The sequence below is a fragment of the Haliotis rufescens genome, unplaced genomic scaffold (assembly GCF_023055435.1).
Source record: "Haliotis rufescens isolate VD_foot unplaced genomic scaffold, xgHalRufe1.0.p SCAF_7, whole genome shotgun sequence".
NCBI lineage: Eukaryota > Metazoa > Mollusca > Gastropoda > Lepetellida > Haliotidae > Haliotis > Haliotis rufescens.
In genome coordinates, this window is record NW_025964361.1 from 35,579,605 (window position 1) to 35,640,552 (window position 60,948).

General features: G+C 42.2%; 2 protein-coding genes across 4 annotated transcripts in view; both read right to left on the reverse strand.

The window, feature by feature from the left end:
• LOC124115032 ((S)-coclaurine N-methyltransferase-like) overlaps positions 1 to 7,033 on the reverse strand; it is a 9,273-nt gene extending 2,240 nt beyond the window's left edge. For 2 of the 3 annotated variants that reach the window (XR_006857937.2, XM_046475838.2), the window contains exons 1-6: positions 6,882 to 7,033; positions 5,268 to 5,443; positions 4,535 to 4,601; positions 1,778 to 1,842; positions 979 to 1,200; positions 1 to 110 (exon numbers count right to left, since the gene is read on the reverse strand). The exon at positions 1 to 110 is cut by the window's left edge and continues 91 nt beyond it. Coding sequence is in view for 2 of the 3 variants with exons in the window: in XM_046475838.2 (XP_046331794.2) it covers positions 1 to 110; positions 979 to 1,200; positions 1,778 to 1,842; positions 4,535 to 4,601; positions 5,268 to 5,443; positions 6,882 to 6,909 (668 nt within the window). In the remaining variant the exon portion in view is untranslated. The remainder of the gene's footprint in view (positions 111 to 978; positions 1,201 to 1,777; positions 1,843 to 4,534; positions 4,602 to 5,267; positions 5,444 to 6,881) is intronic. The other variant, XM_048387887.1, reaches the window with a different exon arrangement.
• Positions 7,034 to 43,530: 36,497 nt separating this feature from the next.
• Positions 43,531 to 60,701, reverse strand: LOC125376207 (mucin-5AC-like; the record flags this gene model as incomplete). Its single annotated transcript, XM_048388160.1, has 2 exons — positions 43,531 to 43,713; positions 58,848 to 60,701. Coding segments are annotated over 2 exons (2,037 nt in total), but the record flags the coding sequence as incomplete, so codon positions are not given.
• Positions 60,702 to 60,948: the final 247 nt, after the last annotated feature.

Below are 60,948 nucleotides of genomic sequence, written 5' to 3' on the forward strand. Positions count from 1 at the left end.
TCGAAGGCGTAGGGGTGCTCCCTGTGACAGAAGACTTGGACAAACAGGTAACCCGAGGGTTTCAGCCACGACGACACGCGTTGGAAGAGAACCCCGTAGTTCTTCATGTGCTGGAAGAATTAAGGGAGTCAGTGAGTCATTATTCCTCGTCATTACCAACGCCTATAGATAGGCTCGAGCTGTATGCCACGTTATGAAACACAAATATAAATGCGCCTACAGGTTTAATTCCAGGTCATGAAACACATACGACACAGCACCAAGAGACTTACAGTCGCGTGATGAAACACGATTCCAGTGCGCCTAGAGACCTAATTCCAGGTCATGAAACACACACGATACAGCGCCCAGAGATTACTGTCGCGTGATGAAACATGATTTCAGTGCGCCTAGAGAACCAATTCCAGGTCATGAAACACACACGATACAGCGCCCAGAGATTACTGTCGCGTGATGAAACATGATTTCAGTGCGCCTAGAGACCTAATTCCAGGTCATGAAACACACACGATACAGCGCCCAGAGATTACTGTCGCGTGATGAAACACGATTCCAGTGCGCCTAGAGACCTAATTCCAGGTCATGAAACACACACGATACAGCGCCCAGAGATTACTGTCGCGTGATGAAACATGATTTCAGTGCGCCTAGAGACCCAATTCCAGGTCATGAAACACACACGATACAGCGCCCAGAGATTACTGTCGCGTGATGAAACATGATTTCAGTGCGCCTAGAGACCCAATTCCAGGTCATGAAACACACACGATACAGCGCCCAGAGATTACTGTCGCGTGATGAAACACGATTTCAGTGCGCCTAGAGACCAAGTCATGAAACACACACACAGCACCTCATTCTATGTTATGAAACACCCTGAGACATTATTCCATGTCACGAAACACATTTCGTAGCGACCGATACATTATTCTGTGTCAGGAAACACATAACAAACACGCCCATACACTTTATTCTTACCTCGAACATCTCTATGGAAACAATCCTGTCGTATTTCTTGGAGGTCAGGAATTCATTGGCGTCTGCTGTGATGACCTCCAGTCTGTCGCGGTACCCCCTCTGTTCCGCACGTGCAGTGATCAGCGCCCTCTGGGTGTTCGAGTTGGACACACACGTGACTCTGCAGCGAGGGAACTTCTCGCACACGTACAGGCCGAAGGACCCCCATCCACATCCTAAGTCCTGGATTAAGAAAGTGGGTTCGTTGTGCACCTGTTGTGATATTGTTGGAGTGTGTTGAGTTTAATACCGCTTTGAACAGTTTTCCAGTTATCTCACGGCGTGTCAGCTTGCTGCGGGGGGAAAGCCCGAAGTGATGCAGGTATCCGCGTTTACCCCATAGGTGAATCGGGAAAACGGGTATAATGTCAACAAACCAAGCATCATAATCATGGTGAATCTTGGCGTCGAATTCACAATCATAGGATTCTGTCACGCATCAGGGAAGGGACGTAACTCTGTCAGATGAATACTTGCGCCTAATACGACTTGGCAACCTGTGTCCTAGCAACAGTACTGGCACTATTTGACACTCACTTAACTCATTGTTCCCGCCCGATTCCATCAAGTGAGGAGAAATAAAAGAATTCACATGGAGGCAGTGGATTGAGGCAGTGGATTGCGGCGGTGGATCTTGGTAGACAAGTACTGTTATTTCATCACACTCACATTGAACTGATCCTGTTACTCCGCGACAGAGGAAATATGTGTAACGCCATTTTACATCCTTAGTTATGTGAAAGAACAACTGATGTCTCACCATGACTGTGTGTCCATCTTCAATCTTCGCTCGCTCACAGTACAAACCCAAGGAAGCTTCCTCAGCTGAAAAAGACGTTGACATGCATTACATGGGATAAAAGACAACTTCATAAGCCTTTTTCGGCAGTTGAGGTGAGGAGAAATAGGGTTTGATGTACCTATAAGAATATTGCCCTTACATAGCGCCATGCGAACGAGCATTCGTTCCTGATTGTACTAGTCTTGACTCATGCCGGTTTTATAGCACATGCTAGCTCACTCAGATACCATGCTGCAGTTGTATCCCCTTAAAGCTGATCGCCAGGCAAGGAAACAACAAGTATTTAACGTATTTTGGTATGACGCTGCCAGGGGATCGAACCATCGAACTCCCTCTCTACGGACAGACGCTCTACCCACGAGAGCACGGAGGCGGTCCACTGACTATAGTGAGATCGGAGTGAGTCAACACTGATTAATCTTAGGATAATTTATTTTTCTGATAACTAAAGGTTACACCAGACATTCTGTCAACATATTTGCACAGTATGCATAGCGAAAGTTTCATAGAGCTATTTCTAATGTTTAAATTACATGCTTTTATGAAAGTGTTATTCCCCTTGTTATATTGCTGAGATATTGCTGATGCAACGTTAACTTTAACTCACTATCGCATGGCTGGCCAAGGGGAGCTAACTCCTAAACGTTGATTATCTCCATTGTATTTAGTTTGTTTGTTTGTTGTTTAACGCCGCACTCAGCAATATTCCAGCTATATGACGACGGTCTGTATGTAATCAAGTCTGGACCAGACAATCCAGTGATTGACATCATGAGCATCGATCCACGCAATTGGGATACGATGACATGCATCAACCAAGTCAGCGAGTCTGACCACCCGATCCCGTTAGTCGCCTCTTACGACAAGCATAGTCGCCTTTAACGGCAACCATGGGCTTCTGAAGACCTATTCTACCCCGGATCCTGACGGGTACCATTTTATATTGACCACCTTGTACACACCACAACAGTATATATCCACCTTGTACACACCACAACAGTATACATCCACCTTGTACACACCACAACAGTATATATCCACCTTGTACACGCCACAATAGTATATATCCACCTTGTACACGCCACAATATTATATATCCACCTTGTACACATCACAATAGCTTATATCAACCTTGTACACACCACAACAGTACATATCCACCTTGTACACACCACAACAGTATATATCCACCTTGTACACACCACAACAGTATACATCCACCTTGTACACACCACAATAGCTTATATCCACCTTGTACACACCACAACAGTATATATCCACCTTGTACACACCACAATATTATATATCCACCTTGTACACACCACAATTACCAATATCCACCTTGTACACACCACAACAGTATATATCCACCTTGTACACACCACAATATTATATATCCACCTTGTACACACCACAATAGTATATATCCACCTTGTACACACCACAACAGTATATATCCACCTTGTACACACCACAACAGTATACATCCACCTTGTACACACCACAACAGTATATATCCACCTTGTACACGCCACAATAGTATATATCCACCTTGTACACGCCACAATATTATATATCCACCTTGTACACATCACAATATTATATATCCACCTTGTACACACCACAACAGTATATATCCACCTTGTACACACCACAATAGTATATATCCACCTTGTACACACCACAATAGTATATTTCCACCTTGTACACTCCACAACAGTATATATCCACCTTGTACACACCACAATATTATATATCCACCTTGTACACACGACAACAGTATATATCCACCTTGTACACTCCACAATATTATATATCCACCGTGTACCCACCACAATAGTATATATCCACCTTGTACACACCACAACAGTATATATCCACCTTGTACGCACCACACTAGTTTATATCCACCTTGTACACGCCACAATAGTATATATCCACCTTGTACACACCACAACAGTATATATCCACCTTGTACACACCACAATAGTTATATACACCTTGTACACACCACAACAGTATATATCCACCTTGTACACACCACAATAGTTAATATCCACCTTGTACACACCACAACAGTATATATCCACCTTGTACACGCCACAATATTATATATCCACCTTGTACACACCACAATAGTATATATCCACCTTGTACACACCACAACAGTATATATCCACCTTGTACGCACCACACTAGTTTATATCCACCTTGTACACGCCACAATATTATATATCCACCTTGTACATGCCACAATAGTATATATCCACCTTGTACACACCACAACAGTATATATCCACCTTGTACACACCACAATAGTTAATATCCACCTTGTACACACCACAATAGTATATATCCACCTTGTACGCACCACACTAGTTTATATCCAACTTGTACACATCACAATAGTATATATCCACCTTGTACACATCACAATAGTTTATATCCACCTTGTACACACCACAACAGTATATATCCACCTTGTACACACCACAATAGCTTATATCCACCTTGTACACACTACAATAGTTTATATCCACCTTGTACACACCTCAATAGTATATATCCACCTTGTACACACCACAATATTATATATCCACCTTGGACACACCACAATAGTATTTTCTTCTGGGCAACAATGTACTCAGCCCAACAAATATAATTTGACCTATTTTTAAAGGCCCATCCCTTTAAATCAAATTCATCCGTACTTACCCTGGTCAAGCGTAGAGACGCCCTCCGGCCAATAGCACCCGCTATACTTCAGCCGTGACCCCAAAGACTGGACACAATAACAGAGACATACATAATTTTCTGACATATGTTTCTAGCGGTTACATTGATTACGGAAAGCAACTGAACTAAAGGCCTACATCTATTTGTTTGTTTGTTGCTAAACGCCGCACTCAGCAATAGTCCGTCGACATGACGGCGGCTTATAAATATTCTCGTCTTGACCAGTCAAACCAGTGATTGACATTATGAGCAACGACCGCCGTCGGGATACAAGGGCACGCAGTCAGCCAAGTCAACCAGCCTCACGACCCGATCCATACAGTCGGCTTGTAGGACAATAGGTTGATGGGGACATATTCTAACCGGCCGGGAGGCCAAAGGAAAAATACACTTCAAAGCCTTGCTGAGGCGTCCTATAAGGGCTACGATTCCAAGAAATTAAAAAAACAAACATATAAGGACAAATGATAAATATTAATATCCTCCATGGAAAATTCAATGGACATTGCTCCGGAAATTTAGACGACATTACTGGGCACTGTCCGGGTAAACAGGTTAAACTGAATATGCAAAGGGAAACACGCCTCGACAAATTTAAAGTTTTAATTTTCGTAAAATAGAATTCCAGTGAGAGAAAAGTAGGGCATTCCAGTTGAATTGTTTGAAACCGGTCACCTCATCATCTGGAACACAAACAACACAGGGAGCTCACCGCGAGGAAGAATTCGGTGGGGACCTCGTAATGTTGTTCATTAGCCTTGTCTGTTTCTATGGCAATCGCTGACTTCCGGAGACGCTCAATGAACCGTTTCTTGAAAAACATTTGACGTTCAACATCGCCACCACACTCAAGCTTCTGAATCCAGGCGCCAAGGCTCCCTCGAACACCTGGTCGTGACGGTGGTGTTAGCATTAATATCGAAAAAAACACGGGGCCTGACTCTCTAATACAGGAGGGGGTTGGTAAAACATGAGGCAAAATAGCTTTCACGGTACTTTTGGGAACACTATTTTAAAATGTTCACCGCCCTCTCTGAATAAAATAATGGACGCCCCCAAGAAACATTTAAATACTTCTGCGAAAAAAGTATTTCTGTATTTAGAAAATAAATACTGTCACGGAAATTAAGGAATTAAAAGAATGCATCAACGTGTGTTGGGGTATAGGATATATTTTTCACACAGGTTTTTGAGAGTTTTCTTTTTAAAAAATCAATAACAGAATAAGATATTTTCTTTTACAGATTCTAAATTCTACCATTCTAAACCTTTTCCTCCAGTGGTCCGATATCATGGTTATATTTCATTTCTTCAAATGAAACGTAAACAGTGTTTAACCGTGCAAAGTAACATAAAATCATTTCAAGGGACGTAACTCGTATGGTGCCAGAAACGCACCACATTCACAAAGCCATTCGTCACCACTCGCCCCTTTCCGTAACCTGCAAGAAGACTTGTCCCACTCATTCGTGACCAACTCGTGTTATTTCTTGCAGGTTACGGAAAGGGGCGATTGGTGACGAATGTTGTCCCACTGTCGTAGTCTGTCTTACAGACCCTGATACAAATATATATCAAATACAGCCCATGCAAGTCTATTATGTTTGGCAAGTCTAGATCACTGCAGTATCTGAAAATGAAGAGAGTCACTGGGCTCCTTTTTATTATATTTTTATTAAGATAACTGAACAACTGGTTTTTTTATGTACGATATGTTCATTTCAGAGACTAGATTTTAGTCTACCACTGTCGATGAATGTTATGTGCGAAAAAACGACAAACCAATCAGACTGCGTGTATGACTTTAAGTACTTCGGTCATAGAATCCCTCTGGAATACTTTTTCTTACTTTACAAATGTCTTGCATCTAAAAATATATTCAACATACAGTTGAATGTGTTCAATCATACTGTATAATACCGCAACGAGTTGACAATGCCCGTTTGCGCTTAGACGGAACCCAGTCGCAAACAATGACCGCGAGAGGGCACGAGTCGCTCTTCGGCTTTTCCCGGAATAACACGAGTTGGTCACGAATGCAACAAAGCTTACGAAACTGGAACATGTTGTATAATCCATGTTGTGCCGTGGTATAGATACACGATGCAGGTATTTCGCCTTTGAGTTGTATCATTATCATTAGATCATAATCAGTACATGAAATGGTCGTGTGAATTTAAGTTATATATACAGGTTCACAACGTGCAACGGACGACCGCTCTACCTCTGAACTGAACAAGCCCCAGTCAGCACACCCTGACACAAACATCAGCAAAATGTTTACGCGCCGCCCTTCTAGTTCTGCGCCATGTGTTTGTGATCTTACCGTCTCGCAAAACATCATCACTGGCCATTCTGCACGCTCGGCAACCACCTCCTCAGCGGGGTCGGAGTCTACCGCGACCTGGTACAAAAGTCACTTCTAAATGGAGTTACCTCCCATTAAGATAAACCCTTGCACCACGACATTGTTGCATGGGAAGTTGCGAAGAGCTATTATTTGCGATAAATACTACCTACCCCTGAGTAAGCGCCTATATGAGTTTATTTTCTGAGGGAAACTCTGTAAGACAATTGTGTATGTTTAGGGGCAGACGTAGACTAACGTCTAGTCTCTGAAATGAACATTTCTTACAGAAAAAATTGTTAAGTTATCTTAGTAAAAATATAACAAATAGGAGCCCAGATACTCTCTTCATTTTGATACTGCAGTAATCTTGACTTGAAAAACATTATAGACTTGCATAGGCTATATTGGATATATTTGTATCAGGGTCTGTATGACAGACTAGGGCAGACGTCTGTCAAATTGGGTGTAAAGGGAGCTTGCTAGCCTTGCTCCAAGGCTGTACTGAATGATAAGTCCATGGGCGTATAGTAATTCTATCCTTATAATAGGCAAGTCTCTTATAGGGACACCTCGTCCTCGTCATATTATGATCCTGAAATTAAGATTTAATCTAATAATGTTTGCCTCAGAGACTTATGCAAGATCTAGACAAGGAACTTGGTTGCGAGTGTTGGAATAGGTCGTCAGCAACCTATGCCTGTCTACGAGGCACAGTGACTTTGTCCATTGCGTGTTATCGTACTGGATCGTACTAAGATCGTTACTCATAATATCAATCACTGGATTGTCTGGTCCAAACCCGATCAGTTACAGCCAGCCATCGCGTAGCTGGAATATTGTTGAGTGTGGAGTTAAACAACAAACAAATTAAAGGGACTAAGTCCCCTGCCAATAATTTTTCAATAATCGTCCAAAGTAACATTTACTTTCACTTTGTTGTGCATGGACGGATCAAAAGGTCAGGGTCCGTCTGTAAATTTGCATCCAAAATATTAATAATATTGCAACATCTTTATTTGGTTAACTCATCTCATCTTAACGGGGGGCACGGGTGGCCCAGTCGTCTTAGGCGCCGCGATTCGCTGTGCAGAGTTGCGTCCCTTTGGCACGCCAGAAACCTATGATTGTGGGTTCGAATCCTGGTTCGCCCCGATTATGTTTCTAGGTTTGTCAGCACCATACCCGTGCTCGTGGGTTTCACTGAAGTGGTAAACGTCTGGAATCTGCATCACTTCGGGCTTTCCTCCCACATTAAGCTGACACGCCGTGATATAACTGGAATACTGTTAAAAGCGGCGTTAAACTCAACTCACTCACTAATCTTCCCGAGGCAAGGGAGTTAACTGAATATGAAAGCAAACTGGTGGTGTGGTATGGTTAGTACCAGTACCTCGGGAAGATGAACTCATCTATTCCTCGATTGGTTCATGGTCTAATATCTGTAAATATCTTGGAGTGACCCTCTGTCTATTAAGGGACACACAGCTACTTTTATGTAAATGTTTCAAAATGTGTATATAGCTTTTCATACAAGGTACGTTATATGCATAAAGATATATAAAGTTAGCAGTAAAAACGTCGAAGTGAAAACCATGTCGTGTAGCACAGATGGTGTATCAACGGCATACACTAGAAGAGCTATTATATAGGATATGGTGTCACGCGTTGACATATTCGTCCTTTGTAATTTAGGATTGTTGGCCGCACAACATGTCACGAGTTTGAGAATCTGTATTGATTAAATAATTAAAACTGTCCATCATGCAGATGTCAGACGATAGATGCGACTTGATATTGTAAGTTGTAGCAGGATCACGAGGGGTACATGGGGTTTATGCATCCCGCGTTAGGTTTTATACCACGAACCGGAGGCTCGGTATTAAGGGAATAAAAGAAGGACTGATCCCCCTGGCGTCAGTATACTGTACATGTGACTGCTGACTGGGGTATCCATGTTAAACTACGGCATGCTGGGCTAGCACTATAAAACCGGTATTAGCTCTCTCTCTCTCTCTCTCTCTCTCTCTCTCTCTCTCTCTCTCACACACACACACACACACTCACTCACTCTCTCTCACACACACACACTCACTCACTCACTCACTCTCTCTCTCACACTCACTCACTCACTCACTCACTCACTCACTCTCACACACACACACACACACACTCACTCTCTCTCTCTCTCACACACACACACACTCACTCACTCTCTCTCTCTCTCTCACACACACACACACACACACACACACACACACACACACACACACACACACACACACACATCTTTCCTGCCAACACGTATGTAATACTTCTTAATGTAAATGAATTCAAGTAAATATATTGAGGCGAGGGTTTTCAGATGTAACTTTAAATAAAAAATACCCCTCCCTTTTTCACTCTGTGGGTGGTAACGTAGGCATGGGATTGACATATACTTAGGAATTGACTTCAATATCTTTTGCGTTTAAATATATTGAAATACACAGGAATATATTGAAGTCAATTCAGTGATCACGAAAACAACGAAACGCATTCAGTGACATCGTTCAGCGCAATGATGCAACACAAGCCCCGCCCACTCTGTTATAAACCAATCAGGAACCTGTAGTCCGGTAATGGGCGCCGCTTAATTCTTTTCGTGTTATGGAAACAAATATGCTTTGTTAGCCAACCAAATGCCATGGAATAATATGGAATTTACTGCAATCTATTACAGAGTGGCCTTGACGGGGTTCAGCTGTGTTGCACCCTGTGCCTTTGCACTCAACAAAGGGGACTGTGTGTCACTATTTATGTTAATGTTTAGCTCACCTTACCCAAAGGTAGTGTGTCATGGACTCTGATTCGTGTTTATATCGACATCGTGAAATTAGTGTTGTCTTCTCATGTAATATAGGGATCGGGTGGTCAGATGACTTGGGTGATTGCGTGTCATCGTACCCCGATCACCAGTACCCATGAGATAAGCGAAATGCTCCTGTAATTTGGAGACAACACTTCTAGGTGTGTCATTTTATCTGTAAATAGATATCTCCAGTGAACATTCAACGAAATTTCCTTTCAAATTAAACCGTCCAATGTAAAGAGTTTTCAGGAAAGACGGACGCCTTTACTGTGCCTTTTAGTTGTTTTTTGCCCAAAATATATTGCCACCAGAAGTCGAATATTCAAGAACCATAACATTGTTTCTCCTTTTGATAATAGACTGGAGGTATAACCGAGGAAATCGAAGATGCCTCACAAGCCGAAAACACGTAGACTTTAAGTATTTATTTACATTTTACACAAAGAATTTTTTTTCCCCGAAGGACACTGCTTCCAAATCTACTCAAACATATAACGTCACGATGACATGCGGTGCTATGACTTCAATGACTTGCCGTAAAAAGGTGACTATGCTTGTCGTAAGAGGCAACAAACGGGATCGGGTGGTCAGGCTCGCTGACTTGGTTGATGCATGTCATCGATCCCAATTGCGTGGATCGATGCTCATGATATTAATCACTGGATTGTCTGGCCCAGACTCGATTATTTACAGACCGCCGTCATATAGCTGGAATATTTCTGAGTGCGGCGTTAAACAACAAACAAACAAGCAAACAAACTTCAATGATAACTAAACCGCCTGGTTCGTAGAATGCAGAGGGTTTCTGTTTAATTTTAATCAAACTGAATATTTATTACGATATTCACGTAGCCATGTCAAATATTATACATTTTATGTGAAGGATCTCGGACAAAATGCTCTGAAGAAAAGTATTAAGATGTCGGATATGATTCGGAAAAATCTCCTTTCTGACGATCACAGTACACAATCACATATTTTTCAAAGCGGTTTGATTGCCAGGTTAGCTATTGCGCAAACAGTCTGATTATTGTAATCACTCTGAGGCTAAGGCGCGTTGCCACATGTTTTATTATCATTATATCTTAAGATCTGTCACGCAACACATTCAAATTGAGACATATCTATTCGGGAGAGCTTTTAATCCTACTAAATCTCAACACTCAAGCTGGTATATTTCCTATCGACTCGACCTCAACGTGCGCAAGGTTATCGGGGTCTCCGTCAAATGAGTGCCCTCCCTTTGTTTTCAAATAACCCAGCCACTTGTGTGAAATATACACATGATTGACAGTTCCGATGACCCAAATATTAATGGCGCACCATTATGTAAACACTGGAAATATTCTATTCCAAAACCTTGCAGAGGAAAATCATTTTCATCACCAGGGTTGAACTCATTCTAATTGCAATGACCTTAGTTTGACCCTTCGCCAGTCGGTGGTACCAACATGTTTTGATGCTTAAACTTTCGGTGAAATAGTCAATTGATGTTAGTCATGACTTTGAATGGGCGTGTTATTTGCGAACTTGATTCATCACATATGTTGAAATAACACGTGTCAAATATGTCACATGTAGCTATAAATTCGGGGCCACTTGTGTCCACACGAATGATAGCAATTGTGGGAGCGTTTGTTATTCGGTCACTGTTAACATGTAACCAGCAAAAACCTATGGAGTCAAATCCGAACATAACAAATTCGGATGTAGCGAATAGACGATACATGTATTCAGGTGTTGTTCGACACAATATCTTTATTATTCGGGACCCACAATCGCAATGCGGTCTCAGCACTAAGACGGTCGCGGCTCCCAAAGTTTAACGCTGACTTGAAACCATTTTAGCGCTCTGGTCGTTTAGTACAAGTAGACCCACGTTATGGTTATGCGAGTCCCTTGAAGTGCGTTAGACCATTGATTTGACAATCATTAATTAATAGAAGTTGCCGGGCAAAGAATAGTTTACACATAAGTATACATATAGACGAAACAAACAATTGTGTGGTATGTTATATACGGGTATTATAGTTGTGTTTTGGACCTGGGCCCACTTGCACAAAGCGATCTTAGCGCTACGACTATTGTAAGCCTATGTTAAAGTATTGGAGTTAAGATCATCTTAGCGCTAAGATCGCTTTGTGCAAGTGGGCCCTGGTGTCTGCAGTTTTTCGTCGACTGTTTTCAGCCTGGTAATATGTTTTGATAACGTACTTTTTTGTGAAATCGTATTTTCAAATGTATACTTTCTTTTGTCCGGCACTATAAATTTTACTGCTCAAAGAGTTTTAGCAAGTTTCATTGCCAAGTTCAGAGACATTGAATTTCACTGACTGTATAATGTGTTTTGTCTTGCTTAATGCAGATCTATGTGGCTGGCAAACATTATCTGAACGAACCGTCAACAACCCATCTTGGCACATGGCCTAAATTCACTATTACACCGAATGTGCACAAATAGACAGACAGACAGACAGACAGACAGACAGGCAGACAGGCAGACACACACACAGTCACAAATACAAATACACACAAACACCACACACACAACGCGCACACACATCCACACACACAACGCACACATACACACACACAACGCACACACCACACACACAACGCGCACACACACATCCACACACACAACGCACACATACACACACACAACGCACACACACATATACACCACACACACAACGCGCACGCACACAACGAACACATACACGCACACACCACGCACACATACACAGCGCATACACACACACAACGCACACACACACAACGCACACACCACATACACACACACCACACACACAATGCACACACACACACGTCGCTATATACCTGCAATGACATTGAACGCTACGTTAAAACTCCATGCCACCTGACCTCCCCATGTTTGCAGGTCCAAACACGTTCAAATTACCACATCCACAATAAACTATAATTATATTTGAGACACCGTTCGACCTATGAATTCGCGACATTAAACATTCAGGTACTTTCTATATATCTTCATAAGATCCAACTATAACTCGGTATTGTTACCTTGCATCTCTTACTATTATTTACCTAACTCAACAAACGGCTGATCTAAGAGGAGGAGGAACGTCAGAAATGGGCGTGAAACATTATACCTATATTGGGCCTTCGCCGTGACGAGCTAACACTTTAAACACAGACCTTGCGTAATTTTAAGACCCTGGGACAAACGTCCTCACTCGTTCATGTGTCTCCCTAAGGGTGTGCCACTGTCCCGGGTGGGGGCGATTACTCGCTTATACATAGTGTCCACCGCAATCATTTCACATACATTCACAGTTTAAAGTTTAATTGTTAATATTTTCATACAAGTAAACAATTCCCGACTGAATACCTTGTGCAGCGGCAGTGGCCGTGGTAAAGGGACGCAACTCTTACATCCATAAAATGTATTCGCGCGTTTATTATTATATGTATTTTAAACCGTCTCGTTCATTAAAATGTATTTTCCTGAATCGCGACGATAAAATCGGTCCAGACTGTTCTTGAGTCCAATGAATATAAGCGACATGAACCATAAGACGATCTCTGCCAAAAGCAGTTGATTGTACGATTTCGACGATATGAATAACAATCAAATAGTGATGATACCAGGTGTTCGCAAACCTGTGGCACCCGCCACAAACACATACAAAGGCAAGTCAATTAAAAAAAACTCGGGAACTTATGGTACAAGTCAAAATAGGGAATAGCTTCGGACATTTTTTTTGTCACTGATGCGTCAAATTTGGAAATGTCCTCCTCGGTCATGTCTCAAATGAAACTCTTTGAAAACCTTTACTGAGGCCTAGAATTTTTCTGTAACCTTTACCCAACAACTTCTGAGCAAGAGTCATATGAAATACAATGCAACCCTCAGTAAATGACGTTCGCCAATGACAGGGTGACCTTGAAATCAAACGAGATAAAAGTACAAAGCTTCAAATGGAAACGATAGCACAACATACCATTCAGTGACATCAGACCAAATTGAACAAAAGTGCATTACAGAGCATTTTCTTAATGCCCAAAGTCATCCGATACCCCTTAGAAAGACTGTTTCGTTTTTGCAGCCGGTTTGCCAAACTTACGGGCATGACGTCATCGCAGGACCGGATTAGACCAGCGATTGCCGTGTCATTGTGACACAATGTTAACAATAGTTTTTATACAAATGCCGAGCTTTACCCAACGACCGCCATTAACCTCCTGCATTTCAGCGGGCTATAGCGTTTCTGTAAACTTAGAGAGTATTTAAAGGTGCGGCACATTATACCAGTAAATCGTGTTGTGAAACGTGGGTATGGTTGTGTTGTCTAGTTGCTTTGTTGTTTGGTGATAAGAAACAACACTTAACATAGTCGGCTACAACAACTGAAGTGTATTCAATTACATGTAGTGGAAATATTTCAAACCAAATGCATTTCGACTCCAGCGTTCTCTGTCAGCCGAAACAATCACCAACTTTCTTTTTGTTGTCACAATGGGGGGTCAGATTATGTAAACGGTTAAGGCCACTATTAACCATTCCATTCGTCCCTGGAAACACTGTAATTATCTACTGAACATAACAACAGACATACACCAGAGCCCATAGCCATTAAAGCATGATTGTTTTTAGACTCACGGCCGTCAAACCGTCAGAGGAAAACATGGGATTATAAAGCAGATATTTAAGTTTGGATATTTATGACCTTGAGAAATGAGATATCATACTCTGACCCATAAATTGCTTGCAACGCGCATAGGCGATGTTATTTAACCTAAATATGTCCATGCAGTGTATGTTATCTATTCTACACACAACATGATGTTAAGTCTATGTAATCTATGCTTCGTATTCTGTATACAATGTGATGTTAAGTCTATGTAATCTATGCTATTTATTCTAGTACAATGTAATGTTAAGTTTACCTGATCTGTGCTATTTATTCTTGTACATTGTGATGTTAAGGCTATGTTATCTGTGCTATTTATTCTAGTACAATGTGATGCTAAGTCTACGTGATCTCTGCTATTTATTCTAGTACAATGTAATGTTAAGTCTACGTGATCTATGCTATTTATTCTTGTGCAATGTGATCCTAAGTCTATGTAATCTATGCTATTGAGTCCAATACAATGATATGTTCAGTGATGTTGCATCTTGAGACATTATCCCTTATAAATAAATAAATTATTCTACAGCTCGTTGTTAATATTTTACAGTAAGGAGTTTGTGCGTTTTTCATTTTATGACGTTTTACTATCTACTTCGTAACATCTTTTGAAAGTTTGTTTATTCGGAAAGTTTGTTTATTCTGAAAATTTGTTTATTCTGAAATATCTACTCTGCGGCGTCAGTGATTCCCGGCGTTTCAAAAGAAAGTATGTTAACATTTACGATAACTTTCATGGCCCCCCGTGCCACCAACGTTCCTGCTCAACTCAAAAGAACATCTCTCGTTAACTGTGGTTATGAACTAGCCATCATTCGAGGCCAACAAGCTGCACGCAAGACTAGCCATAAAATACGCATACGAGGACATATGAGGGGTGTCTTGGTGTACGACGGAGTCAGCTACAGGTGTTCCCAGCTTGCAGGGGACAACACATCCTGTCTTCACCCCCTGTTCACTAGTTGCCAATGGCAACACGTGTCTAACAACGCACGACCTTGTATTTGATAATAATACGTAACACATTGGCTTCAATACAATTCTTGCCATTGATATATTTATGGCTCCCTGTACGCATGAAACTAATAAATGTATCTTTCTGGCACGATTTCACAACAAATTTAACCAAAATAGAGTTTATTGCTGTTCTGGTTGAAATGGTTCATGTTTCTTGGTGTACTCTGTGTGAACGGTATCATATCTGCTGATGCCCAAACTTGCCTTCTGTTTAGATGTGATGATGTTTACAAACGCAGCTTGTAAACACGTATTGATTAAACACGCCTGATATAGCTGGTACGTGTTTCTTTTATATTCAGTATAATTCATTTATAATGTTTTGTATTCTTATAATGGAGTTTCACTTTAAGAATATATTTTACTTCGGGCTTATAATTATACATAATTATATATATATGCAAAACCACATCAATTATCATTACATCTCCATTGTTCGATTCCGTCAATATCATAAGCATGTGTCTGTACATGTGAATCACCATTAAATAGTGGTACCAGGTGTTCGCGAACAGGGGAGCATGCCCTGCCTGTCACAAACACATGCAAAGGCGCGTGAAGCATTGACATTACAATGAAGATATTACCCGACTGAGTATTTCTTTCTTTTCTGGCAACATATCGAAGCACAATTTGCAGTTCATCTCAGAGTAATTGTTGCTTCCAGATGCAATAGTTTGAATATACTTGAATACTAAATATACCAACATGCAACGTTATAAGAGACCGAACATTTGATATTCTAGAGGGCTGGTATTTTATCGGAAAAAAAACATATCACAGAAAATGCTTGAAAAAGATAATTATGCTACAGTTTGTTGTAACAAGAAAGTTTCTGCCACAAAAAATACATTTTTGCAAGATGCCTTTAAAGTAAAATGTTTGGAATCATAGTTATGATTAAAAAGATACCTTGTTTTGCATCTGTAGCCTAACAAAAACACAATCTCAGCAGGTTTGTCAAGTAGCCGTCAATGTATCAATCTGGCAAACATTTACATTCGTATTATTTAAAAAAAAAATATTTTCATGCAGTAGGAAACACAATTTTAGTGACTAAAGGTAGTCACAACGTCCACGTTGTAGGTTTGTTGTACAGCCGAACCGGTTTACCAGTCTGTACCTGTTGTTGTTTTTTTAACTCTTTTCGTCGTGTGTATTATGGCGACTTATGCGTTACGCTTACTGCGTTACACTAAAGGTAATTCTTAACACCGACGTTTTTAAGTAACGTTGACAATAGCAGTTTAGTCCAAATTATGTAGGCTGGAACAAAACCAATGATGGTGATTTATCCTTCTTTAAAGCATATACTAATGAGCGAAGTCCTGGAATGTGTATCTCGGACTGACAACAACCATGTCGCGCGTTTATATGCCCGTTAGTCGTTTGTCGTTCCAAGATCCTCTGGCCATATGTTCAAATCCCATGTTCACCCTGAATATGACCCTTGGTTGACCACATGATCAAACAACTTACTGCTGATGTACAGTAAGCTACGTTTATAACGAACACGCTTATAACGAACTGACCGATATAACGAACTTATTTTTTAGTCCCGGCCATTTGTTGCATATATGCTGTATATATGCTTATAACGAACTACGGTTATTACGAACTAAAATTAGTGGTCCCTTTGAGTTCGTAATAACCGTAGTTTACTGTATACCTGAAATACTGCCCAAAGCTGCGTACCTCAACACACTAATACTACAGAAACTCCATATATGAGCTTATTTACAATCTGTTAAACAGTGTATGTGTTCTCTCAGAGAGAGAGATGTATTTTTTTCCACTCTAATTGATAATCTTGATGTTAAAATGTATGTTAAAATAGAGATGATGGAAAACCATGCTAGTGAGTGAGTGAGTTGGGTTTAACGCCGCTTTTAACAGTATTCCAGTTATATCACGGCGTGTCTGCTTAATGTGGGAGGAAAGCCCGACGTGATGCAGATCTCAGTCGTTTACCACTTCGGTGAAACCCACGAGCACGGATATGGTGCTGACAAACCTAGAAACATAAATGGGGCGAACCGGGATTCGAACCCTTAATCATAGGTGCCCAAGGGACGCAACTCTGCACAGCGAATCGCGGCGCCTCAGACGACTTGGCCCCAGTGCCCCCCTTGGTGCCGATTACAATAACATTGAAGAAATAGCGTGGCATTTCACTATTTTAGAATTCTCAAAGTATTTATAGAAAATGAAACATACCTTCAACAACGTGTGGTAATATTATCAATATTTCTCACTGTTTATATGCTGTATATTCACGGGACTGATTTAATCATGTGTTTCATTTTTTTGTTATTTAATTACTTAATTACATCATTTTGATGTTTTGAGAATCTTCGGATTTATGTGATATTCATTTGATTATGAGATTATTTAGAATCTAACGCTTACTACACACCTTAATACGACATCGCAACGGCAGGAACGGTGTGGACGTTGTTGTCTTGCGTAGCCATGAGCAACGTCTCATGCTCTGTTGGCCATTCATATCGTCATTGTGTACTCGGTTGGACAGATCGGAACGTTAGATATTTATCTCGCTTGTTGACTACTTTGGCAGTTATAAACTGACACTTTATCCTGGATATCGGATTATGACGTCATGCGTTTAAACGTGTAGTTCACGATATGTCAAATACCTCATCTACATTGCCAATAACGTTATATACCACACGTGGGTAACTTTCTGCAATGTCATACCGTGTTATATTATATCAAAATATGTCATCTGTGTCTTCACCATTTAAGCATGTCACTAAATGCAACCAGATTTGAAAAATCACTTAAAAGTGCGTTACGCCACAGGAACAACTACATATGTTATTTTTAATAATTTCATATTTTTATAACAATATATATGATAATAATTTAATTCAGTATCAACGAATAATGTGTTTAATGTACTGCACGTATTTTGATGGAAATAAGCATAATACAATAGAACTAAGTTTCAGATAATAAAAACGAAAACAATGAGTTTGAGGTCTTACTGGAGCGTATCCAGTGAAGGGTTTGACGTTATTTTGTCAGGTAATACAATGCATAGATCGATAGACGTCTTGTAAGCTTCATTACTGTTGGGAACACACATGTACAGACACACATCACACACACATATCATTGTTACAGAGCTTTGTACTATATGTATAGTAATGACTCTCTTTTAACTGGAAACTTGTTAATTCGGACGTTTGCATAATAGACTCGCATGGGGCTCTATTGGATGGATATATTTGACTACTAAGAGCTGTACCGTTCGTGTTAATGGGCTTTCACTCTAACTGAGGTTTGATATAAATGTTTTAGACATGACACCGTTTCATACAAGGAAGTAGGTAGAACAGAATATGTGAAAATACGATTTTAAGCTGCACGGACTTCAGTGATCTTTATGATATGACTTATAACCACGATATCTCACAGCATCCCGTTCCCATGAACCCTCTATGACTTTTTCTGTTTTATTCCAACGTCCTTCTCTAAGAGTGGTAGATATGAATGTTGGTCACGCTCCGTGTGGCAACTATGCTGGTGGCATACATAACAGCGCCCCCCCCTACCTTTGTATTCACAATACCGTAAACATGTTCATATAAACAAAATATGAACGGGATAATAAAGATTGGTCCACAGATATTGGCTACAAAACCCGAATAGAACATGAATGTAATGTGGCTGAACTCGTGGTCAACAGAGCATGGAAGATGACCTATACGCATCCGCCCAATAAATGACCATGATACCCTACTTTAGACCGACACGTTATTGTTGGGGTCCTTTTATATCGGAACAGTATCGACCTCACCATTGCATTATACCCGTATGTTCACGTCACACGCTTAACAACACGTTTGTTGTCGGCATGTTGATTCAGCAGTTTTTAGGTCGTAGTGGAAATTCCCCCAGAGATTACCACCGCACCTTACTGTTGGTTTTTTATGCTTGGGGTATGTTTTTGTTGATATGTATCGGCACTTGGTTGGTTGGCTTGTGAATGTGATCAATAAGATAGTTGTTGGTGTGCACAGCAGGTTATACATGCATTAGGTAGGAATGCAAATGTGTGGTGAGTCGAAATGGGGTTTAACGTCGCGTCTAAATTATTGCCAGCACGTATACATGTGTGGCTTCTTGAGCTAAACGGGGGCACGGGTGACCCAGTCGTCTAAGGCGCCGCGATTCGCTGTGCAGAGTTGCGTCCCTTGGGCACACCAGGAACCTATGATTGTGGGTTCGAATCCCGGTTCGCCCCGATTATGTTTCTAGGTTTGTCAGCACCATACCCGTGCTCGTGGGTTTCACCGAAGTGGTAAACGTCTGAAACCTGCATCAATTCGGGATTTCCTCCCACATTAAGCTGACACACCGCGATATAACTGGAATACTATTAAAAGCGGCGTTAAACACAACTCACTCACTCACTCACTCACTCACTCACTCACTCACTCTTGAGCTAAACTGCCAGATGAAAGAACGAACGTATTTCGTTTGATGGTAGCGGAAAATGAAACAAACAATTAATGTTTTTTCATACCGATGTCATAGTTGTGCTTGGACCTTACATTTGCAGTGTTTCGGCGACCGTTTCCAGGCTTGTAACGTTTGAATATTGTAAAGGTTTGGTTAAATCCATACTTTGTTTTGCCCAGTAGTGTGAGCCGATTTTATGTTGCTATCCCAATGAGATACCATGTCGCTGTTTAACATGGATACCCCACTCAGACAAAGTTTACTGACAAGTACTATCTTTTAAACTAAACGTATTTAAAATCTTAACGACTCTTGGTATGACACCGCCGGGGATCGAACCAGCGACCTTCCATTTTCCCTGAAGACCTGTATCTTCTGGACACCTGAGGTTGTAACACAACGTAATACAATGAAAAATCAGTACTGGAATACAATCAAATACTCAGTACTGGAATACAATGAAAAACTCACTACTGGAATACAATCAAATACTCAGTACTTGAATACAATCAAATACTCAGTACTGGAATACAATGAAAAACTCACTACTGGAATACAATCAAATACTCAGTACTGGAATACAATCAAACGTTAACATCATAAATATGTTTTCAAGCATATTTCTGAGACATTTTAGCCCTTTCGATGACATCTCAGGTCGGTTCATGAATGGCCGGCTTCCAAACACCAACTGCTCTACGCCCTTTAATACTAATAGGCCCAGCTGTTGTTACTACGGGATAATATTACCGAGATCGGATTATCGTCAGCACATAAATCAATAAATGAACTGAGCCTGCTATATCCTCCCGTCTGATGAATATGTGTATGCATGCGACTTGGTTACCTAACAACACCCATGTGCATGTAATCCCGATAAGCATGCACCATACACCGACCGCCACATTTGCCTGTCGTGTTGCGGGTATCTTGCCACCACATAGTAACCTTGTGAGAGGTACTACTTTTAAGTGAGACCTACTTGAAGGATTTACATTTGAATTGTAAGGCATACATCCTTTTAATATGCACTTAATGTTGAATTGTAACTGGTTAAAAGTCACGATTGTTTTCGTTTTAAACTTCAGTTAATCCGAGCAAACGGGGCAGGTGATGAACGGGTGTTCAATTTTACATGTCATTCGTAACCAACTCGTGTTATTCCGGGACAAGCCGAATAGCGACTCGTACCCCTCTCATGGCCATTTTTGCGACCGGGCTCCGTCTTAGCGCAAACGGGTATACCTAAAACAATTGTCAACTCGTTGCGGAATGGTTCACATATATTTCCCCATATATTATATAAATTTCAGATGCAATATAGCACATCTGGACATGCGGAATTATACAGTATGATTGAACACATTTAGATGCAAGACAAATGTAAAATCAAAAATTATTTCTGAGGGATTCTTTGATGAACAACTTGAAATGAAACGCGCATTCTGATTGGTTTGTCGTATTTTCGCACATAACATTCATCGATAGGGGGACGAGTCTTCTTGCAGGTTACGGAAAGGGGCGAGTGGTGACGAATGTTTACATGTGACTGACTTCAGTTGTCTGCATGCTGCACGTGGTCTTTCCCTCGCCCGCTGTCATTGAATTCGTTTTATACCGCGTCTACGCTATTGTTACACTATACGTTATTCCGATGGTTGTTTTGTTATGCTTTCTGGTATTTCTTGCATTTAGATGGTTTATAAGTTGGATAAAACACATGACCTCGATTTGGGTTGAATTTGGACGCATTTCTCTCTCCTTCGTGTGAACATTTTAACCAAAACTCTGAATTTGTGTTTTATCCTTCATATAACACCTGTCAATACATACACAGAGATTACTACACCAGTGCTTGTCAGATACCATTCATCTTTTTATGAGTTGTTTCAAAACGAATCTAACGTTTTAAAAACAACGAGTTGTAAGATAAATGGCATCTGACTGGCACGATTGCAGTTTCTGTTTCTTACATACCCCAAACATCGAACCATTAAAGCTTATTTTTAGCATATTTTGTCTATTCTCGTGATCGCAGTGGCGCAATAATACGTAACACAACGTTTCTGAGTGAAGTCACCTAACTGACTCATTCCTACTGTGACCCTCCACAAAACAGTTTCCGCCTTATCTGTGGATTATGAAGGCGATTATCACAATGCAAACCAGATAAGATTAGACAATATTCATTCCCACCCTAAACCCATAAAGTTTCGACAAAGACATAGGTGAATTCGATTAAAGCACGAGTAACTTATCAATGAATGACAATCAGAAGTGTAATCCTGACCTTAGGTCATCACAATAGAGCAGCCAATCACGGACCTGGAATTTGATATCACGCATATGTTTGATATGAGATATCTCAAATGGGTTTCTTATCCACACATATATATTAAAGCTCTAGAAACTCTCGTGGGTGAAGCTTTCTGAACACAGGCACTAATATGTGCTGCACATAGGAAGGTGTGCTGCACACAGGAATATGTGCTGCACATAGGAAGGTGTGCTGCACACAGGAATATGTGCTATACGCAGGAATAAGTGCTATACACAGGAATATGTGCTGCACATAGGAAGGTGTGCTGCACACATGAATATGTGCTATACGCAGGAATAAGTGCTATACACAGGAATATGTGCGGCACACAGGAATATGTGCGGCACACAGGAATATGTGCTGCACACAGGAATATGTGATATACTGATATACACAGGAATATGTGCTGCACACAGGAATATGTGATATACTGATATACACAGGAATATGTGCTGCACACAAGAATATGTGCTGCACACAGGAATATACTGATTCACATGTGGCTGTGCTAGTCAGTATTTTCACTGATTCACATGTGGCTGTGCTAGTCAGTATTTTCACTGATTCACATGTGGCTGTGCTAGTCAGTATTTTCACTGATTCACATGTGGCTGTGCTAGTCAGTATTAATACTGATTCACATGTGGCTGTGCTAGTCAGTATTTTCACTGATTCACATGTGGCTGTGCTAGTCAGTATTTTCACTGATTCACATGTGGCTGTGCTAGGCAGTATTCTCACTGATTCACATGTGGCTGTGCTAGTCAGTATTTTCACTGATTCACATGTGGCTGTGCTAGTCAGTATTTTCACTGATTCACATGTGGCTGTGCTAGTCAGTATTTTCACTTATTCACATGTGGCTGTGCTAGTCAGTATTTTCACTGATTCACATGTGGCTGTGCTAGTCAGTATTCTCACTGATTCACATGTGGCTGTGCTAGTCAGTATTTTCACTGATTCACATGTGGCTGTGCTAGTCAGTATTCTCACTGATTCACATGTGGCTGTGCTAGTCAGTATTTTCACTTATTCACATGTGGCTGTGCTAGTCAGTATTTTCACTGATTCACATGTGGCTGTGCTAGTCAGTATTCTCACTGATTCACATGTGGCTGTGCTAGTCAGTATTTTCACTGATTCACATGTGGCTGTGCTAGTCAGTATTTTCACGGATTTACATGTGGCTGTGCTATTCTGTATTATCCTCCTCAAAACTGCATGCAAGCAATTAGACGGCAGACAGCTGATACCTAATTACGATTGATATAATTATATAATAACCTTCATAGGATTAACGACACGCACGAACCAAACCTCGATTCAAGGCCAACTGTATCATCTGGTTAGCTTTCATTAACCATGGTGTAATAAATGTGTGCGTCCTTGTGATGATGCTTGACAGCGCGACCAAGTTGCACATAATATCAAGCACTTGTCTGCCTGTCTAGACTCACACATGGGTGATACAAATGGAATACTGCTGGTGTCTGTGTTAAATAAACTCACAATGCATTCGGCGAATGTATACTAACGTTAAAAATCTTCTACAGCACCTTTTTTATTACTGTTGAAGTAGTTAGTGAGTGAGTATTGTTTTACGCCGCTTTTAAGCAATATTTCAACAATACTCACTCACTCACTCACTTCGGCGTGACGAGCCAAAGCTTTAACCGCTAGGCTGCCCCACCGCCCTTCTGTGGCAGTACATACATATCAAAGATTGCAGCTGTCATGTTAAAGCTGTATTCGTAACACTGTATATGTTACCCCTGGTGTTGATCTATGCTCACACTATCAGTCACTGGTTTGGTTTGTCAAGGTGGAGACACGTCATGAATAGACTCCCCTGCAATGTCTGCCGTTAACCACAACTATAATATGAGAATCGGGTGGCTACAATGGAATGTTGGCTGTAGGTGAGTGAGTGAGTTGCGACGCAGGCGCATGAACACGATTATGGTGATTTGAACCCGCGTTCACACGTTTCTGACATGCCTAAGGGACGCAACTCTGCACAGTGATTTGACGACACCCGTGCCCCCTGATGAGCTGAGTGAGTGAGTGAGTGAGTGAGTGAGTTAGGTTTAACGCCGCTTTCAACATTATTCCAGTTATATCACGGCGTGTCAGCTTAATGTGGGAGAAAAGCCCGAAGTGATGCAGGTCTCAGACGTTCACCACTTCGGTGAAACCCACGAGCACGGGTATGGTACGGTACTGACAAACCTAGAAACATAATCGGGGCGAACCAGGATTCGAACCCACAATTATAGGGCCACCCGAAGTTGTAAACGTCTGAGACCTGCATTACTTCGGGCTTTCCTCCCACATTAAGCTGACACGCCGTGATATAACTTGAATAGGGCGGTCGGGCAGCCTAGTGGTTAAAGCGTTCGCTCGTCACGCCGAAGACCCGGGTTCGATTCCCGACATGGGTACAATGTGTGAAGCCCATTTCTGGTGTCCCCCGCCGTGATATTGCTGGAATATTGCTAAAAGCGGCGTAAAACCATACTCACTCACTCACTCACTATAACTTGAATAACGTTAAAAGAGGCGTTAAACCCAACTCACTCACTAATATTCCAATGTCCCTTGTGGGGACCCATGGCAGGTTTGATTGCATATTTGTGGTAACAGTGGGTTGCATATTTAATAGTCCATTTGTTTTCCACTGACTAAGTATCTTGTTGTTCACCCTATCAACCACTGGTTGGCTTTTACTGATTGTGAAGTTCCGCCACTGTCTATCCCCGTCAGTGGATCATTGTTCAGAATATCGACCATCGTCTGTGTTGACAGTTCTTCACAGAATTGACCACTGGTTGTCTGTCCCTGAATCGTTGTTCATACTCTCGACCATTGGTTCGAATAGGCTACACCACTGACAACCTCAGTAATTTTTTAACACCTTACTAACACACAGGACAATACCGGAAGCGTCTTATTATGAACCATTTCAAGCGCCATTTTATCGGGGCCATCGGATACTCTCTGCCTTACACGCACCCATACATTGTTAATCAAATGCCGACCGCAAATAAATAAATCAAGGCCATTAGCTTATCGGGGAAGGCATACAGACAGTTGTTCGCGTGCGTGCAAGTCGCGGGGAGAAACACAGACACAGAGAAAGGGGGAGACATGTTTTGTTCTATTGATCGCTTTCTGTCCATGCGACACACGTGGAATACAAAATACTGACTAGCACAGCACAAAGTGTATATCATCAACGCTCATTGTGGTAATCGATTGGCAATAGAAGAATGAGACAAAACATCCTTAAGAGGTCATCGATCTGTCTTGAAAGGACAATCATTGAATTCAAGCAAATGCACAGAATTTGTAACAAACAGTATTTTGTTTTATTCGGAGTATGGTTTCATACATCGTTCCAACATTACTTCGGGATTTCCTCCCACATTAAGCTGACAAGCGGTGATATAACTGGAATACTGTTCAAAGCGGCGTTATACCCAAGTGAGTTGGGTTTAACTCACTCCAACAATATCACAAGTTAATATCGAAACCACATTCCCTGTTGACGATGAGCCATTCGAGTAAGTGAGTGGGTGAGTATGGTTTTACGCCGTTTTTAGCAATTTTCCAGCAATATCACGGCGGGGGACACCACAAATGGGTTTCACACATTGTACCCATATCGGGAATCGAACCCGGGTCTTTAACGCTTTAACCATTAGGCTACCCGACCACCTCTTCGGGGCTTCGAACACGACCTGTAACGACACTGATGATGAAAGAAAAGGTAATATCTGTAAATTGATATGGTTTCCTTAAATAATTGATCACAGGGTAAAGAAAACTACACACGTTTGTTCTACATAAAGTACTGGGCATACAAAAAGTAATACGAATACTATAGCATATACACAAGCACTATTTCAAGATGAAGCGGAAAAAATGATAGGCAGAGACGTTGAACGGTTATTAACAGCTTTTCGGCGAAGACTGTTAAAGAAATAGAGCAAGAGACATAACAGAGGTATGGCAAAACAGCGATGGAACGCGCCTGGCTCCTGAAGCATTCCACCTCCTGTGTAAATAGAGGTAAACTTATGTACAACCATCACCCGGCTTCAGACAGCTAGGATGCTGAGTCCCATCTTCCATACTACACTTTCTCTGCATCCCATGTGGGCATCATTGACCGAGTAATCACCTTGGCCCACTCTGCCAACTTTGGTCAACGTATGATTGCCCAAGACGGTAGAAGGCTAACAGCCACAGTGCCATCTCACCCCGTCGTGTTTCACCTTGATAACGTAGATAATATTCATAATTATTATAATTATAATATGGTATTATTGCTGTCTCAGTCTTTCGGGGGCCAGCAACGAATGCCTGTTATCTAGAATTATATGTTAAGTAGAGTTTACTCAATCACCTTCTCATAATGGGATTACAGAGAAGATAAATCCCCCCCCCCCCCCCCCCCCCCCCCCCCTAATATTGTTGTCTTCTTACCACGACTACGGAATTAAATGCGCATATTTGTTTGACAGGCCCAACTTGAATGGCATCACAATCTGCTGCAAAATAGCTGCACCGTTGGTTACTGCAAGAATATGCATATACCGTTACAGACGTGTGGCGGCACATATTCCTGTGTACGCCACATATTCCTGTGTGCAGCACATATTCCCGAAAATACTGACTAGCACAGCCACATATGAATCCGTGAAAAAACTGGCTAGCACAGCCAAATGTGAATCAGTGAAAATACTGACTAGCACAGCCACATGTGAATCCGTGAAAAAACTGGCTAGCACAGCCACATGTGAATCCGTGAAAATACTGACTAGCACAGCCACATGTGAATCCGTGAAAAAACTGGCTAGCACAGCCAAATGTGAATCAGTGAAAATACTGACTAGCACAGCCACATGTGAATCCGTGAAAAAACTGGCTAGCACAGCCACATGTGAATCCGTGAAAATACTGACTAGCACAGCCACATGTGAATCAGTGAAAATACTGACTAGCACAGCCACATGTGAATCCGTGAGAATACTGACTGGCACGGCCACATGTGAATCCGTGAAAAAAACTGGCTAGCACAGCCACATGTGAATCAGTGAAAATACTGAGCAGCATAGCCACATGTGAATCAGCAACAATACTGACTGGCACAGCCACGTGTGAATCACCAACAGTACTGAGCTGCACAGCCACGTGTTAATCACCAACAATACTGACTAGCACTGCCACGTGTGAATCACCAACAATACTGACTGGCACAGCCACGTGTGAATCACCAACAATACTGACTGACACAGCCACTTGTGAATCACTAACTATACTGAGTGGCACAGCCACGTGTGAATCACCAACGATACTGACTGGCACAGTCACGTGTGAATCCCAAACAAGACTGACTGGCACCGCCATGTGTGAATCAGCAACAATACTGAGTGGCACAGCCACGTGTGAATCACCAACAATACTGACTGGCTCAGTCACGTGTGAATCACCAACAATACTGAGCTGCACACCTACGAGTGAATCACCAACAATACTGAGCTGCACAGTCACGTATGAATCACCATCAATACTGACTGGCACAGCCACGAGTGAATAACGAACAATACTGACTGACAGAGCCACGTGTGAATCACCAACAATATCGAGCTGCACAGCCACTTGTGAATCACCATCATTACTGAGCTGCACAGCCACGAGTGAATCAGCAACAGTACTGAGCTGCACAGTCACGTATGAATCACCAACAATACTGACTGGCACAGCCACCGGTGAATCACGAACAATACTGAGTGGCACAGCCACGTGTGAATCACCAACAATACTGACTGGCACAGTCACGTGTGAATCACCAACAATACTGAGTTGCACAGCTACTTGTGAATTACGAACAATACTGACTGGCACAGCCACATGTGAATCACCAACAATACTGACTGGCAAAGCCACGTGTGAATCACCAACAATACTGAGTGGCACAGCCACGTGTGAATCACCAACAATACTGACTGGCTCAGTCACGTGTGAATCACCAACAATACTGACTGGCACAGCCACGTGTGAATCACCAACAATACTGAGCTGCACAGCCACGAGTGAATCACCAACAATACTGAGCTGAACAGTCACGTATGAATCACGAACAATACTGACTGGCACAGCCACCGGTGAATCACCAACAATACTGACTCGCACAGCCACGTGTGAATCACCAACAATACTTAGTGGCACAGCCACGTGTGAATCACCCACAATACTGACTGGCTCAGTCACGTGTGAATCATCAACAATACTGAGTGGCACAGCCACGTGTGAATCACCAACAATACTGAGCTGCACACCTACGAGTGAATCACCAACAGTACTGAGCTGCACAGTCACGTATGAATCACCAGCAATACTGACTGGCACAGCCACGAGTGAATCACGAACAATACTGACTGACAGAGCCACGTGTGAATCACCAACAATACCGAGCTGCACAGCCACTTGTGAATCACCAACATTACTGAGTGGCACAGTCACGTGTGAATCACCAACAATACTGAGTGGCACAGCCACGTGTGAATCACCAACAATACTGACTGGCACAGCCACGTGTGAAACACCTACAATACGGAGGGGCACAGCCACGTGTGAATCACCAACAATACTGACTGGCACAGCCACGTGTGAATCACCAACAATACTGACTGACACAGCCGCGTGTGAATCACCAACAATACTGAGTGGCACAGCCGCGTGTGAATCACCAACAATACTGAATGGCACAGCCACGAGTGAATCACCAACAATACTGAGTGGCACAGCCACGTGTGAATCACCAACAATACTGAGTGGCACAGCCACGTGTGAATCACCAACAATACTGAGTGACACAGCCGCGTGTGAATCACCAACAATACTGACTGACACAGCCACGTGTGAATCACCAACAATACTGAGTGGCACAGCCACGTGTGAATCACCAACAATACTGAGTGGCACAGCCACGTGTGAATCACCAACAATACTGACTGGCACAGCCACGTGTGAATCACCAACAATACTGAGTGGCACAGCCACGTGTGAATCACCAACAATACTGACTGACACAGCCACGTGTGAATCACCAACAATACTGAGTGGCACAGCCACGTGTGAATCACCAACAATACTGAGTGGCACAGCCGCGTGTGAATAACCAACAATACTGAGTGGCACAGCCACGTGTGAATCACCAACAATACTGAGTGGCACAGCCACGTGTGAATCACCAACAATACTGAGTGGCACAGCCGCGTGTGAATCACCAACAATACTGAGTGGCACAGCCACGTGTGAATCACCAACAATACTGAGTGGCACAGCCGCGTGTGAATCAGCAACAATACTGACTGGCACAGCCACCGGTGAATCACCAACAATACTGAGTGGCACAGCCACGTGTGAATCACCAACAATACTGACTGGCACAGCCACGTGTGAATCACCAACAATACTGACTGACACAGCCACGTGTGAATCACCAACAATACTGAGTGGCACAGCCACGTGTGAATCACCAACAATACTGAGTGGCACAGCCACGTGTGAATCACCAACAATACTGAGTGGCACAGCCACGTGTGAATCACCAACAATACTGAGTGGCACAGCCACGTGTGAATCACCAGCAATACTGAGTGGCACAGCCACGGGTGAATCACCTACAATACTGACTTGCACAGCCACGTGTGAATCACCATTAATACTGAGCTGCAAAGCCACGTGTGAATCACCAACAATACTGACTGGCACAGCCACGTGTGAATCACCAACAATACTGAGTGGCACAGCCACGTGTGAATCAGCAACAATACTGAGTGACACAGCCGCGGGAAAGACAACATTGATGCTGGCAGGGACAAACACAGGCAGCATCACTCTTGGCGCCACCGCGTGAGTCATCGATAACACCGGCTGCGACACTCACATCAATATTATAATCATGATCATCATATTCGGTTACATATTTTATGTTTGCTAGACATAGTATAGCATAATATCCATATAGACATGAAGCTGAGAACAGCAAAATTCATATTTATGCACGCTTATTGCAAGATTTAAGATAGCTACGCAGTAAATCGCAAAGAACAATAAAGAACAAAGCGCGGTTTCTTTTTTCACGATAAAACATTGTTTTATCATGACGTCATTTCTGGAGATTCGAACATGGGCTTGCAACTTGATGACGTCATAGATGTATATTAGACGACGTAATTTTTGAGAGGGGAGTGTCCAGTACGTTTTCCCCATAGATGTAGCTGGGCAACGCATATAAACGCGATGGCTGAACGATCGCATCCAACAGCGGGAGAGATATGACAATCGGTAATGGGAGAAAAGGTACAGGTGTAGACGTGAGGATTGTGAGAATATGTGGGAATTATCCGCCTGAGCATAAATGGACTTGTTCGACATTGCCGAGGTCGGATTCTATTGAGGGAGACATCATTATTAAAATTTGGGAAAATATTTTTGAACCATGTACATTTTATCATCGCCCAAAAGGAGGCTGTAAAAAGTATTGATTGGTTGATTGGTTTGTTGTTTTACGCCGCACTCAGCAATATTCAAGCATTATGACCGCGGAAAAAGTGTTGATATGTGCCCCTCATGGTTTATTCTCCTTGCAGTCTTTCATTATACAATAAAAAAACTGCCACACGTCGCTTATTTCCTAAATAACATATGTATATTCTTCTGGGGTTTTGTAGATCTCAATTACTGATCGGCTAGTTATAGAATATGTATGTATGCAAGTAAGTATTTGTTTATATATATATATATATATATATATATATATATATACACCTGGTTTGATGAAGGCTAAAGTATACACCTGTGCATAAGTATATCACCATATAATATCCTATATTATATAATATCATATATATATGAAATAACTAGCCGATCAGTAAGTGAGATCTACGAAAACCCAGAAGAATATACATATGTTATTTAGAAAATAAATATATACATGATACACGTATTTATATACGCCTTATCATCCCGTATCAAAAGCATCACCATCGAATAACCATTTCTTGTTTGTTTCAAGTTGAGCCTTCATCAAACACAGGTGTATACTTTCTTTTGACCGCCAGTTTATTTGACAAAACTGGTAAAAATATTTTTTTTTTTGTTCCCTCAGCTCCACGCGGAGTATACAACCCAAACTGACACATTCACCTGTCCATTTTCATCCTACAGGGTAACCATTCATTGCTTCGCTGCAAATTCTCGGACAAAGTGTCTTCCCTAATTAGCCTGTGTTTAGTGTAGGGCAGGAACGAAGTCTGTATATACAACTTCTTCATTGTAAATATACCATCTTATCTAAAAGGACCGCATCCGTGGTCTAGTGGTAGAGCATTCGTTCGGAGAGCGAAAGTTCCGGGGTTCGATCCCCGGCCGCGTCATACCAATTTCAACCTCGACCTAGGGGCTAGCCAAATGGTTAAGCGTCGTGTCATCAAGTCTCAAACCCGGGGGGTAACGTTTTGTTTGTTTGTTTGTTGTTCAACGCCGTACTCAGCACTATTTCAGCTATATGACGGCGGTCTGTAAATAATCGAGTCTGGACCAGACAATCAAGTGATTGACATCATGAGCATCGATCTACACCATTCGGATACGATGACATGCATCAACCACTTCAGCGAGCCTGACTTCCCGATCCCGTTAGTCGCCTCGTATGACAAGCATGGGTTGCTGAAGACCTATTCTCAACCCGGATCTTCACGGGTAAAACGACTATCATCCAAAGAGAGCAAAACGACAGATTTATATAAATAACCATATCCATATGACAAAATTCCCAAATTCTAATGACATAATCCAAAGGGAGCTACAGAACACGCCAACAAAAACTAGGCTTCGTTCTTGGGTACAGGGGACCGCCTCCGTGGTCTAGTGGTAGAGCGTCCGCCCGGAGAGCGGAAGGATCGGGGCTCGATCCCCGGCCGCGTCATACCCAAAGACGTTAAAAGATGGTACTTGTTGTTACCCTGTCTGGCGCTCGGCATTAAGGGGCTAAAACAAGGACTGGTCGGCTCGGAGTCAGTATGCTGTGTCTGAGTGGGGTATTCGTGTTAAACTGCGGCATGGTATCTCAGTGGGCTAGCACTATAAATCGGCATAAGTCCGGACTAGTACAAGCAGCCACACACACACACACACACACACATGCATGCACGTCGCTATATAAGTGCAATAATCTTTGACGCGACGTTAAACCCAATTTCACCTCACCTCACCTCACTTCACCTTGGGTACAGGGAGACTGTATGCGAGCGGCTGTATTTAGCACTGTGTGCATCTCGAACCAGGTCAATAGCGCTGTAACTGCTACCTGTGCTCGTTTAGTTCTTTCAGTTTGTCGTGGCTATGAACACACTACTAACTATAGCCGCTCGCAGTCACGTGACTGCCGAACCTCACCCGGATGGTAAACACGTGAAAATAGATATTTCTTAAAAAGCGAACTTCGCAATTTTTGTCAATACTGTAATATTCTTTATTGCCTCAATGGTTTGTTTTCACTTTATAAATATTAGAACACCTGTAGTTATCTTCGTTATATTAATCATCACGATCTTTTGTGATTCGGTTTCAAGTGGCGTGGACTAGAGCATCACCTGCTGGTTGGATACTGAACAATCCTTCAAAATCCACATACGGATCAGATGTTATGCAACACCGGTGGGTGTAATGAATTTGTTTCACTGATAATGCTGTGACCAAAACACACTGATCTTATTTGTTTGTTTGTTTGTTTGTTTGTTTGTTGTTTAACGCCGCACTCAGCAATATTCCATATGACGGCGGTCTGTAAATAATCGAATCTGAACCAGACAATCAAATGATTGATATCATGAGCATCGATCTAGGCCATTGGGATACGATAACATGCATCAACCAAGTCAGCGAGCCTGACCATCCGATCCCGCAAGTCCCCTCTTACGACAAGCATAGTCGCCTTTTACGGCTAGCATGGATTGGTGAAGACCTATTCTACTCCGGATCTTCACGGGTCCACTGATCTTAAAAACGTATTTGTTTGGAGTATTTCCTTCCCGCATGCTTGGCCACGGGTTAGGTCCGGCGGTTTCGGGAATGGGGTGGGATGGGGTGGTGGTGGGAGTTGGTGGGGGGGGGGGGGGGGGGGGGGGCTTGTGGTGTTGGGGACTATTTAACAGGGTCTGTACACACCAGACAGACGGGTAGGTGACAGAACAATACAACCGGATGTGACCTGGTCACGTCTGCTGATTCTGAAGCCATTGAAAATATGCGGTATAGATTTTAAGTAGAATTAAGTTTGAGAATGTGTCTAGCGTCGAACACGACAGTACATACATTATTGTAAAAGGGTTTTCAAAATCAACAGGCATTTAAGAGGTCAAGCCTAAAGATGTATGTTTGAAGAAATCCTTTCACTTGTCTCTCCTCATCATAACCCCATTTTATCAGCATCGTGCCAGCATCCAATCATTGGAGGTTCAAATTCCAGATTGTTAGTGAGTGAGCGATTGTGGTTTTACACCGCTTTTAGCAAACTCCCAACAACAGTACCATGGGTTTCACACATCGTATTCATGTGGGAATTCGAACCCGGGCCTTCGGTGTGACGAGCTTACCCTTTACCCACTAGGCTACCCCACCGCTCCCAGATAATGAGTAGTATAAGTGGTATTAGTGATAGTGTTAAAAATAGCATTAGTATAAGCATTATCATTAGCCTTAGTCTTAGCTTAAGCATAAGCTTTAGTATTAGCATTAGTGAGTGAGTGAGTATGGTTTTACGCCGCTTTTAGCAATATTCCAGCAATATCACGACGGGGGACACCAGAAATGGGCTTCACACATTGTGCCCATGTCGGGAATCGAACTGGGTCTTCGGTGTGACGAGCTTACCCTTTACCCACTAGGCTACCCCACCGCTCCCAGATAATGAGTAGTATAAGTGGTATTAGTGATAGTGTTAAAAATAGCATTAGTATAAGCATTATCATTAGCCTTAGTCTTAGCTTAAGCATAAGCTTTAGTATTAGCATTAGTGAGTGAGTGAGTATGGTTTTACGCCGCTTTTAGCAATATTCCAGCAATATCACGACGGGGGACACCAGAAATGGGCTTCACACATTGTGCCCATGTCGGGAATCGAACTGGGTCTTCGGTGTGACGAGCGAACCCTTTAACCACTAGGCTACCCTACCGCTCCCAGATAATGAGTAGTATAAATGGTATTAGTTATAGTCTTAGAAATAGCATCAGTATAAGCATTAGCCTTAGCCTTAGCCTTAGCTTTAGCATAGCTTTAGTATTAGCATTAGTGTGTGCCTTGGTATTACTATAAGTATTAGCAGTAGCATTAGCTTTAGTATTAGCATTAGTGTGTGCCTTGGTATTACTATAAGTATTAGCATTAGCATTAGCTTTAGCATTAGTTTTTTTTGTTTTTGGCAGTAGCATTGGTATAAGTATTACTAATATGTGGTATAACATGTGGTTTTGTGGTCGTCATTTATCGTTAGTTACAGCATTATTCTTAAATTGTATGTTACACCGGATCCGGTGATGCGAAGTGTTGTTGGAGACACAAATTGTATTCTCACTGCTTCAAGACACACATTGTTTTCCTACTGCTTCAAGACATACGGCGTTTTCCTACTGCTTCAAGACATACAGTGTTTTACTTCTGCTTCAAGACATACATTGTTTTCCTACTGCTTCAAGACATACAGTGTTTTCCTACTGCTTCAAGACATACATTGTTGTCCTACTGCATCAAGACATACATTGTTTTCCTACTGCATCAAGACAAAAATTGTTTTCCTGCTGCTTCAAGACATACAGTGTGTTCCTACTGCTTCAAGACATACATTGATTTCCTACTGCTTCAAGACATACATTGTTTTCCTACTGCTTCAAGACATACTTTGATTTCCTACTGCTTCAAGACATACATTGTTTTCCTACTGCTTCAAGACATACGGTGTTTCCTACTGCATCAAGACATACAATGTTTACCTACTGCTTCAAGACATACAATGTTTACCTACTGCTTCAAGACATACGGTGTTTACCTACTTCTTCAAGACATACATTGTTTTTCTACTGCTTCAAGACATACAGTGTTTTTCTACTGATGAACCTAGGTCAGGAAACTAACTCGGCCACTCTATGATGAGCATACGCACCAAACACAGGACTACCATACCTCCTGTGTTCCTACTGCATCAAGACACGGTGTTTTCCTACTGCTTCAAGACATACAGTGTTTTCCTACTGCTTCAAGACATACATTGATTTCCTACTGCTTCAATACATACATTGTTTTCCTTCTGCTTCAAGACATAAATTGTTTTCCTACTGCTTCAAGGCATACAGTGTTTTCCTACTGCTTCAAGACATACATTGTTGTCCTACTGCATCAAGACATACAGTGTTTTCCTACTGCATCAAGACATACATTGTTTTCCTACTGCATCAAGACATACATTGTTTTCCTGCTGCTTCAAGACATACAGTGTTTTCCTACTGCTTCAAGACATACATTGTTTTCCTGCTGCTTCAAGACATACAGTGTTTTCCTACTGCTTCAAGACATACAGTGTTTACCTACTGCTTCAAGACATACATTGTTTTCCTACTGCATCAAGACATACAGTGTGTTCCTACTGCTTCAAGACATACAGTGTTTTCCTACTGCTTCAAGACATACTTTGTTTTCCTACTGCTTCAAGACATACGGTGTTTTCCTACTGCATCAAGACATACAATGTTTTCCTACTGCTTCAAGACATACTTTGTTTTCCTACTGCTTCAAGACATACATTGTTTTCCTACTGCTTCAAGACATACGGTGTTTTCCTACTGCATCAAGACATACAATGTTTACCTACTGCTTCAAGACATACGGTGTTTACCTACTTCTTCAAGACATACATTGTTTTTCTACTGCTTCACGACATACAGTGTTTTTCTACTGATGAACCTAGGTCAGGAAACTAACTCGGCCACTCTACGATGAGCATACGCACCAACCACAGGACTACCATACCTCCTGGTATGAATGGCGGTAAGATCAATTACCTGACAACAGACACCGCATTGGTAACAACGTTTGTTTGTTTGTTTGTTTGTTGTTAAACGCCACACAAGAAACATCAGGAACCTTGGGAGCTAGGAAAAGTTGCAGTAGGTTGGTTTGTTGTTTAATGCTGCACTCAGCAATATTCCAGCGATATAACGTCAGTCTGTAAATAATCGAGTCTGGACCAGACAATCAAGTGATTGATATCATGAGCATCGATCTAGGCAATTGGGATACGATGACATGCATCGACCAAGTCAGCGAGCCTGACCAACCGTTCCCGTTAGTCGCCTCTAACGACAAGAACAAGCGCCTTTTTTTTGCAAGCATTGGTTGCTGGAGACCCGGATCTTCACGGGTCTGGTAACAACGAGACACACGGACATGGTATGCGGGTCAACTGATTTGTTCACGATAACGCATAATAAAACGACATATCAGTGCAATAAAAAACGCATTTGGTTTATGACGCCTTGCAGTGCAAGCATAACCTTTGTTCACTAACGCGCTCCAGATCGGGGACTACCTCAATACTGCCTTGATACAACGTTGAATGGGCGGACGCTCTACAACTCGACCACGGAGGTGACCGATTGGCTCAGTTACATGACTGTATATATATATTGTAATACGAAACATTATAACTACTTACTTGTGACCATGGAGAAGTAGGTTTTCGATGCTGAATTGTAAGTGATATATGTCTAGGTTTTAATTAAGGTCCTCGTATTCAAGAGAGGTGGTGGCACTCTTATTGAATACCCCAGGCGCGCGCGCGTTCCTGCGTGCGTGCGTGCGTGCGTGCGTGTATTTGTGTGTGTGATGGTTGGGTGTTTTTCTGTTTGGGCCTGTTACGGTTTCGCGAACACCTGGTGCCAATACTAAGTTTTAGTGTTTTGTTCATAATATTTTCTTCACTGTATATACTTTTGGCCCCAATTGAATCTGTTTCGGCAGATATTTGAGACTGATTATTCTCTTTGGCTTTGACGTTTTGTATTCATTCATCTAATTCGCTCACAATTATGTGTCCAAAATTAACAGGGTGCCTTATGTGGTATTACAAATGCTAAATACCCAGGAAGAAACTGAATTAAATTTTAATCAAGGAACCAGATAACACACAAGGCTACATGCAAGATCACCAAGACGCAACCTGCTCCAGAGGAACTTAATTAGCTTTACTTCGTTCCTAATCTGTGTCGGGTGGCATGGTCGATAACAGCCGTCAAAAAACTAATGACGCAAGAGTAGAATCAATTACACTATTAACCTCAGTGTGTAAATAAATCAATTGTATGTTTTCAAATAGACGAGTTCACTCACGCCACATTTCTTTTACATTTCAGACATAAAACAGTTTGGAATTAAAATACACGATAGGTATTGTCACCAATTGGTTTTTTTATTATCAGTTTAGTGCGATTTAGAAACTTCTAAATTTCCAAAACTGAAATCGATTTGACAAATGCAAAGATTTTAATGCATGGCATTGGCAAGTTCTGTCTGTCTTTTTAAAACGTTATTCCACGTTCTGACAAATGTTTTCGGGCGGGTGAAGGGCACACGGGTGATATATGGGCTACGCGTGTCCTAATTTGTATGTTGTATATCACTAGTGACGTCATAGGTGAAAAGGCCAGGTATTAAACGAAATTGACACCTGGTAGGTGAAAAGTCACGTTATCAAAATAGAATTCGTTTTATAATAATAATCTAAACGTCTATGCATGGGAGGATATGCATAAGCCACAATTCCCAAGTTTGAATAGGGTCGTGAATTTCCAAGGATCGGATTTTCTTTAAATTAGCGGAAAGACTTCCAAAATATGTGCAACGATTATATTCGGAATGAAAATACCCCACAAATGATGACCACAGTGGTCTGTGTATTCGGCAATGCGTTATACACCTGTTCCAGTCATGTTTTGATTCATCCCGTGGGAATTCCGGATTATACGATTATAGGTTCCCAGCAACTACTGCGGATCCCAATAATGCGAATCGGTGCTCATGATGCAGATTAAATTCATTGCAGTCAGTCGTTAATTTGCAGGAATATTGCTGAGGCAACAAACAAGACAAACATATTTTTATTCATGTAAAATAATTATTACGGATCACATATCCGTTGTGTCTTTATGTGAGTGAGTGAGTTGGGTTTAACGCCACTTTTAACAGTATTCCAGTTATACCACGGCGTGCCAGCTTAATGTGGGAGGAAGGCCCGATGTGATGCAGGTCTCAGACGTTTACCACTTCGGTGAAACCCACGAGCACGGGTATGGTGCTGACAAACCTAGAAACATAATCGGGGCGAACCGGGATTCGAACCCACAATCATAGGTTTCTGGGGGGGGGGGGGGGCCAAAGGGACGCAATTCTGCACAGCGAATCTTGGCGCCTTAGACAACTGGGCCACCCGTGCCCTCTTGTCGTTATGTAGTCTCAGTGACTTAGGATTCTATCAATTGTATACATAAATCTATTCAGTTGTATATATATTAAGAATGTACCAACTGCTGTAGAATCAGCAACACATACAAGTCAAGGATTTCGTTTCACGAAGGATGCGAGTGTGAATACTCAATTGTGTTGACGCCATTCTTAACGGTGATTTGAACTGTATTTAAGTTACATCACGGAGACTCACTCAATGTTGGAGGGTGGCCCGAAGTGATGCAGGCTTAAATGTACCCCAATTGATGAAGCCGCAGAGCATGGTGCTGATAACCCATTGCTGATAAACCAATTATCATGGTCAGGGGGAATCTTGGACATCTAAAGAACGCAACTGTGTACAACGAACTGCGACATCCGCGACAACGTGGCTGATCGTGCTTCCTTTATAATGTATAAAGAACAAAGATAATACGACCCGTGAAGATCCGGGTTGGAACTGACATTCAGTAACCCATGCTTGTCATAAGAAGCGAGTACCGGGATCGGGTGGTCAGACTTGCTGACTTGGCTGATGCAGGTCATCGTATCCCAATTGCGTGGGTCGACTCTCAGGATGTCAATCACTGGATTGTCTGGTCCAGACTCGATTATGTGGACCGCCGTCATAAAGTTGGAATATTGATGAGAGCGGTGTTGAACAACAAACAAATAAGGAAACCGAAAAGCTCGTACAACTCGAACAACTCGTACAACTCGTACAACTCGAATAGCTCGAACAACTCGAACAACTCGTACAACTCGAACAACTCGTACAACTCGAACAACGTACAACTCGAACAGCTCGAACAACTCGAACGACTCGTACAACTCATACAAATCGAACAGCTATAACTCGTGCAATTCGAACAACAACAGCTGTTAAGCGAGCGGTGTTGAACAACACACAAATAAGGAAACCGAAAAACTCGTACAACTCGTATAACTCGAACAACTCGAACAACTCGTACAACTCGAATAGCTCGAACAACTCGAACAACTCGTACAACTCGAACAACTCGTGCAACTCAAACAACTTACAACTCGAACAACTCGAACAACTCGTACAACTCATACAAATCGAACAGCTATAACTCGTGCAACTCGAACAACAACAGCTGTTAAGCGAGGTTTGACATGAAAACATTACAGTTTATCAGCAGCATCTATCAACAAGCCGGTACCCCGCTCCATCCACAACCACATAGTAACATGCATGAAATTAAAATCTAATAATAAATACCTTGAACAAATGCCTTAGGTACAGTTATTATCATCGCCACGCCTAGCTAATGGAGCGTAATTGTTTGCCTCACGTTTTGCCAATACAATTATCTCTTGTAAAATATGCGCGTTTTAAAATTGTTTAAAAAAATTTAATTGCACAACTGTATTAATTGAAATTAATGACTCATCTTCAATGTGACATCCACATGAGGTCACCTTCACAAGATGGCATCCTGACATAGGGATTAGTCACTGGATAAATGACACAGTCATCTGATCTGTCTGGCTCTTCAGCATCATGAGTTGCATCAAATAAAGAGATTAACATACTGTGTTTTTAATGTAGGACTAGGTTACCTGTAGCTTTAACCGCTGTCAATTGAATTTGGAACCAAATGCGCAGCGTGAGGTTTCAAATGTTACATTAAGTTAAACAACAAACAAACAAAGCTTGAAATATATTCTCTTTGCAGATTTCTATCGTGTTTTCTGCATGAAAATATTGCCACACATCCTTTGAATGTCGCCGTAACCGCAACATTGCATTTTGTGCTCATATAATCATTTAAATATGCCTACCGAATGACTGTAAAAGAAGTACTCCGAGGTGAGGCGGTCGTCCAATTGGCTGGTTCAATCAGAGAGGGTTTATTGTGATTTGATACCTCTGATTGACTAATCAAAATCGAGTATTTGCCAAATTCAAGGTAGAATTACCAATAACCTGTTTCTTCAGGGCCCTAGTATCATCGGGAGCGTCGGGAGCCTTCATAGTCTTGTGTATCTATATATTATCATTATAGTGAACGATGAGAGCCCAAGAAACATCGGGAAATTTGTGAGCTAGGAAAAGCTGCAGTAGGTTGGTTTGTTGTTTAACGCTGCACTCAGTAATATTCCAGCTATATGACGGCGGTCTGTAAATAATCGAGTCTGGACCAGACAATCCAGTGATTGTCTTCCTGAGCATCGATCCGCGCAATTGGGATCGATGACATGTATCAACCAAGTCAGCGAACCTGACCTCCCGATCCCATTAGTCGCCTCTTACGACAAGCATAGTCGCCTTGGGTTGCTGGGTTGTTGAAGACCTATTCTACCCCGGATCTTCGCGGGTCGAAAAGCTGCAGTAACATCGGAAATCTTGGAGCTAGGAAAGCCGTAGTTACATCGGGAGCCTCGTGAGTCCTGAGAGCCTCAGTAACGTCAGCAAATTAAGACGCCGAGAGCCTCGGTAACAAGAAGAGCCTCGGGAGCTATGAGAGCTCTGGAAGCATTGGAAACAACAAGAGCATCAGGAGCCGAAGGAGCCGAAGGAGCCGGTAGAGCCAGAGGGCCTTTGAGAGCCCTTGTTGCATCGAGAATATTTTTGTGTGTATACCGTAAAATTAGAAATAGAGGGTTCTTATTAGATAGTAATTTTGGTGAGATAAAAAAGAGGTTTGAAAAATTGTAAATTTTGTGGTTTATGCTGACCGCCTGAAATGATATAAAAGAAAGATTTGGGCGTATTATACACGAGAGATATGTTTTCGACAATTTAATTGCCCATAATTAAGGGTGCGTACCATACACGAATAAATAAGTCTTGTGTACATTGATCAATCTGAAGGGGTGCTAATTGGGATTGTTCACTAGCCAATATTAGTAAATATCGCCGTGGGCGCTTATTATGTCGAATACGGTATTGGAAATGTGTTTTTTGTAACCTAAATATGGTACAGGAAGATATAGCATGACATAGAATGATAAATATATATTGACAAATTTCGTATAACATCAATGTAAACTGAAGATATTAGATACATGTGTGGATATTTGGATTGGCATAAAACTGTATTTATAAGACTTCATGGATTATCATATTTATGGCATATTAAGAAGAAGTGATATTAATCTTCAATAACATCTAAATTGCAGCGCCAACGCAATCTAAATTGTCTATATACTAGTATTTGTTATGTAGGTATTGTTGTAGCATAGCTAGAGTTCATTTCAGTTCGAGGTGCATCAAGAATATCAGAAAGCCTGTGAACCCCTGTCACATCGGGAGCCTCAGAATCCCCTAAGATATCAGGAACATCATGAGCTACAGAATCCCAAGGATTCGTGAGTCAAGAGCCTCAAGAACCTAATGAAGGAGCCTCGGGGTCCTCAGGAGCCTCAGAAGCCTTTAGAACCACAGTAACATCGGGAGCCTAAAAAAATCAGGCCAGGTGACGCGAAGGACTTCATGTATTTGTCACGGACGAGAGACTTCATTTGTGCTTTAAACATGATCTGTTCTCCCAGTGAAGTTTATAGCAAGTTTAGTCATGTATGACCCACGTGTACACCCAGTACACCCCCTTCCCTCGCAGGGGAGATTCACTGCTTCAGACCCCAGGTTCCGGGGTGATGTTTGCCATGACTGTATGTCACTGTTGTAGCAACGCCATTTGAATTACAGAAGGTTACATAAGTCGGCAAGTTGACATTGTCATGCTGGTACAATGTGAGTGTTGTCAAGTCCCCTCCGCATGTACACTGTTGTCGGGGTTTGAGTTGAAATATGAGTGTCCATTATTTAAGTACAGTCTAAATATATTCCAGAGAGTCACGTTGGAGTGACGAAAGTAATCTTTTGTAAACAAGGTTATTTCAGTTTTATGTTTCTGTCTGGATCCTGTTCTATAGAGCGATCTCGGCGCAGTTGTGATCGTAACTCCCATAGCTTATCGTAGATTTACGACAGGCGCAGTGATACGATCCTTTTGTGGAAAGGGGCCGTGTTTGCTTTAAACAAAGCTATCTTAGGACTAAGGTGACCCTAACTCCCTAGCGTAGACTCACGACAGGCGGAGGGCGATGTTGTTTTGAACAACGACACCCTGGTGTTTGGGGATAAGGAATAAAAGATATGTTTATTTCGCTATCTCAACCACCCAGGTAAACAAAGTAGACACAATTTATGGATAACAACTTCTTTTATACTGTAAAAAAACGATGTTTTGGTATATATCCTTATAATGTTGTCAAGCAAGACTGGTATCTATACCGAAATGTCGGTTTTTACAGTATTAAAGAAGTTGTTATCTATAAATTGTGTCTACTTTGTCATCCGTAAACTTCTAGGTAATGTCTATCAAACAATTCACCCAGGTAAAGTTTATAATATATTCAGTATAATGATAATATATTGTGTATGAATGGCTATGTTTGTTTGTTGTTTAACGCCGCACTCAGCAATATTCCAGGTACATGACGGCGGTCTGTAAATAATCGAGTCTGGACCAGACAATCCAATGATTGATATCATGAGCATCGATCCACGTAATTGACCACCCGATCCCGTCAGTCGCCTCTTACGACAAGCATACTCGGCTTTTACGGCAAGCATGGGTTGCTGAAGACCTATTCTACCCCGGATATTCATGTGTCAACTTAATGCGCAGCTTTACGGGAAGAATTTATTGTGAACACTTGTCAGGGAATATGAACTATCAGGCATCATTCCCATTCATGTTCAGATGTCTGTGGGCGGCGTAGTGAAATACGTTGCCGCTTATCAGAATGAGGTCAGCTATGTCAGGATCCGCTGCCTCGTGTTCTGGATCAAAGATTCGTAACGATGATAAAGTGTTCAACGTCTTAGACAACGTCACTTTCGGCTCTTCTACATTAAGCTGGCGCACCGTGGTAACACTGTTTAACTTATATGGGCTTGAATCCCTCGCTGTTTGAATTTGGCCCAACCTTATTAATGTTTTCGTAATATTCCGTGTCTAGGTATCTGGATATGTGTGAATAAAAATACTGGGAAACGCAAAAACACCTGTGAAATTTTCCGGATAAACACAGTAACTAGTACTGTGTCTTGCACGAAACCTACACCCAGAAGAAAGTATACACGCAGGCTTGATGGTTGCTGGAAATGAAACAAACAAGAAATGGTTATTCGATGATGATTACTTTGATACGGGTATCATAGTTGCGTTTTGGTCCCTACGTTTGCAGTGTTCCGGCGGTTGTGTTCAGCCTTTTAAGGTTTTAAGAACGTTTGTAACTTTTTGGCCAAATCTAATTTTTCAAGTGTATACTTTCTTTTGCCCGACAGTTTATACAGAAATACATTCCCAAAATAGGCACGAGGAAGACGGGTTTCCCGGACTGGTGTTGTGGTGCTCTGGTGCTCTGGTGCTCTGGTGCTTTGTTGCATCGTTACACTGTTGCAAAGGCCTCATTAATAACCGGTCAGTTTATTTGTAATTTTATTTTCAACTGGATGGACAACTCATTCAAACACGCAATGCTAGACAAGACCAATCGGGCATGAGACATGTATATGCAAAACTATATCATGGTAAAAGGTATGTGGCGTGTATGAACATAATAACATATTCAACTGGTTCTGAAGACCTTCTAACGTAATAGATACTTCCAAAAGATGACTGTTTTCATAACATATATGATTGAACGTTTATCGTTCCTCGTTAAAACGGTGGTACGAAAATGAAAGAAAAATCAACATGGTGTAAAGGAATCCCGAAAGAAAGGCTGGCGCCAAGGAATATTCTGAGGTAAACATATCAGGTAGAAGGTGATCTGTTTGGAACCATTTGTGAATGACGCAAGCACCAAAGGACCAGAAGAAATGGAAGACTATATGGTCTACGTGTTGCCAATATGGCACAGACTTCCCCTAGGAGTAGATGAATCTTTGGCATCTTGGTTATGTTCCCTTGTTTGGATGTTACGTCATCTGCATCTTATGTACAGGAGTATTCATTACTGTTTATTCGCTGTTCGTTAACGGCGTGGGTCTTTACTGCGTGTTACATCAATACACGCCCACTCACATCACCTCATCACTACATGCTAATAATTATAATCTGCTATATGAATTATGATAAGCCTTGGACCATCGGAGCTTCGCCTTTTTCATGCTGCTTCGTGGGTTTCAAAACACGTCTTCGAGAACTATCGGCTATGTCTCTCAGTGGAATAGATTAATGGCGTCAGTAAACGAATCCTAAGGGTCATCCTCGACCCACAAGGTTGTATGTTTATCGCTGAATTTTGATGATATGTTCCCAAATGGCCTACTTCTCATGTTGGGTTCATTAAACTAAGTCTTCTACGTGTGGCTGTACCGATGTGGTCAACACAAGTAAGACACCTTTGCTTAATGAGTTAGTGACAATTGAGTTGTGCTGTACACCCCTCGGGGGGATGACACCAGGAACGAACTTCACATAATGTACCATATATTGGAAGTCTTTGATCAACCATTACGTCTCCGATCTACATAGTGGGTGTCTGACCATATATTGGAAGTCTCTTATCCACCATTACGTCTCCGATTATACATAGTGGGTATCTGATCATATATTGGAAGTCTCTGATCAACCATTACGTCTCCGATCATACATAGTGGTTTGCTGACCATATATTGGAAGTCTTTGATCAACCATTACGTCTCCGATCATACATAGTGGGTGTCTGACCATATATTGGAAGTCTTTGATCAACCATTACGTCTCCGATCATACATAGTGGGTATCTGACCATATATTGGAAGTCTCTGATCAACCATTACGTCTCCGATCATACATAGTGGGTGGCTGACCATATATTGGAAGTCTCTGATCAACCATTACGTCTCCGATCATACATAGTGGGTGGCTGACCATATATTGGAAGTCTCTGATCAACCATTACGTCTCCGATCATACAAAGTGGGTATCTGACCATATATTGGAAGTCTTTGATCAACCATTACGTCTCCGATCATACATAGTGGGTGGCTGACCATACATCTGAAGTCTCTAATCAACCATTACGTCTCCGATCATACATAGTAGGTGTCTGACCATATATTGGAAGTCTCTAATCAACCATTACGTCTCCGATCATACAAAGTGGGTGTCTGACCATATATTGGAAGTCTCTGATCAACCATTACGTCTCCGATCATACATAGTGGGTGTCTGACCATATATTGGAAATCTCTGATCAACCATTACGTCTCCGATCATACATAGTGGGTGTCTGACCATATATTGGAAGTCTCTGATCAACCATTACATCTCCGATCATACATAGTAGGTGTCTGACCATATATTGGAAGTCTCTGATCAACCATTACGTCTCCGATCATACATAGTGGGTATCTGACCATATATTGGAAGTCTCTGATCAACCATTACGTCTCCGATCATACATAGTGGGTGTCTGACCATATATTGGAAGTCTCTGATCAATCATTACGTCTCCGATCATACCTAGTGGGTGTCTGACCATATATTGGAAGTCTTTGATCAACCATTACGTCTCCGATCAAACATAGTAGGTGTCTGACCATATATTGGAAGTCTCTGATCAACCATTACGTCTCCGATCATACATAGTGGGTGGCTGACCATATATTGGGAGTCTCTGATCAACCATTACGTCTCCGATCTTACATAGTAGGTGGCTGACCATATATTGGAAGTCTTTGATCAACCATTACGTCTCCGATCAAACATAATAGGTGTCTGACCATATATTGGAAGTCTCTAATCAACCATTACATCTCCGATCATACAAAGTGGGTGTCTGGCCATATATTGGAAGTCTTTGATCAACCATTACGTCTCCGATCATACATAGTGGGTGTCTGACCATATATTGGAAATCTCTGATCAACCATTACGTCTCCGATCAAACATAGTAGGTGTCTGACCATATATTGGAAGTCTCTGATCAACCATTACGTCTCCGATCATACATAGTGGGTGTCTGACCATATATTGGAAGTCTTTGATCAACCATTACGTCTCCGATCATACAAAGTGGGTGTCTGACCATATATTGGAATTCTCTGATCAACCATTACGTCTCCGATCAAACATAGTAGGTGTCTGACCATATATTGGAAGTCTTTGATCAAACATAGTGGGTGTCTGACCATATATTGGAAGTCTCTGATCAAACATAGTGGGTGTCTGACCATATATTGGAAATCTCTGATCAACCATTACATTTTCGAGCATATACAATAGGTTTCTGATCATATATGGAAAGTCTTTGATTATACACGGGAGTCTCTGGTCTAAAAATTCGTAATAGATCAGCCATGACGTCACTGACTATATATTAACTGTACGCGAACATCTTCCCGTCTTCTGTGAAGCATTTGTGATCATTTATGAATTATGCATTGGATAATTACTTTCACATCAACAATAGTGTGATGTTACTGCATGGATAAAGTTATAATTGTAATGTTGAAGCTGCTCCTGGTTGTTATGATGTTGCTGGAACATGCGTGAAATGAGAGGGGAACTACGGCCCAGGTAGCTGGCTACGCAGTGTAGGCGGACGCTCAGGTTACATTACGCACATTCCTAGCTTCGTTACCTACAAAGATCATGGCCCCCTTCTGTCAGAGTGAGGCAAAATGAGCGATATCTTTCATCTCCTGTAGTTTACCGCGGGTCTCGCTCCAGTAATACCCCCCCCCCCCCCCCCCCCCCCACACTCACACACACACACCCCGACCTGCTCGAACCTTTATCTAGGTCTACATTGGACATGACACACTACGATGAACATACCCACACTACCCAATGCAAGCAGTCTGAGTTACTGGTAGTTGTAGGATAAACAGAGGGCTGTTTCTATGCTGGGGTAGATGGTTGTTTGTTCGTGTATTGGTTACGCAAACCCCCTCACATTGTCACAACATTGATTTAATGCAATATTGATATAAGTGTACGTGTGTCTATAAGTTCATCTTGTAATGTCTTTAGCAAAACGTTTGTTTTACTTTCAGGACAGGTATATTCATACGTTTGTGGACATCTTGATTAACAAAAGGAGTTTTTTATTGGTCTTATTTCGATACATATTACATACTCTTAATATTACATAGACATTACAAGGTTAGCACGTTTTACATTGGAAATAACTGTTGTACCTCTGCATTTATCACTCAGAAGAATAGCAGTTGTCACTGACTTAGAAGTAGAGTACAGACTATCAATCATTAATGACCGAGATACATCTGTTTTGCAAACAGGAAACATGTTTGTGTGTTTCATTCAATAGCGTAACCCAGGGGACATGTCCATTAAAGCGGATTGTAGAGGTGAAGGAACTTAGTCACACACTATTTATTACCCTTCCGAATGTTGACGATATCTGGCCGGGGTAGTGGAACATTTATAACTACAACAAGTAGGCGAGGCGGATGACGTCTTTGTCAACCACATGGCGGACCCATGTTGTACTGTCTGCTTCGTTCGATGCAGCGACGTTGTGTATTGGCAGTAAGAGTTACATCACTGACATGGCTGAGATTTCACATTTACAGCACAACTACACCACTTCAATGTCGTATTTGAACAACTTCAATGTCACATTTCCACCACTTTAATGTCACGAGTACATCACAGCTACGCCGAGACTACACAGACTTCAATGTCACGTTTATATCACGACTACTCCACTTCAATGTCACGTTTACATGACAACTACTCCACTTCAATGTCACACTTACATCACGACTACACCACTTCAATGTCACGTTTATATCACGACTACACCACTTCAATGTCACGTTTATATCACCACTACACCACTTCAATGTCACATTTACATCACGACGACACCACTTCAATGTCACGTTTATATCATAATTACACCACTTGAATATCACGTTTATATCACAACTACACCACTTCAATGTCACGTTTATATCACAACTACACCACTTGAATGTCACGTTTATATCACAACTACACCACTTGAATATTACATTTACACCTATCTCATCTTTCTCATGGCTACACCACACCTACATCACGGTTACATATCAACTGCAACACGGCTACAGCACAGCTACAGTGAACTCATCGGGTGATATTCTGGCGATACACTCAGTGTACATAGCCGGAATACTTGGGGAAATACCAGGAGGAGGAACAGAACAGAACAGTTACCACCGACTAATTATCCCAGGGTGACAGGGCTCGTCGTTGTTTACAAGGCCAGCAATACGTCACGGCATGCCAATTATCACTAATACCCCCACCATCCTCTTTTACCTGTACACAGTCAGCCCCTCACCTTGTAATCCTCTCATCTAATACTTGTATGTTACCCTACATAATCTTAAGTGTCTTAACATTGGGTCTTAACCCCATGATCCTGTAACCTCACGTCCCCATAATCTCGCCCACTCATACCCATACTCTAATACTCTCGTTCTCTCATGCCCATACTCTAATACTCTCATGCCCATACTCTAATACTCTCGTCAACTCATGCCCATACTCTAATACTCTCGTCAACTCATGCCCATACTCTAATACTCTCGCTCTCTCATGCCCATACTCTAATACTCTCGCCCTCTCACGCCCATACTCTAATGCTCTCGTCAACTCATGTCCATACTCTAATACTCTCGTCCCCTCATGCCCATACTCTGATACTCTCTCCCTCTCGTGCCCACACTCTAATACTCTCGTCCACTCATGCCCATAGTCTAATACTCTCGCCCTCTCATGCCCATACTCTAATACTCTCGTCAACTCATGCCCATACTCTAATACTCTCGACAACTCATGCCCATACTCTAATACTCTCGTCCACTCATGCTCATACTCTGATACTCTCTCCCTCTCGTGCCCACACTCTAATACTCTCGTCCACTCATGCCCATAGTCTAATACTCTCGCCCTCTCATGCCCATACTCTAATACTCTCGTCAATTCATGCCCATACTCTAATACTCTCGACAACTCATGCCCATACTCTAATACTCTCGTCCACTCATGCCCATACTCTGATACTCTCGATCCCTCTCATGCCCACACTCAAATACTCTCGCCGTCTCATGCCCATACTCAGTCTAATACTCTCGTCCACTCATGCCCATACTCTAATACTCTCGTCCACTCATGCCCGTACTCTAATACTCTCGCTCTCTCATGCCCATACTCTAATACGCTCGCTCACTCATGCCCATACTCTAATACTCTCGCTCTTTCATGCCCATACTCTAATACGCTCGCTCTCTCATGTCCATACTCTAATACTCTCGCCCTCGCACGCCCATCCTCTCACACTTCATCCTCTTGTCCTCACCCTGTTACCCCGATCCTCTCACACATTAGCCTTCCACATTTCATCTTAACCAGGGCGTCTCACCCATTTTCTCCTTAACCCTCACATCCTAACATCCCCCCCGCCCCACTAAATTGCAGCCCATTCTCTCACCACTCATCATCCCTTCCTGAATTGTCTCAAACACCCCCCCCCCCCCCCCCCCCCCCCCCCTCAGCCCTACCTATTCAACCTTAAATTTAACATGACCACTGGTTTTGTCGTGCATATGTTGCTACCACGTTATAGAGAGGTGGCTGTATTTATGACCTTGTGTCCATATACACTGCTGGGCAAAAGAAAGTATTCATCCATTGATTGTGGCTAAAAGTGAATCATACAAGAAATGGTTATTCGATGATGATACGTTTGTAACGTGTATCATAGGTGATATCACATGCATCGTATCACCGAGTCAATCTCACAATAAACTGTTTCAGGCCAGTAAGGCTTGTACTTTTTGCTACGCCTAGACTACACAGACTTCAATGTCACGTTTATATCACGACTACTCCACTTCAATGTCACGTTTACATCCCAACTACACCACTTCAATGTCACGTTTATATCATGATTGTTGAATGATGCAAAAATGTCCCCAAATGATGAACCAAGTTTGTTTCATCTCTCTCTCTCTCTCTCTCTCTCTCTCTCTCTCTCTCTCTCTCTCTCTCTCTCTCTCTCATGCATGTCCATACTCTAATACTCTCTCGCCCTCGCACGCCCATCCTCTCACACTCTCATCCTCTTGTCCTCACCCTCTTACCCCGATCCTCTCGCACATTAGCCTTCCACATTTCACCTTAACCAGGGCGTCTTACCCATTTTCTCCTTAACTTCTCCTTGTTTCTACCACGTTATAGAGAGGTGGCTGTATTTATAACCTTGTGTCCATATACACTGCTGAGCAAAAGAAAGTATTCATCCGTTGATTGTGGCTAAAAGAGAATCATACAAGAAATGGTTATTCGATGATGATACGTTTGTTACGTGTATCATAGGTGATATCACATGCATCGTATCACCGAGTCAATCTCACAATAAACTGTTTCAGGCCAGTAAGGCTTGTACTTTTTTGTCAAATCTAATAATTGTTTGATTTATTTATGATAAATGACTTTCAAAAGAATGTATACCAAGACATTGAGAGATGACTGGAGCAAAGCGAAAGCCTGTTGAAGAGTTAAAACATAAATATATAATTATATTCAATGAGAGTGGCGTTTTAGCATCATGTGAACAATATTTCAGTCCATAAAAGCAGAAACGTATGAATGACACAAAGATCTCAATGAGATCATTCAGGTTGCCATTGTCAAAACACATGTGCAACAACAGATATGTAAGTAACAGCAAAGTCACAAGTCTCGTGCATCAGTGGACCCGTGAAGATCCGGGGTAGAATAGGTCTTCATCAACCCATTCCTGCCGAAATAGGTGACTATGCTTGTCGTAAGAGGCGACTAACGGGATCGAGTGGTTAGGCTCGCTGACTTGGTTGATCCATGTCATCGTATCTCATTTGCGTGGATCGATGCCCATGATGTCAATCTCTGGATTGTCTGGTCCAGACTCGATTATATACAGACCGCTGTCATATAGCTGGAATATTGCTGAGTGCGGCGTTAAACAACAAACAAACAAACAAACAAACTTGTATCAGTGCAGGCCACAACACGTCGCCGCACCGATGACGTCAAACGCCTGATGTTAGCAGGAATCCGTCGCCATGTCTCGATGAAACATCGCTCCATGTCCTGACAGTTGACTGGTGGTACTGGTCGCCCCCTGACTTGCCTGTCAAGGTGATCCATAAATTTCTATGGGGTTCATGTCGGAAAAAAACATGAAGGTCATGGCCAAACCTTAACGTTCATGTACGTTGAGGACGTCCCGTGTCATCCGTGCTTTATGGGGTCTAGCGTTATCAACCTGGAAGACTATACCGCGTGGCTGTTGTAAGATAATGGCAGCACAACGGGTAGCTTAACTTCATCCCGATACCTCTGTGCAGTAATGTTGATTTGAATGATAATACGCATCATCTTCAAGTCTCCACAGATTCCTCCCCAGGCCATGACACCACCGCCTCCAAATGGCTGAACGTCCTGGGCACAGGTCGGCGCTAGGCGTCACTTTGACGTCTGTACACACGCTGTCGACAACCAGCCATGAAACAGGAAAAACCTGCTCTCATCAGAGAACATGACTCTTCTCCAGTCTCGAACCCGTCAACAGCGAATCCGCCATGCTCACAGCAACCTGTTATGTCGGTGTTGTGACGTCAACGTCATTCCACGGCAGGGTGGACGTGCTCGGATACCATGTTACCTCAATCGCCGTGACACTGATGTCCGAGCGTTGTCGATGCCGTAGCTGCGGCGGGGATGAAGCGATCTGACCTGTTTGCCGTAGACGTCGCATCAACCTGGTTATGCAAGCACGGGTGCATCCGAATAATCTTGCGATGTGGCTCCCTCCTGAGCCATACTCTCGACACTCTGTCTGTACATCTGTTAAACGAGGCATATCTTTGGTGCGTGTTTGTTTCCTGTGTTCCGAACGTGTGCTGTCAGCAGCTTTTTACACCAGTTTTGCACGTGCATTTCGAGTGCAGAGGACATTTTCGCAAACATTAAAATGTACACGTTTTATTTCAAAGAATACATTTGGCTGTATTAAATGCGACATCACTCACCACGATTTCATTTCAATGTTTTACTTTATAATTAGACAAAAAAACAACGCCTTGGTGTACCTTTTAGGGGATGTCAGTTTAGTTACTTGCAAATTAAACACACTTACAATCCTTATTGGCAATATTTGAGGACGGCATTTCTTCCGAACTCCTATTTATTGTGAGGGTAAAGGGGCACTTTAATATAATGTCCTTGCTTTTCGCTCTTCCAATGCTCTTCGTTGCGTTTGTCAAGATATTTATATCTACATGTGTAGTCTGATACAGTGTTGTTCGCCAGCAAACGCTCCATCTGATGCTGCAAACCGTCATACACGTGCTTTAGACTACATTACAAGACGAGCTACATACAATTGGACAAAGGAAGCTGAGAGCAGTTGGAACGTTCAGACGGAAGTGAGACAGATCTGGACGGCATATGTGTCGCTCAAGTTATTAACTTCAACCATCTCCATCAGTCCACAAACCACTTTCAGGGACGGTCGGGTAGCCTAGTGGTTAAAGCCTTTGCTCGTCACGTCGAAGACCCGGGTTCGATTCCCGACATAGGTACAATGTGTGAATCCCATTTCTGGTGTCAACCGCCGTGATATTGCTGCAATATTGCTTAATGCGGCGTTAAAGCAAACTCACTCACAAACCGCTTTCATCAATTATCATCATCATCATCGCCCTATTATTATTGTTGTTGTTGTTGTTGTTGTTGTTGTTGTTGTTGTTGTTGGTTGTGGTGGTGGTGGTGTATAAGTATGCTATTATTTATGTATTACCCCTTGTATACTTCCAGCCTTCATGGACTCGTGAAGATCCGGGGTAGAATGGGTCTTCAGCAACCCATGTTTGCAGTAAAAGGCGACTATGCTTGTCGTAAAAGGCTACTAACGGGATCGGGTGGTCAGGCTCGCTGACTTGGTTGATACATGTCATCGATCCCAATTGCATCATTTACAGACCGCCGTCACATAGCTGGAATATTGCTGAGTGCAGCGTTAAACAACAAACCAACCAACCAACCAACCAACTAGTCTTCATGTCAGGCCCTGAAAGAGCCATGACCTGTATATCATGGGCAGTTAATAAGTACTTTGTTAATCAATCTATCTACACACGTGTTCCAAACTGTTACAAAGCCCTGCACATATCCTCCATGGAAGTGTAACTCTATCTCCACCATCTGGTTACGACTGCTTAAACACTCAGCGTCATTCCTTAATGTTAATGTCTCCTGCAAACGTCCTGAGCGTTACTATTACTCTCTAATGTTACCTAATACACCCAGCATGTTCGCCTGAAGGCAGTAACGTTGCCCTTGCGCCGCGTCTCCGCCAGAGGAGTGCGTGGCGTCGAGGAGGTATCAGGCAGAGTGGACTAGGCCTACACCAGACGAGCACCACCCACGAGTAACTCGTCGTCGTAGTTGTAACGTCAGCAGCGGCCGAAGTTGAAGGTGTGTGCAATGTTGCATACAGCTGTGTTAGTGACACAGTCGCCTCAGCACCTGTTCAAAGCAGCTCACTCACTCACTCACTCACGCGATTGGTCACTCACCCACTCACTCAAAGAAATATACACGAGAAAAAACTGGCACTAACTTCTTCGATTCGTAACATCAATCATAATTCCCTGTTTAGACAGATAGATGAAAGAATATACAACAAATGGAAAGAAAATGTACATTCCTGTCATGATTAGGCGATAAGTTTCACTATTTATGGCCAAGTGTTACCAAAAATAGAACGCATCATATCCGTACATATTCCAGCAGAGGCTTTAAGGACATGTAACGTTAAAGTTTGTTTTGAGATCAATATTGTTCTTGCAAAAACTCGTTTCTAGGTAGATCAGTAGAACGGTAATATCAGGAAGTAAAATAGTAACATGCTATCCTTTGGCGAGCATACAACCCATTTTGTTTTCCTAATATTTGTTATTTATGATACATAGACACACAATGTACTAACGTCCTTTTCATATTATGTCATTTATAAGAAAATAGAAGTTTCATTAATCGAAGTTTAATTAATCGACGTTTCATTAATTGTAGTTTCCTTTACCAAATTCATTCACCAAATATAAACTCGTGAAGATCCGGGGTAGAATATCCGGGGTCTTCAGCAACCCATGCTTGCCGTAAAAAGGCGACTATGCTATGTCGTTAGAGGATACTAGTTAGGCTTGCTGACTTGGTTGATGCATGTCATCGTATCACAATTGCGTGGATCGATGCTCATGATGTCAGTCACCGGATTGTCTGGCCCAGTCTCGATTACATTATATCATATAGCTGGACTATTGCTGAGTCAGGCGTTAAACAAATAAACAAACAAACATCACCAAATATAAAACGCCAACGCCAAAGAACAACTAGTCCCGACCATCCGCCGAAAGAAATGCCCCATAAGGCGTAAAGTGAGTGACTGAGTATGGTTTTACGCCGTTTTTCAGCAATAATCCAGCAATATCACGGCAGGGGACATAAAAAATGGGCTTCACCCAATGAGCCATGTGCCAATGAGGGGAATGGAGGCCGGGCCCTAGGCGTGACGAGCGAACTCTATAGGGCGGTCGGGTAGCCTAGTGGTTAAAGCGTTTGCTCGTCACGCCGAAGACCCGGGTTCGATTCCCGACATAGGTACAATGTGTGAAGCCCATTTGTGGTGTCCCCCGCCGTGATATTGCTGGAATATTGCTAAAAGCGGCGAAAAAACCATACTCACTCAATCACTCTTTAACCTATAGGCAACCCCACCGCTCCCCCTTTGGGCGTGAAGGCCAAAACAGTGATGGCAATTGTACGAAGGGACCACTGATTATCACAGACGACACCGAGTCCCCGCGAAAATGTTTCATAGATATCGTTTGTTTGGAAAGGATGGATTTTTTGTTGAAAAACTCCCGACCATTATTTCACAGGGGTGACGGAATTGACAGTTCGGCACTCGACACATGACTCACGCACAAACAGTGTTATCTGTTCACATAAACTTTTACAAGGCACACCTGTTCATATTATTTGCATATTCATTCTTACATTTCAAAATTTAGTGCGTTGGGAAACTGGTTACAACACGACTTTTGAAACTTTGAGTGCAAGCGTTCTTCGTGTATATGATTCACACAGAGGGATAGTGAAGACCCAAGTTGAGACACAATTGTCACGGCCGCTGCCTACATGAAGAGGATTTACACAGAAGTGTGGAAAAGCGAACAAGCGTGATCATTCTGCACGCATGAACACATAAACTGTAATAGATTATACGAAAATGTATAGCCTCGTATACTGTTAAGCGTCTCTCGGTGCACCTTGATAGACAAAGTGAGCGGATGGGTGAGTGAGTGGATGAGGGGACAAATATAGCAAGATAATTTCTTTGGGGACAAGTAAAGCAAGATAACGTCCTTTGGGACACATACAGCTAGGTAATCCCTTGGGGGATACATACAGCAGGAGTGTGTCCTTTGGGACACTTACAGTAAGATTATGTCCTTTGGGACAAATACAGCAAGATTGCGTGTAGGTCATTTGGGACAAATACAGTAAGAGTATGTCCTTGGGACAAATACAGCAAGATTATGTCCTTTGGGACAATTACAGTAAGATTATGTCCTTTGGGACAAATACAGTAGGATTATGTCCTTTGGGACAAATACAGCAATTTTACATGCAGGTCATTTGGGACAAATGCAGCAGGATTATGTCCTTTGGGACAAATACAGCAAGTTACATGTAGGTCATTTGGGACAAATACAGTAAGAGTGTGTCCTTTGGGACAAATACAGTAAGATAATGTCCTTTTGGACAAATACAGCAAGTTACATGTAGGTCATTTGGGACAAATACAGTAAGAGTGTGTCCTTTGGGACAAATACAGTAAGATAATGTCCTTTGGGACAAATACAGTAAGATTACATGTAGGTTATTTGGGACAAATACAGCAGGAGTGGTGTCCTTTGGGACAAATCCAGTAAGATAAGTTCCTTGGGGACAAATACAGTAAGATTACATGTAGGTCATTTGGGACAAATACAGCAGGAGTGTGTCCTTTGGGACAAATACAGTAAGATAATGTCCTTTGGGACAAATACAGTAAGATAATGTCCTTTGGGACAAATACAGTAAGATTACATGTAGGTCATTTGGGACAAATACAGCAGGAGTGTGTCCTTTGGGACAAATACAGTAACATAATTTCCTTTTGGACAAATACAGTAAGATTACATGTAGGTTATTTGGGACAAAAACAGTGAGAGTATGTCCTTAGGGACAAATACAGTAAGATCATGTTCTTTTGGACAAATACAGTAAGATTACATGTAGGTCCTTTGGGACAAATACAGCAGGAGTGTGTCCTTTGGGACAAATATAGTAAGATGATGTCCTTTGGGACAAAAACAGCAAGATTACATGTAGGTCATTTGGGACAAATACAGTAGGAGTATGTCCTTTGGGACAAATACAGTAAGATAATGTCCTTTGGGACAAAAACAGCAAGATTACATGTAGGTCATTTGGGACAAATACAGCAGGAGTGTGTCCTTTGGGACAAATACAGTAAGATAATGTCCTTTGTGACAAATACAGCAAGTTACATGTAGGTCATTTGGGTCAAGTACAGTAAGAGTATGTCCTTTGTGACAAATACAGTAAGATTATGTCCTTTGGGACAAATACAGTAAGATTACATGTAGGTCATTTGGGACAAATACAGTAAGATTATGTCCTTTGGGACAAATACAGTAAGATTACATGTACGTAATTTGGGACAAATACAATAAGAGTATGTCCTTTGGGACAAATACAGTAAGATTATGTCCATTGGGACAAATACAGTAAGATTACATGTAGGTCATTTGGGACAAATACAGTAAGAGTATGTCCTTTAGGACAAATACAGCAAGATTATGTCCTTTGGGACAAATACAGTAAGATTACATGTAGGTCATTTGGGACAAATACAGTAAGATTATGTCCTTTGGGACAAATACAGTAAGATTGCATGTAGGTCATTTGGGACAAATACAGCAGGATCATGACATTTGGGCCAAATACAGCAAGATTACATGTAGGTCATTTGGGACAAATACAGCAAGTTACATGTAGGTAATTTGGGACAAATACAATAAGAGTATGTCCTTTGGGACAAATACAGTAAGATTATGTCCTTTGGGACAAATACAGCAAGATTGCATGTAGGTCATTTGGGACAAATACAACAGGATTACATGTACGTAATTTGGGACAAATACAATAAGAGTATGTCCTTTGGGACAAATACAGTAAGATTATGTCCATTGGGACAAATACAGCAAGATTGCATGAAGGTCATTTGGGACAAATACAGCAGGATTATGTCATTTGGGACAAATACAGCAGGATTATGTCCTTTGGGACAAATACAATAAGATTATGTCCTTTGGGACAAATACAGCAGGATTATGTCCTTTGGGCCAAATACAGTAAGATTATGTCCTTTGGGACAAATACAGTAAGAGTAATTCCATTGGGAGAAATACCACAGGGTAATCCCTTAGGGGACAATAGCAAGACTTTTGGTACATATACAGCAAGATAGTCCCTTACGAGCAAGGGAATGGTGCCGACAAACCTAGAAACATAATCGGGGCGCACCGGGATTCGAACAAAAAATCATATGTTTCTCTGCACAGCAAATTGAGGAGCCTAAGACGACTGGGCCTAATCCTTTAGCAGATTATGTCCTTTGGGACACATATTGCAGGATAATACCAAGTAGAGATAGCAAGAACAGTGGTAGTGGTGGTGGTAGTAGAGATAGTAGTAGCAGTGGTGGTGGTAGTAGTAGAGATAGTAGTAGCAGTGGTGTTGGTGGTAGTAGAGATAGTAGTAGCAGTGGTGGTGGTGGTAGTAGAGATAGTAGTAGCAGTGGTGGTGGTGGTAGTAGAGATAGTAGTAGCAGCGGTGGTGGTAGTAGTAGAGATAGTAGTAATAGCAGTGGTGGTGGTAGTAGCAGTGATAGTAGTAGCAGGGGTGGTGGTAGAGATAGTAGTAGCAGCGGTGGTGGTAGTAGTAGAGATAGTAGTAGCAGGAGTGGTGATAGTAGTAGAGATAGTAGTAGCAGTGGTGGTGGTAGAGATAGTAGTAGCAGCGGTGGTGGTAGTAGTAGAGATAGTAGTAGCAGCGGTGGTGGTAGAGATAATAGTAGCTGTGGTGGTGGTAGTAGTAGAGATAGTAGTAGCAGTGGTACTGGTTGTAGTCGAGATAGTAGTAGCAGCGCTGGTGGTGGTAGTCGAGATAGTAGTAGCAGCGGTGGTGGTAGTAGTAGAGATAGTAGTAGCAGTGGTACTGGTTGTAGTAGTAGAGATAGTAGTAGCAGTGGTACTGGTTGTAGTAGAGATAGTAGTAGCAGCGGTGGTGGTAGTAGTAGTGATAGTAGTAGCAGTGGTACTGGTTGTAGTAGAGATAGTAGTAGCAGTGGTGGTGGTAGTAGTAGAGATAGTAGTAGCAGCGGTACTGGTTGTAGTAGAGATAGTAGTAGCAGTGGTACTGGTTGTAGTAGAGATAGTAGTAGCAGTGGTGGTGGTAGTAGTAGAGATAGTAGTAGCAGCGGTGGTGGTAGAAGTAGAGACAGTAGTAGCAGCAGTGTTTGTGGAAGTAGTAGAGATAGTAGTAGCAGTGGTGATGGTAGTAGAATAGACAGTAGCAGCAGTGTTTGTGGTAGTAGTAGGGATAGTAGTAGCAGCGGTGATGGTAGAGATAGAAGTAGCAGTGGTAGTAGTAGAGATAGTAGTAGCAGCGGTGGTGGTGGTAGTCGAGATAGTAGTAGCAGTGGTAGTAGTAGAGATAGTAGTAGCAGTGGTAGTAGTAGAGATAGTAGTAGCAGCGGTGATGGTAGAGATAGAAGTAGCAGTGGTAGTAGTAGAGATAGTAGTAGCAGTGGTAGTAGTAGAGATAGTAGTAGCAGCGGTGGTGGTGGTAGAGATAGTAGTAGCAGTGGTAGTAGTAGAGATAGTAGTAGCAGCAGTGGTGGTAGAGATAGAAGTAGCAGTGGTAGTAGTAGAGATAGTAGTAGCAGCGGTGGTGGTAGTAGTAGAGATAGTAATAGCAGCGGTGGTGGTGGTAGAGATAGTAGTAGCATTGGTAGTAGTAGAGATAGTAGTAGCAGCGATGGTAGAGATAGTAGTAGTAGCGGTGGTGGTGGTAGAGATAGTAGTAGCAGGGGTGGTGGTAGTAGTAGAGATAGTAGTAGCAGCGGTGGTGGTAGTAGTAGAGATAGTATTAGCAGCGGTGGTGGTAGTAGTAGAGATAGTAGTAGCAGCGGTGGTGGTAGTAGTAGTGATAGTAGTAGCAGCGGTGGTGGTAGTGATAGTAGTAGCAGCGGTGGTGGTAGTAGTTGAGATAGTAGTAGCAGCGGTGGTGGTAGTAGTAGTGATAGTAGTAGCAGCAGTGGTGGTGGTAGTAGTAGAGATAGTAGTAGCAGTGGTGATGGTAGTAGTAGCTGTGGTGGTGGTAGTAGTAGAGATAGTAGTAGCTGTGGTGGTGGTAGTAGTAGTGATAGTAGTAGCAGCAGTGGTGGTGGTAGTAGTAGAGATAGTAGTAGCTGTGGTGGTGGTAGTAGTAGTGATAGTAGTAGCAGCAGTGGTGGTGGTAGTAGTAGAGATAGTAGTAGCTGTGGTGGTGGTAGTAGTAGAGATAGTAGTAGTAGCAGTGGTGGTAATAGTAGTGATAGTAGTAGCAGCGGTGGTGGTAGTAGTAGTGATAGTAGTAGCAGCGGTGGTAGTAGTATTAGAGATAGTAATAGCAGCGGTGGTGGTAGTAGTAGAGATAGTAGCAGCAGCGGTGGTAGTAGTAGAGATAGTAATAGCAGCAGCAGTGGTGGTAGTTGAGATAGTAGTAATAGCAGCGGTGGTGAATCTTGTAGGAACTGGCGTCTTTGTTTGTGGTAAAATTAAAGATTATCTCTCCATTATACGATATACAGTTGTAATGTTGCTGACTGCGGCTGCTGACTGCGGCGTTGGTGGTAGTAGTAGAGATAGTAGCAGCAGCGGTGGTAGTAGTAGAGATAGTAATAGCAGCAGCAGTGGTGGTAGT